Source organism: Anabrus simplex, chromosome 1 (assembly GCF_040414725.1).
Source record: "Anabrus simplex isolate iqAnaSimp1 chromosome 1, ASM4041472v1, whole genome shotgun sequence".
In the NCBI taxonomy this organism is placed as follows: Eukaryota; Metazoa; Arthropoda; class Insecta; order Orthoptera; family Tettigoniidae; genus Anabrus; species Anabrus simplex.
The window spans coordinates 699,314,040-699,386,128 of NC_090265.1; positions in this window are offsets into that span (position 1 = coordinate 699,314,040).

Below are 72,089 nucleotides of genomic sequence, written 5' to 3' on the forward strand. Positions count from 1 at the left end.
TGTATCCCTATGTCCTGTAGTTTGGATGGTAGTGTACATGAAGTCAAAAGCTTTAGATTGTTCTACAAATGAAACGAACAACTTACCTCGGGGATGTCTAAGTGATTATCCTTTTGGTCCTGCAGAGATTTTCCTGCATAAATGGTAGAACTGCCTGTGCGAAAATCAAATTGCTCTTCAGATATTTTCTAATCGGCAGTTGAATCTATTCGTTTCACAAGGATTTTCATCAAGATCTGGTAAAGCACACATTTCAAAGCTATACCTCGATGCGAACTAGGGTCACTGGAGTCACCTTTCCCTTTATATAACACTTTGAGTGAAGTATTCTTCCATCTTTCTGGTATGGTTCCTATGAGTAAGACATTGATTCAGCAGATTGTTATCACATCTTTCAGAATGTAATCAATCAATGTAATAAATCACTACTGATCTACATTATAGGCAATCGCCCAGGTGGCAGATTCCCTGTCTGATGTTTTCCTAGACTTTCCTTAAATGACTTCAAAGAAATTGGAAATTTATTGAACATCTGCCTTAGGAAGTTATTCCAATCCCTAACTCCCCTTCCTATAAACGTATATTTGTCCCAGTTTGTCCCCTTGAATCCAACTTTACTTCATATTGTGACCATTCCTATTTTTAAAGTGACCACTCAGATGTATTCGCCCCAAGGGCTCTGAAATTTGTAGCGTGGGTTGGCGACTACGGGGCCCTTAGCTGAGAGTACTGTCATTGCTTCCACTTGTGCCATGCTCCTCACTTTCTTCTATCATATTTTCCTTCCTTGGTCAACATTTGTTCTTTTCTGACCCCGACGGTATTACGTACGGAGGCCGAGGGAATCTTTCATTTTCACGCCTTTCGTGGCCCTTGTCTTCCTTTGGCCATGGTAGCCTAAGGTTTAGCAAATGAAAGTCGGGCTTTGTGGCTAAATGGATAGAACGTTTGCCTTTAGTCCGATGGCCCCGGTTCAGTTTCCACAATCAACCCCCTCATACTGTTAATTCCGTTGCTTATGGACTGAGTTTTTATGACGTCTTAGCCATTCATTTTATCCCCATTATGTAATCACCAAACCTATATGAATGCCATGCCCCGTTACTATTATTATTATTATTATTATTATTATTATTATTATTATTATTATTATTATTATTATTATTATTATTATTATTATTATTATTATTAGTTCTATTATGGCCGGCTCCAAGGCTAAATGGTTAGAGTGCTGGCCTTTTGTCACAGGGTCCCGGGTTCGATTCCTGCAAGTGTCGGGAATTTTAAACATCATTTGTTAATTTCACTCGCACGGGGCTGGGTGTATGTGTCCTCTTCGTTATCATTTCATATTTACCAGGAATTTCATCTCTGCTGCCTGTATTCTACTCTCCTCTCGTTTTTGTTGTAGTCCACAATCCAGCTGCACAAGTTAGTATAGGTACATAATAGGTTGAATATAATACTTTCTTTCATTTCTTTGGGATTTGGGACATCTTGATTCCACAAAATAACCCTTATACTCTGGTAGAAGCTGTTTGCTTGTTGTATTCTTTTTCCAGTTTCCTCGGTTATTTTTCCATCTTCTGCTATCTCACTTCCCAAGAAATTGAAAATTTTAACCACTTCCAGAATTTTCCCATTTACTTTCATCTTTCCTCTTCCTCCCTCCCTTCCTTCCTTCCTTCCTTCCTGCCTTCCTTCCTTCCTTCCTTCCTTCCATCCTTCCCTTTTCCATCACTATTATTTTACTCTTCTCTGTGCTTATTTCATCCCAAATTTTTCTATCTCTTCATTCCATACATCTACTTGTTTCTGCACTTCCGTTTCACCCTCACCCTATATCACTATATAATCTGCAAACAACATGACTTTTGTTGCCTGTCTTTCCTATCTCTGTTTAAAATTCTTGTGAAATTCATCCATGACTATGATAAATATTATGGGTGGTAGTACACTTCCCTGCCTGAGACCAGTTACAATTTTAAACCATTTCGTTTTTCCTATACCAGTTTTCACAGTACTAACACAATTTTTGTACATAGCTTTTATCATTTGAACTTCCACTCTGTTAATTTTTTCTTTTCATAACGTGTCTCATACCCACTGTCTGGCACACTGCCATAAGCTTTCTCAATATCAGTAAATGTCATCACCTTTCAAAAGTCTTTCAAACGTTGATCTGTCTTTCCTAAAACCATACTGTTCTTCTTCCATTTCCTCTTCTAGCTCCCTCCTCAGTCCTCCATCGAATAATCTCTCAAATATCTTAGCTACATGGGCAATATGTGTGACCCGTCTGTAGTTATTACATTCCTTTTTTTCACTTTCTTTTTACATATTGGGATAATTAAACCTTTTCCCATTCTTCTGGGATCTCTTTCTTCCTCCAGATTAATCCAAATAATCTATATGCCCACCGTAGCCATATTGGTCCTGCTCATTTCAATAGTTACCTCATCCACGCCTGTTGCTTTACCGATCTTCATCTATTATATGGTTTCGTCCATTTTTAACATTGATATCTCCTCTTCTTTTTCTTTATCTTTCCCAATTGTTTGTTCTTGCTCCTTCTCATCTACCAGTTCACGGTATTTAATATTTAGCGATAATGAGAAGTATTCTTCCCATCTCTTTAGTACAGTATGACATCTCTTTGCGTCAATACCAACCCCGTTTCAGTTTTGCAAATTTTGTATCTTCCATACTTCTTGAACTATTCTTCACCAAACCATACAAAATCTGTTTACTTCCCTTTATATCCCCCTGTAAGTTTTCTGTGTAAACTTTCCCAGGTCTTCCGTTTCTCTTCTTGTTCTATTTTCTTACATACCTTTTCGGCTTCTTTATAATTCTGCTAATTCTCTGTACTATTGCTACCTATCTACTTCTTCCAGCCATTTGTTTCTCTTTAACTGCTTTGTTTACCCTGCTGTTCCACCAAAGAGTCTCGTTTTTTACTCCCTGATAGCCTTCCACACGTGTTTACTGCACACTTTATAAAACCATTTCTGAAACATCTCCATTCTTTTTCCACACTGTTCATGTCATCTTTGGGAATTTCTTTCTTCAGATCCTCCTGAAACTTTTCCCTTATTTCTTTCTCTTTTAACTTCCATCACTTAAATTTTCTTTCCTATTTTTCTGTTAAATTTGTTATTTTACCAAGTCTTTGTTTGGCTACCACCACTCTATGGTTTCCTTCGAAATCTTCCCTTGGGATTGCTATAACATCTTCCAGCTGTCTGTGTTTCTTCTTCTCCACCAGAATAATACCAATCATTGTCTTTGTCTTTCTATCTCCCCAACCATAACTAGTTAATTTTTGTGAGTATTTTTCTATACCACATATTACCAGCAATTAATCCATTTCTTCTACAAAAATCTATTACCAAATCTCCTTGTTCATCTTGATTTCCATAAATATTCTTCTTCTTCTTAGCGTGCCTGTCTGCCTACAATACTGGCAATCAACATGGCTATTCTGGCTTTATCTGTTGCAATTCGGAACAGTTCTGCAGATGTTTTGTTGAACAGGTGTTAAGGTTGTCGAGACAGGAAATTCTCCTTCACCGAGGAGATCTTTTTCCTTCTATTTTTCCCTGCAGGATAAGTTGAAGCAGCTCATATATTTTCTGATTCCATAACTATAGGGGCCAATTATCTCTTCTTTTCCCTGTCTGTCTGTTCCAACATGTGCATTCATGTCTCCCATTATTATAACCTGCTTGTCTTCAATACAACTTTCCATTTCTTCTGGAAACTCTTCTAAATATTCTCCGCATTCCCCGATTGGGGTGCATAAACCTGTATAAAACCCTTTATTCCACCCCCAAGTCCAACTTTAATTATCCTCTCACTGATCTGGTCAATTTTGTCCAAATATTGCACTAGGTCTTCACTCAATATAACACCAACGCCATTCGTTGCCATCTTTCCTCCCCTCCAATATATTTTATACCCTTTCTTTTCTTTTTGACCTTTCCTCTTCCATTCTGTCTCACTCATTCCCATCATCGCTATGTCTTTCTTCCCCATATGCATGATGACATTGATGATACCGATTCTGAGATGTCTGGGAGTCAACTTCACCCACTTCAAACAGTTCCTCCGGAGCACCGCGAACTGCGCGTCGCTTCCTGGCGATGCCCTAGCATTTTCCGAGGCCTCAGTTCACTTGAACTAATTTTATAGGCTGTTTGTACGATGGGTTTACCACTCACAAAGGCATTTTATTACCTTCTGCCAGGTTCTGTCAGGCCGCCCCTAACATGGAGGCACATGGTGGTGGTGGTGGTGATGGTGGTGGTGATACGCCTTTGTAGCCACACATCTGGAGTACAGATGCTACGGGTTTACTCCTTCCGCCAACTCCACCATACCAACTCCATCTTCTCCGCCGTAGATGACGTTGAGGTCTTCACCCATAACCCAGAGCAAGGGCCCTCATACTTGTGGTCCCTGGAGAGAGGGTTTCCCCCGTATTTTAAATCCCCCAGGAAATTGGGCTACCTGTTGGTCCGCGGTTTTTTTTTTTTTTTTTTGGTATTTCAGCCAGCCTTACGTACTGAAGGGGTCAGGTTCCCCTGGTTACTTATTGGAAGTTAACCCCACCCGTGAATTACCCTTATCAGTTTCTGTCATAAGCTCTGGTAGTTTGTGTATGACACTCTGTAACTTATCTGTGTATAATCTCCTGGATACAGTTGCTTTATGAGGCTTGTGTTGTGGGATTTCCAGAATCATGATGAAATTCAACTCTGTTGGAAGGTGTTTCCTGATGATGATGTACCATAGGGCCCCAAATGTTACGATTCTACTCTTTTCAGCTTGCTGAAGAAGATGTCGATAGCGCTACTACCATTTTTACAGAAATATGTGATATCGCCTCTGGAAATGAGTAATGATATTCCTTCACTTTCAATGTTATCTAGTATTTCAATGTTATCTAGTACCGCCATAGCTTTCTTTGTTGGTTTGTATCTCCTCCAATAGTTAAATTATTATTAACAAATGCATCGCAACTGGGAAATATCACAGTGGCACTGGTCACAGCGACAGCAAAGTTAAAACATTATTACCCAACTACAACAACAAGGGTACCACAGGCAATTCAATGGAAAGAAAATATTACAAGAAATACTGTTAATTTAACCTTCTAAATCCAGCATCATCATATACAAATTCACTGTTCTGATGTAGGAACTACTGAGATCGCTCTACTAAACATCTTGTAATGCAGGTTAGAAATATACTCCCATGAATACATCGTGTGAATTTCTCAGTCTTATAAATCACTGTAAGTGAACTTAATATATCGGATACACCACGTTGCGGGGCCGACCCATTATTCCCTGTTCTGCGAATCTGTGCAGTGAGTACGGGTTTTGGGCTGACGTCAGAAACATTTCAGTTAGAAGACAAATATCATACTCGCTAAACAAGTCTATGTGCAAATTGTTTACCACATTCTGTAATCCTTCAGCATCCCAAGTCAAACATCTAATTTGTGGTTTGGGTCCCTGTCTATTAGTATGTAACATCTCTGGAACTGAGATGGACTCCACTAACCTGTGAGCGATGAAAATTATAATGACAAATAATGACTCTTTCTGGCCAAAACTCGGGTGTGAACTTCTTTGTGTTTGTCAAATATTATGACATTCTTGAAAGTTGTGTTTGTTCCTTTGCTATCTAGCTTTTCACAACTCACTTTACTGAAAATAATTGTAGTATGGCTTTTGGTGTCGGGAGTGTTCAAGAACACGTTCGGTTCGCTAGGTGCAGGTCTTTTGATTTGACGCCAGTAGGCACCTGCGCTTCATGATGATGATGAAGAAATGATGATGAAGACGACACACACACTGAGCCCCCATGCCACAGAAATTAACCAATGATGGTTAAAATTACCGACCCTGCCGGGAATCGAACGCCGGGCCCCTGTGACCGAGGACCTCTCACGACACAGTTAAAATAAATAGGCAAGAGTGTTAGCATGACCTGGGATGATAACAAGCAAATAAGAAATAATAATAACCAGTATACATACCAGATATCGCAAGGTAAAGGCCGTCGCGATTTGCAGAAGCTAGGACACAAGAGGCCAAGTAAATCAATTAAAACTAAGTTTAATTAAGTAATTTGCTGAAATAATAAACCCTCAATTAAATTTTTGAAAGAAAACTTTAATAAGGCAAAATCATTTAAAAGAACTTCCGACCTCCCAAAATTACAATTCAAATTCAGAGCAATTAATAAATGGAAGATTAATTCAAAATTAAAATCTTAAAAACAACTATTACAGTATGAACGCTGAAAACTTCTCTAATGGACTATCTCGGTTACCTAAATGGTGCATGAAAACTGTCATAACCCACAACAACACGCAACCTCAGTAAGCAGGAAGAAATAATCCAATGAACATGTAATTAAAACCGCAAGTAGGATAAATAATCAAATATCGCACTAGCGACCGAAACTTTAATTAAGTAAGTAACTCAACACTGCAGAAAAGTCATCAACACGCACCCCAAAAAAAACTCCATATCAGATGAATGACAAGACATCAATAATTAGCTGATACTCATATGTCAAATACAACAGAGGAACGCCCAGTACCGTTGGCATTCTATTACACGGCAGTGTAACAGATGACAACCACCATGATCAAAATGGCTACTCGAAAGTACCGAGGAATTCATTAGAAAAGCTTTCATCTAAACCTTCTTTTTTACTTCCTCGAAATGGCTCGAAAATATTTAAATAATTAATATGATTATTATGATAAATAAGAGAAAATGAATTAAACCACCATCGAGGTTATACAGAGACTTTGTACATAAAGAGCTTAGTTAGGAGCTCCTCAACATAAATTATTCATTTACGTACATGAAACATTAATAACTGTATCAAGAATGTAAAACTAATATCATCCTTACAATTTAAAATTGAAACCCCAAACAGATGAACATTACATAGTTATGATGGAGACCAGTCTTTTAAATATTTTTTTAAACCTCAAAAGTCCGAAGATTAGATGCAGAATGTTTCACATATAGTAGGCCTTAAAGGGTCTCCATGTCTCTTAACACCGTGAAATAGTTTTCGTTGGCTAGGTTAACCCAGTACTGAAGTGCTTTGAAGTCTACTTATGAGGTCGGAGGATTAGAACGATTAAATTAAAAAAAAAAACTTCGGGCCTTATGCCCAGATGGAGAATCCATCAACCAGGATCAAATTCCATCACCATCTTCACGTTCTGAAGTGATAATTTACTCCTTAATGCACAACCAGGAGCTTAGCTTCCAAGGCGTCTTCTTCAGTTTCAGAATCAAGAATCAAAAACAACTGCTTGTCACTTACATTGTCGATCCACGGTTCATCGCATAGCAAGCTTATCTTCTCGCGGCCAGAGAGCAGCACCAACTAACCACCTCGTAATACTAGTACCAAGTCGACCGCTAGATGGCTCACCATCACCAAATCAGAGGAAAGGCCATACAATCTTAATATTAGAACTCACGGTGACGCTGACAATCATATGAACGCATGAATGAGATGCAAAATACATCGTACCATGGCGAGGAGTAATTCTAAATCCATTACAGACATGCACGCTAACCATTTAGCCATTGAGCCGGACCTTATTTTACTGTTTCCATTCTCATTTAAGTATGCTGTTAAGCTGCCCTCTGTAGTTGGGTGGTGTAGCTTTCCCACATATATCCATGCAGTGCGACCTGCTCTTAGTGAGCAAGCTTCTTTTGGTTTTGTTCCATGTATCCTATTATGTTATATCCTTCGGAGCATTTCTATGTTTTCTGGGTTCACTTCCCCGATCCCTTCTCCCGTGACTGTCTGTTATCTAAGTTCCTGGCTCGGTATTACCTGCTTCTGCTTTTCGGCTGCTGATAAACTATTCGATACGTCAATAATGCGATGTGAGTCTGCCATAGATCTTTTCGCTTGAGAAACTGCCCTGCCTCTCTCTTCTTTCTGATTAGGTGGTATTACAATATCAGCTTGTAGTGCTGGTTGCGAAACAGATGCTGTCATTTCATAACTGGATCTAGGCCACTAATCTCCAGGATGTTCCATGATAAAGATGGAATGATAATCGAACTACGGAGTTCAAATTCTTTACTCATCGCATTGTGTAATTCTTCTCTTTTTGTTGTTTCAGGCTTTCTTCATGGACTCTATTGCAGTTGAAAACTGTATCGATAATTTTTCAAGAATTATTTCTGCTATATCAGTCGTCTTTAATTTTGGTTTGCAGTTTACACAAAGCCAAGTTATCTTGCAGTTCTTTCTTCTTATCATGTCATATTCTCCTTAGGCCACACTTCGCATCACACCAACTAGAGATAGGCCACATGGTCATCCCAAGAAATGCTGGCTTGATTGCCTTCAAGAATACATGTGCTGTCTTCATCTCGTTTCAAACGATGCCCTTAATAGAACCAAGTGGGGATTGGCTTACAGAACAGCAGACCTTGCTCCATTGTGGGAAAAATTCTAAGATGATAAAGATGATGATTATTCTCCTTAGGTCATGTCTGTGCAGCTGAAATACTGCCGGAAATTGTATGTTCGAACCCCACTGTCGGCAGCCCTGAAGATGGTTTTTCCATAGTTTCCCTCTTCACACCAAGCAAAAGCTGGGTATGGACATTAATTAAGGCCTCGGCCGCTTCCTTCCCAATCCTACCCATTTCTATCCCATGGTCGCCATAAGACCTATCTGTGTTAGTGCGACGTAAGCAAATTTAAAAAAAAATGAAATGCTGCCATCTATTAGAGCTCTGTCATTCAATAGTCTCATCTTCACTGGCCACTTGTTTTCTGAAGATTTCACAACACTCTGACGGAGCTGTGTCTAAGCTTTTATAGATGCAAACTTTGCAGTATGCATATTACCAAAATAGCACACCTACGCTACAAATAATAATATATATTTAAAACTTTATTTTCTAAAAATATATAATCATTTAAAAACTCCATACACTTGCTGAAGTTTCTGGGTAAGCTATAAGAACTAGGTTAAGAGATTACGCTATTATTTACACTTATTTCACTTCCTCAGAAAAGCCGCATGAAAATTACGAGTCAGTTCCAAAGAACTAGATTATTCATAAATGTAGGCACTTCCTCATGTGTAATCATTTCCACCTCGTAACAGACCAGCACTCCATAACTTTAATTTTGATTCAAAATATCCCGGAAAAATAAATGACAAGGAGATGATGTGCTGACATTTGGAATTATCTCCCTATAGACATGACATTGTCTATCGATCAGGCAACCATAACCAAGCTGCTGACACCTTCTCAAGAGTCGTTTCCATCAATCACAATGCAGATTATGAAAAGCTACTCTCTCTTCACCAGTCCCTTTGTCACCCTGGCATCACAAGAATGGGTCATTGGATATGAATTAAAAAATTTCCATTCTCAATAGAAGACATCCAGTATGGCACATTTGCATGAAGGACATGTGCTGAAGTTAGGCCTCTGTTATACAGACATCGAAACTACAGTACCTTCTGAGCATCTGAATATGGACCTCAAGGGCCCATTGCCTACTAAGACTCGAAATAGCTACATCCTGACAGTAATTTACAAATTTTCTCATTTCCCTTTTGCCTAATTCAACTTTTCACTATATTTGGAGCCCCTTCCTACATACATACAAACAAACTGAAGCTCATCATTTACGTCTCTGGAACTCAAGAACTTTCCTGCTTCGTTCGGAATGGCTATCAGTCACACTACACCCTACAAACCACAGAGTAACAGCCAGGTTGAGTGATTTAATGGGAAAATCAAGAGAACAATTCAACTTGTCCAGAAAGATAAAGGTTTGCCGATCACTGAATGGAAATTTGTACTTGAAGAAGTGCTTAACACCATTCGGTCTCTACACTGCACTGCCACGAATGCTATTCCTCACAAGCGCATGTCTGACCACCCACAATGCAGTAACAATGGCTTCTTCTCTCCTGCTAGACTACTGAAAGCACGAACTATACCACTCCATCACCTCAATCGTCAATCTAAATTTGATCCACTGGTTGAAGAAGTTACTCTTCTGGATGGTAAACATGATTATGCCCTAATCCGGTGCTCTGATGGCCGAGTCTATGGTACCTACTAGACACCTGGCACCGAGAGGAGAAGACTGCGACTGATCGTTCAATGCCACACGCTGGTAAATACACCACAGATCCTGAGCATTCCAGTAACTCAGGTCAATATCCCTGTAACTCCTGATAGTCCACTTCAAATCCCTGACTATACTCAAGAAGAAACACCACTACGTCAGAGTACATACATCCCTCATCGTCCTGCTTATTTGAAGAACTATGTTCAGTTGTAAGGAGGGGGGTTAATGAGGTGATACAAGTTCTATGGAATTTTATTCGTAGTACACCGGAACAGTGTGGACATGCCTGTGATGCTCAATTCAACTGTTACGTAACTGAGTCTCATAACTTTATGCTGAGATTTGTTTAATTAAACCTCATTTTCACTCATAACAGGAAGATGTTCGATAAATTTCCAACTTCTTTAAAATCATTTATGAACAGACTAGGTAAAACACATTGCCTCAGAAACAGACCTAAATGCAGATAAATGGTGATTGTTTGAAAATTAAAAAATGAAACGAGTCCATTCCAGAAAACATGCACATCCTGTTAAGAAACACACACCACTCTCTCTCAAAATAATTAAGTTATATATTTCATTTCTGTACTTACCCAGTTCTTAATCCTCCCAGATTTTCTTCGTTTCAGGTAGAGTATAGTAGATTTCTCGTCTGTGTTCTGTTCCTCTGAAGACACAGTATCGTGCTCGTACTTTCTTGACGAATTCCACTGCGTTGTAATATAAATATAAATAAAAAATTTCCTCAAGTTGTCTTGTGTCAGTTGTAGGTTTATTTTCAGTTCCAGGGAATTTATCTAATCTGTACTAATACATTCAGACCATGCACAGGCTCTGTATTTTATACTTTTTTATAATCCAATCTACTTGTTTTGTATTAGTTGCAACTTCTTCTTCAAAATCAGGAAATGTTTTGGTAGGGATTTCCTTATCTGGTTCAGGAAGTTCTTCCACCTTAAGATATTCTTTCTCTTCTCTTTCTTTCAAAATTCCTTCTCTGTTACTACTTCAGTCAGACTTACTTCTTGTTTCCCTTTCCTACACCTCATCATTTTCAATATAAAGAACTCGCTCTTCCATAATATGCTCCTCATTCTCTTTTATTTCAACTTGTTCAGGATTCTTTTAGTTGTAACTTCCTCTAGAACACCAGGTTCTCTCTTTTCAGATTGTTCATACCGTAGTCTTGTTTTGAAATTATGGCTTCAGCTTCAGTAGGTTTCTGATCTTTGGTTGAAATACAATCTTCCTTGTCAAGTTCCACAGCAGTTTAAATTTAATCAGGTTCCTTAACTGTGACTTCCTTGAGTTTTAGAAGTTCCTCTTAATGGAGTTTAGGTGACTCTTCCTCTTTAGATTCGTCCTGTATGATTTACAGCAGTATTTCCCTTTCACTTGGAAGATATTCCTCCTCTCCAGTATTACCACGTTCCTCATCTTCCCTTTCTGCAAGTTATAAGTATTTACTCTTCAATTTTATTAGTTTCATATTCTGTGATTTTAGAAATGTCTAGATTTCATTCCCTTCAGTGTTAGAAGATTTCTGACCTTTAATTTGTTTTGTGATTCATTGATTCTGAAAGAGTCTAGATCTGGAAGATATTTCATTCTCTTCAGTGTTAGGAGATTTCTCTTCTTTACTTTGTTTTGTGATTCTGTTATTTTGTTTGAGTCTGGATCTGGGAGATGATTCGTTCTCTTCAGTTTTAGAAGATTTATCATCCTTAATTTGTTTTGTGATTCTGTAATTTTGGAGGAGTCTACTTCTGGGAGAAGTTTAGTTCTCTTCAGTTCTAGAAGATTTTTCATCTTAAATTTGATTTGTGGTTCCATGATCTTGAAAGAGTCTATATGTGGAAGATGATTCATTCTCATCAGTGATAGAAAATTTCTGATTTTAATTTTATTTGTGATTCCATGATTTTGGAAGAGTCTATATATGCAAGATTCTCTTCAGATTTAGAAGATTTCTCATCTTGAATTTCTTTTATGATTCCATTATTTTGAAAGACTCTAGATATGGGAGATATTTCACTCTGTTCACTTTTGGAATATTTCTCATCTTTAATTTGTTTTGTGATCCTATGATTTTGAAAGATTCTAGATATGGAAGACATTTCATTTTCTTCACTTTCAGAATAATTCTCATCTTTCATTTGTTTTGCGATTCCATGATTTTGAAAGATCTAGATCTGGAAATTTATCCTTCCTCTTCAGTTTTAGGAGATTTCTCATTTTTCATTTGGTTTGTGATTCCGTGATTTTGAAAGCGTCTATATCTGGAAGATATTTCATTACATTCAGGTTTAGAAGAATTCCCATACTTAATTTATTTTGTGATCTTGTAATTTTGAAAGATTATGAAGAGTAAGTTTTTTCTATCTCTTCAGTTTTAGAAGAATTCTCATCTTTAATTTGTTTTGTGATTCTGTGATTTTGAAGGAGTCTAGAACTGTAGGGTTTTCTTTCCCTTCCATGTTAGAAGATTTCTCGTCTTTTATTTTTTTTTGTGATTCTGTGATTTTGACAGTCTACATCTGGGAGAAATTTCAGTCTCTTCAGTTTTAGAATATTTCTCATCTTTAATTTGTTTGTGATTCCATGATTTTGAAAGAGCCTAGATCTGGAAATTTATCCTTTCTCTTCAGTTTTAGGAGATTTCTCATTTTTCATTTGGTTTGTGATTCCGTGATTTTGAAAGCGTCTAGATCTGGAAGATATTTCATTATATTCAGGTTTAGAAGAATTCCCATACATAATTTATTTTGTGATCCTGTAATTTTGAAAGATGATGAAGAGTAAGTTTTTTCTCTCTCTTCAGTTTTAGAAGACTTCTCATCTTTAATTTGTTTTGTGATTCTGTGATTTTGAAGGAGTCTAGAACTGTAGGGTTTTCTTTCCCTTCCATGTTAGAAGATTTCTCCTCGTTTATTTATTTTGTGATTCTGTGATTTTGACAGTCTACATCTGGGAGAAATTTCAGTCTCTTCAGTTTTAGAATATTTCTCATCTTTAATTTGTTTGTGATTCCATGATTTTGAAAGAGCCTAGATCTGGAAGATTTTCTTTCGCTTCAGTTTTATAAGAATTCTCATATTTAATTTGTCTCATGATTCTGTGATTTTGAAAGAGTCTAGAACAGGAAGATATTTCATTCTCTTGACTTTGAAAAAGTCCATATCTGGAAGATATTTCTTTTACTTCAGTTTTAGAATATTCGTCTTTAAAATTTTTCGTGGTTCTGTGATTTTGAAAGCGTCTAGATCTCGAAAATATGTCAACTCTCCAGTTTTAGAAGATTCTCATCTTTAGTTTGTTTTGTGATTCCATGATTTTAAAACAGTCTAGATCTGGAAGTTTTTTCTTCCTCTTCAGCTTTAGGAGATTTCTCATCATTGGAATTTGTTTGTGATTCCATGATTCTGAAAGTGTCTAGATCTGGAAGATATTTCATTCTCTTTAGGTTTAGAAGAATTCTCATCTTTAATTTGTTTTGTGATTGTGTGAGTTTGAAAGAGTATAGAACATTAAAATTTTTCTATCTCTTCGGTTTCAGAAGATTTCTCATCTTCAATTTTTTTGAATCTGTGACATTTAAGTTTGTTCTTTCTCCTCCATGTTAGAAGATTTCTCATCTTTAATTTGTTTTGTGATTCTGTGATTTTGAAAGAGTCTAGATCTAGAAGATATTTCATTCTCTTCTGTGTTAGAAGGTTTCTCACGTTTAATATGTTTGGTGATTTTGTGATTTTGAAAGAGTCCAGACCTGGAAGATATTCCATTTTCTCCAGTTTTAGAAAATTCTCATATTTAATTTGTTTTTTGATTCCATGATTTTGAAAGATTCTAGATACAGAAGCTATTTCATTCTCTTCAGTTTTAGAATATTTCGCATCCTTAATTTGTTTTGTGATTCCATGCTTTTGAGTGAGTCTAGACATGAAGGATATTTGAATCTCTTTAGTTTTAGAAGTTTTCTCTTCTTTAATTTGTTTCATGATTCTGTGATTTTAAAATGTCTAGATATGAGATAAATTTTATTCTCTAGTCTTAGATGATTTCTCATGTTTAATTTGTTTTGTAATTCTGTAATTTTCAATGAGTCTAGATCCGGAAGATATTTTATTCTCTTCAGTGTTAGAAGGTTTCTCATCTTTAATTTGTTTTGAGATTAAGTGATTTTGAAGTCAGTTTTAGATGATTTCTCATTTTTAATTTTTTTATGATTCCATGATTTTGAACGAGTCTAGATCTGGAAGATATTTCATTCTTTCAGTTTTCGAAGACTTCTCATCTTCAGTTTGTTTTGTGATTCCATGATTTAGAAACAGTGTAGATCTGGAAGATGTTTCATTCTCTTCAGTTTTAGAAGACTTCTCATCTTTAATTTGTTTTATTATTCTGTGATCATGAATGAGTCTATATCTGGAAGATGATTCATTCTCTTCAGTCTTAAAAAGTGTCTTACCTTTAATTATTTGTGATTCCATGATTTTGAATGAGTCTAGATCAGGGAACTAAAGAGAACAAGTTTTAGGAAATTTCTCCTCTTTAATTTGATTTGTGATTAAATGACTTTGAAAGCATCTAGCTCTGGAAGATATTACATTCTCTTCAGGTATAGAAGATTTCTCACCTAAAATGTTTTGTGATTCTGTGGTTTTTAAAGAGTCTAGAACTGCAAGTTTTTCTTTCTCTTCAGTTTTAGAGTATTATTCATCTTTAATTCCTTTGTTTGATTCTGTGATTTTGAAAGGATCTAGATCTGGAAGATGTTTCAGTCTCTTCTGTGTTAGAAGGTTTCTCTCCTTGAATTTGTTTTGTGATTCTGTGTTTTTGAACGAATCTAGATCTGGAAGACATTATATTCTTTCAGTTTTTGAAGAAATCTCATCTTCAGTTTGTTGTGTGATTCCATGATTTAGAAACAGTGTAGATCTGGAAGATGTTCCATTCTCTTCAGTTTTAGAAGACTTCCCATCTTTAATTTGTTTTATTATTCTGTGATTTTGAATGAGTCTTGATCTGGGAGATATTTCGTTATCTTCACGTTTAGAAGATTCTACATCTTTAATTTGTTTGTGATTCCATAAATCCGAATGAGTCTGGATCTGGGAGATGTTTCATTGTCTTCACTTTAGAAGATTTGTGATCTTTAATTAGTTTTCTGGTTTCATGGTATTGAAAGTGGCTAGATTTATACGATGTTTCGTTGTCTTCAATTTTGGAACATTATTCATCGACATTTGTTTTTCATTCTGTTTTTTGGAAGGGGTTATATCTGGAAGACATTTCATTCTCTTCAGTGTTAGAAGATTTTTAATGTTTATTTGGTTTCGTGATTCCACGATTTTGAAATAGTCCACATCTCAAAGATATTTCATTCTCTTCAATCTTAAAAAGATTTCCCACCTTCAATTGGTTTTATGATTCTGAGATTTTGAAAGAGGCTAGAAGTGGAAATTTATCTTTTTCTTTGGCCCTTCCTATCCCAATGTCGCCATAAGACCTTTCTGTTTCAGTGCGACGTAGAGCCAATTGCAAAAATTTATTGTTCTTCATTTTTGGAAAATTCCTCATCATATTGGTTTTGTGATTTTGTGCTTTTGAAAGAGTCTACATTTGGAAGATATTCCATTCTCTTCAGCTGTCGAGGATTTCTCAACTTTAATTTGTTTTGTGATCCAATGATTTCGAAAGAGTCTACATCTGGAAGAATATTATTCTCTCCTGTTTTAGAAGACTTATCATCTTTAATTTGTTTTCTGATTCCATGAATTTGAAATAGCTTAGATCTGGAAAATACTTCATTCTCTTCAGTTTTATTTCTCATTTTGAATTTGTTTTGTGATTCTGGGGATTTGAAACAGTCCTGATCTGGAAGTGTTTTCTTTCCCTTCAGTTTTAGGAGATTTCCCACCTTTAATTTGTTTTGTGTTTCCATGATTTTGAAAGAAGCTAGATCTGTAATATATTTATTCTCTCCTGTTTTAGAAGACTTCTCATCTTTAATTTGTTTTTGATTCCATAAATTTGAAAGAAATTTTCGTTCATTTCAGTTTTACAAGATTTCTCATCTGTAATTTGTTTTGTGATTCTGTGATTTTGAAGGAGTCTTGATCCGGAAAATATATCATTCTCTTCAGTTTCAGAAGACTTCTCATCTTTATTTTGTTTTCTGATTCCATGAATTTGAAAGAGTCTAGATCTGGAAAATACTTCATTCTCTTCAGATTTAGTTCTCATCTTTAATTTTTTTGTGATTATGTGGATTTGAAACAGTCCTGATCTGGAAGTGTCTTTTCCCCTTCAGTTTTAGGAAATTTCTCATCCTTTGATTTGGTTTGTGATTCCATGATTTTGAAAGCATCTGTATCTGGAAGATATTTCATTCTCTTCAGGTTTGGAAGATTTCTCATCTTCAATTTGTTTTGTGATTCCATGATTTTGAAACAGTCTAGATCTGGAAGTTTTTTGGTCCTCTTCAGTTTGAGGAGATTTCTCATTTTTTGATTTGGTTAGTGTTTCCATGATTTTGAAATTAACTAGATATGGCAGATATTTCTTTCTCTTCAGGTTTAAGAGATTTCTCATCTTTAATTTGTTTTACGGTTCTGTGATTTTGAAAGATTATAGAACAGTAAGTTTTTCCTATCCCTTCAGTTTTAGGAGATTTCTCATCTTTAATTTGTTTTGAGATTCCATGATTTTGAAAGAAGCTAGATCTGTAAGATAGTTCATTCTCTTCAGAGTTCGAAGGTTCCTAATTTTTGTTTTGAGATTCTGTGATTTTGAAAGAAGCTAGATCTGGAAGATACTTCAATCTCTTCAGAATTCGAAGGTTACTCATCTTTTTTTGAGATTCTGTGATTTTGAAAGAAACTAGATCTGGAACATAATTCATTCACTTCATCCCCCTTTGGGTGGGGGCGGTAGAATAACACGCACGGTATTCCCTGCCTGTCGTAAGAAGCGACTAAAAGAGGCCTCAGGGGCTCTGAACTTCGGAGCGTGGGTTGGCGACCACGGGGTCCTCAGCTGAGTCCTGTCATTGCTTCCACTTACTTGCGCCAGGCTCCTCACTTTCATCTATCCTATCCGACATCTCTTGGTCAACACTTTTTCTTTTCCGACCCAGACGCTATTAGGTTTGCGAGGGCTAGGGGTTCTTTCATTTTCACGACCTTCGCGGCCCTTGTCTTCCTTTGGCCGACACCTTCATTTTTTGAAATGTCGGACCCCTTCCATTTTTCTCTCTGATTAGTGTTGTATAGAGGATGGTTGCCTAGTTGTACCTCCTCTTTAAACAATAATCACCACCACCACTCATTCTCTTCAGTTTTAGGAGATTTCACATCTTTAATTATTTTTGTGATTCCATGATTCTGAATGAGTTTGGATCTGGGAGATATTTCATTCTTTTCACTTTAGAAGATTTCTGATCTTTAATTTGTTTTGTTTCCATGATTTTGATTTTGATTTTTTTGAATGAGTCTAGATGTGGAAGATATCACACTTTCTTTAGTTTTAGAAGATTTCTCATCTTCAATTTCTTTTGTGATTTCATGATTCTGAATGAGTTTAGATCTGGGAGATGTTTCATTCTTTTCACTTTAGAAGATTTCTGATCTTTAATTTGTTTTGTTTCCATGATTTTGATTTTGATTTTTTTTGAATGAGTCTAGATGTGGAAGATATTATATTTTCTTTAGTTTTAGAAGATTTCTCATCTTCAATTTCTTTTGTGATTCCATGATTCTGAATGAGTTTGGATCTGGGAGATGTTTCATTCTTTTCACATTAGAAGATTTCTGATCTTTAATTTGTTTTGTTTCCATGATTTTGAAGGAGGCTAGATCTGGACGATGTTTCGTTCCATTCACTTTTAAAAGATTTTTCATCTAAATTTGTTTTTAAATTCTGGTTCTTTTGAAAGAGTCTAGACCTGGAAGACATTTCATTCTCTTCAGTGTTAGAAGATTAATCATCTTTAATTTGTTTTGTGATTCCATGATTTTAAAAGTGTCTACATCTGGAAGATATTTCATTATCTTCAGTTTTAGATTATTTCCCACCTTCAATATGTTTTGTGATATTGGGATTTTTAAAGAGTTTAGAACTGGAAGTGTTTCTTTCTCTTTGGCCTTTCCTATCCCATCGTCGCCATAAGACCTATCTGTGTCGGTGCGATATAAAGCAAGCAGCAAAAAATGTTCTTCAATTATAAAAATTTCTCTTCTCTAATTATGTTTTATTCTGTGATTATGAAAGAGTCTACATCTGGAAAATATTCCACTCTCTTCAGTTTTAGAGGATTTCTCAACTTTAATTTGTTTTGCGATTCTGTGATTTTGAGTGAGTCTGGATTTGGAAGATATTTCATTCTCCTCAGTTTTAGAAGATTCCTCATGATTAAATTTTTGTGATTCTGTGATTTTGAAAGGGTCTAGATCAGGAAGATATTTCATTCTCTTCAATTTGGGCAGATTTCTCATCTTCATTTTGTTTTGTGATGCTGTCATTTTGAAAGAATCTAGAACTGGAAGATATTTAATTTTATTCAGTGTTATACGATATCTCATCTTTAATTTGTTTTATTATTCTGTGATTTTGAATGAGTCTTGATCTGGGAGATTTTCGTTACCTTCACGTTTAGAAGATTCCACATCTTTAATTTGTTTGTGATTCCATAATTCTGAATGAGTCTGGATCTGGGAGATGTTTCATTCTCTTCACTTTAGAAGGTTTGTGGCTTTAATTTGTTGTCTGGTTCCATGATTTTGAAAGAGTTTAGATTTAGACGATGTTTCGTTGTCTTCAATTTTGGAACATTTCTCATCGACATTTGTTTTTCTTTCTGTTTCTTTGAAGAGTTTATATCTGGAAGGCATTTCATTCTTTTCAGTGTTACAAGATTTCTCATCTTTACTTGGTTTTGTGATTCCACGATTTTGAAATAGTCTACATCTCAAAGATATTTCATTCTCTTCAATCTTAGAAGATTTACCACCTTCAATTGGTTTTATGATTCTGTGATTGTGAAAGAGGCTAGAAGTGGAAATTTTTCTTTTTTCTTTGGCACTTCCTATCCCATCGTCGCCTTAACACTTCTGTGTGTCAGTGCGACGTAAAGCCAATAGCAAAAATTTGTTGTTCTTCAGTTTTGGAAGATTTCTCATCATTTATTGGTTTAGTGATTCTGTACTTGTGAAAGAGTCTACATCTGGAAGATATTCCATTCTCTTCAGCTGTAGAGGATTTCTAATTTTAATTTATTTTGTGAGTCTGTGATTTTGAACGAGTCTAGACATGGGTGATATTTCATTTTCTTCAGTTTTAAAAGATTCCTCACCTTTAATTTGTTTTGTGATCCAATGATTTTGAAAGAGTCTACATCTGGGAGATATTTATTCTCTCCTGTTTTAGAAGATTTCTCATCTTTAATTTGTTTTCTGATTCCATGAATTTGAAAGAGCCTAGATCTGGAAAATACTTCATTCTCTTCAGTTTTAGTTCTCATCTTCAATTTGTTTTGTGATTCTGTGGATTTGAAATAGTCCAGATCTGGAAGTGTTTTCTTTCCCTTCAGTTTTAGGAGATTTCTCATCTTTAATTTGTTTTGTTATTCCATGATTTTGAAAGAAGCTAGATCTGTAAGATATTTATTCTCTCCTGTTTCAGAAGACTTCTCATCTTTAACTTGTTTTTGATTCCATGAATTTGAAGGAGTCTAGATCTGGAAGATATTTCATTCATTTCAGTTTTACAATATTTGTCATCTGTAATTTGTTTTGTGATTCTGTGATTTTGAAAGAGTCTAGATCCGGAAGATATATCATTCTCTTCAGTTTCAGAAGACTTCTCATCTCTATTTTGTTTTCTGATTCCATGAATTTTAAAGAGTCTAGATCTGGAAAATACTTCATTCTCTACAGTTTTAGTTCTCATCTCTAATTTGTTTTGTGATTATGTGGATTTGAAACAGTCCTGATCTGGAAGTATCTTTTCCCCTTCAGTTTTAGGAGATTTCTCACCTTTTGATTTGGTTTGTGATTCTGTGATTTTGAAAGCATCTATATGTGGAAGATATTTCATTCTCTTCAGGTTTAGAAGATTTCTCATCTTCAACTTGTTTTGTGATTCCATGATTTTGAAACACTTTAGTTCTGGAAGATTTTTCGTCCTCTTCAGTTTTAGGAGATTTCTAATCTTTTATTTGCTTAGTGATTCCATGATTTTGAAAGTATCTAGATACGACAGATATTTCTTCCTCTTCAGGTTTAGGAGATTTCTCATCTTGAATTTGTTTCATGATTCTGTAATTTTAAAGGTTACAGAACAGTAAGCTTTTTCTATCCCTTCAGTTTTAGAAGATTTCTCATCTTTAATTAGTTTTGTGATTCCATGATTTTGAAAGAAGCTAGATCTGTAAGATAGTTCATTCTCTTCAGAGTTAGAAGGTTCCTCATCTTTGTTTTGAGATTCTGTGATTTTGAAAGAAACTAGATCTGGAAGATATTTCATTATCTTCAGTTTTAGACGTTTTCCTAACTTCAATTTGTTTTGTGATATTGTGATTTTTTAAGAGTTTACAACTGGAAGTAATTCCTTCTCTTTGGCCTTTCCTATCCCATCGTCGCCATAAGACCTACCTGTGTCGGTGCGATATAATACAAGCAGCAAAAAAAAAGTTTATTCAATTTTAGAAATTTCTCATCTCTAATTATGTTTTATTCTAGGATTATGAAAGAGTCTACATCTGGAAGATATTCCATTCTCTTCAGTTTTAGAGGATTTCTCACCTTTAATTTGTTTTGCGATTCTGTGGTTTTGAGTGAGTCTTGATTTGGAAGATATTTCATTCTCTTCAGTTTAGGAGATTCCTCATGTTTAAATAGTTTTGTGATTCTGTGATTTTGAAAGGGTCTAGTTCAGGAAGATATTTCATTCTCTTCAGTTTGAGCAGATTTCTCATCTTCAATTTGTTTTGTGATGCTGTCATTTTGAAGGAATCTACAACTGGAAGATATTTAATCTCTTCAGTGTTATACGATATCTCATCTTGAATTTGTTTTGTGATTCTCTGATTTTGAAGGAGTCTAAATCTGGGAGATATTTAATTCTCTTCAGTTTGGGAAGATTTCTCATCTTTAATATATTTTGTTATTATGTGATTTTGAAATAAACTAGTTCTGGAAGTTTTTCTTTCTCTTCAGTTTTAGGAGATATCTCATCTATAATCTGGTTTGTGATTCCATGATTTTGGAAGTATCTAGATCTGGAAGACATTTCATTCTCTTCAGTTTGAGCAGATTTCTCATCTTCAATTTGTTTTATGATTCTGTCATTTTGAAGGAATCTAGAACTGGAAGATATTTCATTTTCTTCAGTGTTATACGATATCTCATCTTTAATTTGTTTTGTGATTCTCTGATTTTGAAAGAGTCTAAATCTGGAAGATATTTAATTCTCCTCAGTTTGGGAAGATTTCTCATCTTTAATATATTTCGTTATTCTGTGATTTTGAAATAGTCTAAATCTGAAAGTTTTTATTTCTCTTCAGTTTTAGGAGATTTCTCATCTATAATTTGGTTTGTGATTGCATGGTTTTGGAAGTACCTAGATCTGGAAGACATTTCATTCTCCTCAGGGTTAAAAGATTTCTCAATTTTATTTCGTTTTGTGATTCTGTGGTTTTGAAAGATTCTAGAATTGTAAGTTTTTCTTTCTCTTCAGCTTTGGTAGATTTCTCATCTTTAATGTGTTTTTTCAATCCATGAATTTGAAAGAGTCTAGATCTGGAAAATATTTGATGCTCTTCAGTTTTAGATGATTTCTTATCTTTCACTTGTTTCATGATTCTGTGATTTTGAATGAGTCTGTATCTGGGAGGTTTCGTTCTCTTCAGTTTTAGAAGATTTTTCATCTTTAATTTGTCTTGCGATTCAGAGATTTTGAAAGTGTCTGCAACTGGGAGTAGTTAAGGTCTCTCCAGGTTCAGAAGATTTCTCATCTTTTGTTTGTTTTGTGGTTCCTTGATTTTGAAAGAGTCTATATCTGGGAGATGTTTCATCCTCTTCAGTTTTAGAAAATTTCTTGCCTTTAATTATTTGTGATTCCATGATATTGAATGAGTCTAGATCAGGAAGATGTTTTGTTCTCTTTAGTTTTAGGAAATTTCTCATCTTTAATTTGATTTGTGATTCCATGAGTTTGAAAGCATCTAGCTCTGGAAGGTATTACATTCTCTTCATGTATAGAAGATTTCTCACCTTAAATTATTTTGTGATTCTGTTGTTTTTAAAGACTCTAGAGCTGCAAGTTTTTCTTTCTCTTCAGTTTTAGAATATTTCTCGTCGTTAATTCTTTTTTTTGTATTTGTGATTTTGAAAGAACCTAGATCTGGAAGATATTTCATTCTCTTCTGTGTTAGAAGGTTTCTCATCTTGAATTTGTGGTGTGATTCTGTGATTTTGAACGAGTCTAGTTCTGGAAGATATTTCATTCTCTTCAGTTTTAGAAGATTTTTTTATCTTTGACTTGTTTCGTGATTCTGTGATTTTGAAAGATTCTAGAACTGGGAGATGTTTTGTTCTCTTGAGTTTTAGAATATTTCTCACCTTTCATTTGTTTTGTGATTCCATGATTTTGAATGTGTCTACATCTAGAAGATATTTCATATTCTTCAGTTTGGAAGATTTCTCATCTTTAATTTGTTTTGTGTTTCCTTGATTTTGAAAGAGTCTAGATTTGGAAAGTGTTTCATTATTTTCAGTTTTAGAAGATTTCTCACCTTTAATTTGTTTTATGATTCTGTTATTTTTAATGAGTCTGGATCTGGGAAATGTTTCGTTCTCTTCAGTTTCAGAAGATTTTTCATATGTAATTTGTCTAATGATTATGTGATTTCAAAAGAGTCTACATCTGGGAGAAGTTTAGTTCTCTTCAGTTTTAGAAGATTTCTCATCTTTAATTTGTTTTGTGATTCTGTAGTTTTAAAAGAGTCTATGTCTGGAAGATTTTTCATTCTCTTCAATTTTAGAAGATTTCTCATTTTAAATTGCTTTTTGTGGATTTAGTGTATACACACTCTTTTATTTGAACAGTTTCATCCTCTTCCCTTTGAAAGGATATATCATCTTTAATGGTAAGGAGTTCTTCTTCTGATTTAACAGGCTCATCCTCAAATAATTACATCAGTATCCTCCTCTTCGGTTTTGATATTTTCTTCCACTTTTGTAGATTTTTCATGTATTACGTAAACAGATTCTAGCTTTTTACTTTTAAGAGTTTCATCCATCATCTTTAATTTCAACAGGTTCTTCTTCTCCATCTTTTTCATGGGTACCTTATGCAGTTCAACAAGTTGTTTATCCTCAATAACGTCCTCCTTCTATAGCCATAGATCTCTTCTTATTTTCTGTTCTGCGTCTGTTTTGAGGGTTTGTAACCATGAAACTGAACTTCCTCTTCTTCTTGAGTGAAATATTCTGTATCACTTCCTATCCTGTCCTTCTCTTCTGGAGTAAGCTCTCTTCCTTGAATCTTGATTATCCTGTTCAACATGAACTTCATGAATTTCCATTTCCATTGATGTTTTACCCTCAGTCCGCAACATAAGCTCAGTTTTGTATTTTTCTGGCTCCTCTGTGCATACATTTCGAAGTTAATAAACTCCTTGAGTATAATGTCTCATATTTCCCTGTCCAACTTGGTAGAATTTTCTTCTTCTATGTGAATTACCATCTCCTTTGGTTCTTCTTGCCTTATTCTTGCTCAGCCACTGCGTTGTAATATAAATATAAATATAAATTTCCTCAAGTTGTCTTGTGTCAGTTGTAGGTTTATTTTCAGTTCCAGGGAATTTATCTAATCTGTACTAATACATTCAGACCATGCACAGGCTCTGTATTTTATACTTTTTTATAATCCAATCTACTTGTTTTGTATTAGTTGCAACTTCTTCTTCAAAATCAGGAAATGTTTTGGTAGGGATTTCCTTATCTGGTTCAGGAAGTTCTTCCACCTTAAGATATTCTTTCTCTTCTCTTTCTTTCAAAATTCCTTCTCTGTTACTACTTCAGTCAGACTTACTTCTTGTTTCCCTTTCCTACACCTCATCATTTTCAATATAAAGAACTCGCTCTTCCATAATATGCTCCTCATTCTCTTTTATTTCAACTTGTTCAGGATTCTTTTAGTTGTAACTTCCTCTAGAACACCAGGTTCTCTCTTTTCAGATTGTTCATACCGTAGTCTTGTTTTGAAATTATGGCTTCAGCTTCAGTAGGTTTCTGATCTTTGGTTGAAATACAATCTTCCTTGTCAAGTTCCACAGCAGTTTAAATTTAATCAGGTTCCTTAACTGTGACTTCCTTGAGTTTTAGAAGTTCCTCTTAATGGAGTTTAGGTGACTCTTCCTCTTTAGATTCGTCCTGTATGATTTACAGCAGTATTTCCCTTTCACTTGGAAGATATTCCTCCTCTCCAGTATTACCACGTTCCTCATCTTCCCTTTCTGCAAGTTATAAGTATTTACTCTTCAATTTTATTAGTTTCATATTCTGTGATTTTAGAAATGTCTAGATTTCATTCCCTTCAGTGTTAGAAGATTTCTGACCTTTAATTTGTTTTGTGATTCATTGATTCTGAAAGAGTCTAGATCTGGAAGATATTTCATTCTCTTCAGTGTTAGGAGATTTCTCTTCTTTACTTTGTTTTGTGATTCTGTTATTTTGTTTGAGTCTGGATCTGGGAGATGATTCGTTCTCTTCAGTTTTAGAAGATTTATCATCCTTAATTTGTTTTGTGATTCTGTAATTTTGGAGGAGTCTACTTCTGGGAGAAGTTTAGTTCTCTTCAGTTCTAGAAGATTTTTCATCTTAAATTTGATTTGTGGTTCCATGATCTTGAAAGAGTCTATATGTGGAAGATGATTCATTCTCATCAGTGATAGAAAATTTCTGATTTTAATTTTATTTGTGATTCCATGATTTTGGAAGAGTCTATATATGCAAGATTCTCTTCAGATTTAGAAGATTTCTCATCTTGAATTTCTTTTATGATTCCATTATTTTGAAAGACTCTAGATATGGGAGATATTTCACTCTGTTCACTTTTGGAATATTTCTCATCTTTAATTTGTTTTGTGATCCTATGATTTTGAAAGATTCTAGATATGGAAGACATTTCATTTTCTTCACTTTCAGAATAATTCTCATCTTTCATTTGTTTTGCGATTCCATGATTTTGAAAGATCTAGATCTGGAAATTTATCCTTCCTCTTCAGTTTTAGGAGATTTCTCATTTTTCATTTGGTTTGTGATTCCGTGATTTTGAAAGCGTCTATATCTGGAAGATATTTCATTACATTCAGGTTTAGAAGAATTCCCATACTTAATTTATTTTGTGATCTTGTAATTTTGAAAGATTATGAAGAGTAAGTTTTTTCTATCTCTTCAGTTTTAGAAGAATTCTCATCTTTAATTTGTTTTGTGATTCTGTGATTTTGAAGGAGTCTAGAACTGTAGGGTTTTCTTTCCCTTCCATGTTAGAAGATTTCTCGTCTTTTATTTTTTTTTGTGATTCTGTGATTTTGACAGTCTACATCTGGGAGAAATTTCAGTCTCTTCAGTTTTAGAATATTTCTCATCTTTAATTTGTTTGTGATTCCATGATTTTGAAAGAGCCTAGATCTGGAAATTTATCCTTTCTCTTCAGTTTTAGGAGATTTCTCATTTTTCATTTGGTTTGTGATTCCGTGATTTTGAAAGCGTCTAGATCTGGAAGATATTTCATTATATTCAGGTTTAGAAGAATTCCCATACATAATTTATTTTGTGATCCTGTAATTTTGAAAGATGATGAAGAGTAAGTTTTTTCTCTCTCTTCAGTTTTAGAAGACTTCTCATCTTTAATTTGTTTTGTGATTCTGTGATTTTGAAGGAGTCTAGAACTGTAGGGTTTTCTTTCCCTTCCATGTTAGAAGATTTCTCCTCGTTTATTTATTTTGTGATTCTGTGATTTTGACAGTCTACATCTGGGAGAAATTTCAGTCTCTTCAGTTTTAGAATATTTCTCATCTTTAATTTGTTTGTGATTCCATGATTTTGAAAGAGCCTAGATCTGGAAGATTTTCTTTCGCTTCAGTTTTATAAGAATTCTCATATTTAATTTGTCTCATGATTCTGTGATTTTGAAAGAGTCTAGAACAGGAAGATATTTCATTCTCTTGACTTTGAAAAAGTCCATATCTGGAAGATATTTCTTTTACTTCAGTTTTAGAATATTCGTCTTTAAAATTTTTCGTGGTTCTGTGATTTTGAAAGCGTCTAGATCTCGAAAATATGTCAACTCTCCAGTTTTAGAAGATTCTCATCTTTAGTTTGTTTTGTGATTCCATGATTTTAAAACAGTCTAGATCTGGAAGTTTTTTCTTCCTCTTCAGCTTTAGGAGATTTCTCATCATTGGAATTTGTTTGTGATTCCATGATTCTGAAAGTGTCTAGATCTGGAAGATATTTCATTCTCTTTAGGTTTAGAAGAATTCTCATCTTTAATTTGTTTTGTGATTGTGTGAGTTTGAAAGAGTATAGAACATTAAAATTTTTCTATCTCTTCGGTTTCAGAAGATTTCTCATCTTTAATTTTTTTGAATCTGTGACATTTAAGTTTGTTCTTTCTCCTCCATGTTAGAAGATTTCTCATCTTTAATTTGTTTTGTGATTCTGTGATTTTGAAAGAGTCTAGATCTAGAAGATATTTCATTCTCTTCTGTGTTAGAAGGTTTCTCACGTTTAATATGTTTGGTGATTTTGTGATTTTGAAAGAGTCCAGACCTGGAAGATATTCCATTTTCTCCAGTTTTAGAAAATTCTCATATTTAATTTGTTTTTTGATTCCATGATTTTGAAAGATTCTAGATACAGAAGCTATTTCATTCTCTTCAGTTTTAGAATATTTCGCATCCTTAATTTGTTTTGTGATTCCATGCTTTTGAGTGAGTCTAGACATGAAGGATATTTGAATCTCTTTAGTTTTAGAAGTTTTCTCTTCTTTAATTTGTTTCATGATTCTGTGATTTTAAAATGTCTAGATATGAGATAAATTTTATTCTCTAGTTTTAGATGATTTCTCATGTTTAATTTGTTTTGTAATTCTGTAATTTTCAATGAGTCTAGATCCGGAAGATATTTTATTCTCTTCAGTGTTAGAAGGTTTCTCATCTTTAATTTGTTTTGAGATTAAGTGATTTTGAAGTCAGTTTTAGATGATTTCTCATTTTTAATTTTTTTATGATTCCATGATTTTGAACGAGTCTAGATCTGGAAGATATTTCATTCTTTCAGTTTTCGAAGACTTCTCATCTTCAGTTTGTTTTGTGATTCCATGATTTAGAAACAGTGTAGATCTGGAAGATGTTTCATTCTCTTCAGTTTTAGAAGACTTCTCATCTTTAATTTGTTTTATTATTCTGTGATCATGAATGAGTCTATATCTGGAAGATGATTCATTCTCTTCAGTCTTAAAAAGTGTCTTACCTTTAATTATTTGTGATTCCATGATTTTGAATGAGTCTAGATCAGGGAACTAAAGAGAACAAGTTTTAGGAAATTTCTCCTCTTTAATTTGATTTGTGATTAAATGACTTTGAAAGCATCTAGCTCTGGAAGATATTACATTCTCTTCAGGTATAGAAGATTTCTCACCTAAAATGTTTTGTGATTCTGTGGTTTTTAAAGAGTCTAGAACTGCAAGTTTTTCTTTCTCTTCAGTTTTAGAGTATTATTCATCTTTAATTCCTTTGTTTGATTCTGTGATTTTGAAAGGATCTAGATCTGGAAGATGTTTCAGTCTCTTCTGTGTTAGAAGGTTTCTCTCCTTGAATTTGTTTTGTGATTCTGTGTTTTTGAACGAATCTAGATCTGGAAGACATTATATTCTTTCAGTTTTTGAAGAAATCTCATCTTCAGTTTGTTGTGTGATTCCATGATTTAGAAACAGTGTAGATCTGGAAGATGTTCCATTCTCTTCAGTTTTAGAAGACTTCCCATCTTTAATTTGTTTTATTATTCTGTGATTTTGAATGAGTCTTGATCTGGGAGATATTTCGTTATCTTCACGTTTAGAAGATTCTACATCTTTAATTTGTTTGTGATTCCATAAATCCGAATGAGTCTGGATCTGGGAGATGTTTCATTGTCTTCACTTTAGAAGATTTGTGATCTTTAATTAGTTTTCTGGTTTCATGGTATTGAAAGTGGCTAGATTTAGACGATGTTTCGTTGTCTTCAATTTTGGAACATTATTCATCGACATTTGTTTTTCATTCTGTTTTTTGGAAGGGGTTATATCTGGAAGACATTTCATTCTCTTCAGTGTTAGAAGATTTTTAATGTTTATTTGGTTTCGTGATTCCACGATTTTGAAATAGTCCACATCTCAAAGATATTTCATTCTCTTCAATCTTAAAAAGATTTCCCACCTTCAATTGGTTTTATGATTCTGAGATTTTGAAAGAGGCTAGAAGTGGAAATTTATCTTTTTCTTTGGCCCTTCCTATCCCAATGTCGCCATAAGACCTTTCTGTTTCAGTGCGACGTAGAGCCAATTGCAAAAATTTATTGTTCTTCATTTTTGGAAAATTCCTCATCATATTGGTTTTGTGATTTTGTGCTTTTGAAAGAGTCTACATTTGGAAGATATTCCATTCTCTTCAGCTGTCGAGGATTTCTCAACTTTAATTTGTTTTGTGATCCAATGATTTCGAAAGAGTCTACATCTGGAAGAATATTATTCTCTCCTGTTTTAGAAGACTTATCATCTTTAATTTGTTTTCTGATTCCATGAATTTGAAATAGCTTAGATCTGGAAAATACTTCATTCTCTTCAGTTTTATTTCTCATTTTGAATTTGTTTTGTGATTCTGGGGATTTGAAACAGTCCTGATCTGGAAGTGTTTTCTTTCCCTTCAGTTTTAGGAGATTTCCCACCTTTAATTTGTTTTGTGTTTCCATGATTTTGAAAGAAGCTAGATCTGTAATATATTTATTCTCTCCTGTTTTAGAAGACTTCTCATCTTTAATTTGTTTTTGATTCCATAAATTTGAAAGAAATTTTCGTTCATTTCAGTTTTACAAGATTTCTCATCTGTAATTTGTTTTGTGATTCTGTGATTTTGAAGGAGTCTTGATCCGGAAAATATATCATTCTCTTCAGTTTCAGAAGACTTCTCATCTTTATTTTGTTTTCTGATTCCATGAATTTGAAAGAGTCTAGATCTGGAAAATACTTCATTCTCTTCAGATTTAGTTCTCATCTTTAATTTTTTTGTGATTATGTGGATTTGAAACAGTCCTGATCTGGAAGTGTCTTTTCCCCTTCAGTTTTAGGAAATTTCTCATCCTTTGATTTGGTTTGTGATTCCATGATTTTGAAAGCATCTGTATCTGGAAGATATTTCATTCTCTTCAGGTTTGGAAGATTTCTCATCTTCAATTTGTTTTGTGATTCCATGATTTTGAAACAGTCTAGATCTGGAAGTTTTTTGGTCCTCTTCAGTTTGAGGAGATTTCTCATTTTTTGATTTGGTTAGTGTTTCCATGATTTTGAAATTAACTAGATATGGCAGATATTTCTTTCTCTTCAGGTTTAAGAGATTTCTCATCTTTAATTTGTTTTACGGTTCTGTGATTTTGAAAGATTATAGAACAGTAAGTTTTTCCTATCCCTTCAGTTTTAGGAGATTTCTCATCTTTAATTTGTTTTGAGATTCCATGATTTTGAAAGAAGCTAGATCTGTAAGATAGTTCATTCTCTTCAGAGTTCGAAGGTTCCTAATTTTTGTTTTGAGATTCTGTGATTTTGAAAGAAGCTAGATCTGGAAGATACTTCAATCTCTTCAGAATTCGAAGGTTACTCATCTTTTTTTGAGATTCTGTGATTTTGAAAGAAACTAGATCTGGAACATAATTCATTCTCTTCATCCCCCTTTGGGTGGGGGCGGTAGAATAACACGCACGGTATTCCCTGCCTGTCGTAAGAAGCGACTAAAAGAGGCCTCAGGGGCTCTGAACTTCGGAGCGTGGGTTGGCGACCACGGGGTCCTCAGCTGAGTCCTGTCATTGCTTCCACTTACTTGCGCCAGGCTCCTCACTTTCATCTATCCTATCCGACATCTCTTGGTCAACACTTTTTCTTTTCCGACCCAGACGCTATTAGGTTTGCGAGGGCTAGGGGTTCTTTCATTTTCACGACCTTCGCGGCCCTTGTCTTCCTTTGGCCGACACCTTCATTTTTTGAAATGTCGGACCCCTTCCATTTTTCTCTCTGATTAGTGTTGTATAGAGGATGGTTGCCTAGTTGTACTTCCTCTTTAAACAATAATCACCACCACCACTCATTCTCTTCAGTTTTAGGAGATTTCACATCTTTAATTATTTTTGTGATTCCATGATTCTGAATGAGTTTGGATCTGGGAGATATTTCATTCTTTTCACTTTAGAAGATTTCTGATCTTTAATTTGTTTTGTTTCCATGATTTTGATTTTGATTTTTTTGAATGAGTCTAGATGTGGAAGATATCACATTTTCTTTAGTTTTAGAAGATTTCTCATCTTCAATTTCTTTTGTGATTTCATGATTCTGAATGAGTTTAGATCTGGGAGATGTTTCATTCTTTTCACTTTAGAAGATTTCTGATCTTTAATTTGTTTTGTTTCCATGATTTTGATTTTGATTTTTTTTTAATGAGTCTAGATGTGGAAGATATTATATTTTCTTTAGTTTTAGAAGATTTCTCATCTTCAATTTCTTTTGTGATTCCATGATTCTGAATGAGTTTGGATCTGGGAGATGTTTCATTCTTTTCACATTAGAAGATTTCTGATCTTTAATTTGTTTTGTTTCCATGATTTTGAAGGAGGCTAGATCTGGACGATGTTTCGTTCCATTCACTTTTAAAAGATTTTTCATCTAAATTTGTTTTTAAATTCTGGTTCTTTTGAAAGAGTCTAGACCTGGAAGACATTTCATTCTCTTCAGTGTTAGAAGATTAATCATCTTTAATTTGTTTTGTGATTCCATGATTTTAAAAGTGTCTACATCTGGAAGATATTTCATTATCTTCAGTTTTAGATTATTTCCCACCTTCAATATGTTTTGTGATATTGGGATTTTTAAAGAGTTTAGAACTGGAAGTGTTTCTTTCTCTTTGGCCTTTCCTATCCCATCGTCGCCATAAGACCTATCTGTGTCGGTGCGATATAAAGCAAGCAGCAAAAAATGTTCTTCAATTATAAAAATTTCTCTTCTCTAATTATGTTTTATTCTGTGATTATGAAAGAGTCTACATCTGGAAAATATTCCACTCTCTTCAGTTTTAGAGGATTTCTCAACTTTAATTTGTTTTGCGATTCTGTGATTTTGAGTGAGTCTGGATTTGGAAGATATTTCATTCTCCTCAGTTTTAGAAGATTCCTCATGATTAAATTTTTGTGATTCTGTGATTTTGAAAGGGTCTAGATCAGGAAGATATTTCATTCTCTTCAATTTGGGCAGATTTCTCATCTTCATTTTGTTTTGTGATGCTGTCATTTTGAAAGAATCTAGAACTGGAAGATATTTAATTTTATTCAGTGTTATACGATATCTCATCTTTAATTTGTTTTATTATTCTGTGATTTTGAATGAGTCTTGATCTGGGAGATTTTCGTTACCTTCACGTTTAGAAGATTCCACATCTTTAATTTGTTTGTGATTCCATAATTCTGAATGAGTCTGGATCTGGGAGATGTTTCATTCTCTTCACTTTAGAAGGTTTGTGGCTTTAATTTGTTGTCTGGTTCCATGATTTTGAAAGAGTTTAGATTTAGACGATGTTTCGTTGTCTTCAATTTTGGAACATTTCTCATCGACATTTGTTTTTCTTTCTGTTTCTTTGAAGAGTTTATATCTGGAAGGCATTTCATTCTTTTCAGTGTTACAAGATTTCTCATCTTTACTTGGTTTTGTGATTCCACGATTTTGAAATAGTCTACATCTCAAAGATATTTCATTCTCTTCAATCTTAGAAGATTTACCACCTTCAATTGGTTTTATGATTCTGTGATTGTGAAAGAGGCTAGAAGTGGAAATTTTTCTTTTTTCTTTGGCACTTCCTATCCCATCGTCGCCTTAACACTTCTGTGTGTCAGTGCGACGTAAAGCCAATAGCAAAAATTTGTTGTTCTTCAGTTTTGGAAGATTTCTCATCATTTATTGGTTTAGTGATTCTGTACTTGTGAAAGAGTCTACATCTGGAAGATATTCCATTCTCTTCAGCTGTAGAGGATTTCTAATTTTAATTTATTTTGTGAGTCTGTGATTTTGAACGAGTCTAGACATGGGTGATATTTCATTTTCTTCAGTTTTAAAAGATTCCTCACCTTTAATTTGTTTTGTGATCCAATGATTTTGAAAGAGTCTACATCTGGGAGATATTTATTCTCTCCTGTTTTAGAAGATTTCTCATCTTTAATTTGTTTTCTGATTCCATGAATTTGAAAGAGCCTAGATCTGGAAAATACTTCATTCTCTTCAGTTTTAGTTCTCATCTTCAATTTGTTTTGTGATTCTGTGGATTTGAAATAGTCCAGATCTGGAAGTGTTTTCTTTCCCTTCAGTTTTAGGAGATTTCTCATCTTTAATTTGTTTTGTTATTCCATGATTTTGAAAGAAGCTAGATCTGTAAGATATTTATTCTCTCCTGTTTCAGAAGACTTCTCATCTTTAACTTGTTTTTGATTCCATGAATTTGAAGGAGTCTAGATCTGGAAGATATTTCATTCATTTCAGTTTTACAATATTTGTCATCTGTAATTTGTTTTGTGATTCTGTGATTTTGAAAGAGTCTAGATCCGGAAGATATATCATTCTCTTCAGTTTCAGAAGACTTCTCATCTCTATTTTGTTTTCTGATTCCATGAATTTTAAAGAGTCTAGATCTGGAAAATACTTCATTCTCTACAGTTTTAGTTCTCATCTCTAATTTGTTTTGTGATTATGTGGATTTGAAACAGTCCTGATCTGGAAGTATCTTTTCCCCTTCAGTTTTAGGAGATTTCTCACCTTTTGATTTGGTTTGTGATTCTGTGATTTTGAAAGCATCTATATGTGGAAGATATTTCATTCTCTTCAGGTTTAGAAGATTTCTCATCTTCAACTTGTTTTGTGATTCCATGATTTTGAAACACTTTAGTTCTGGAAGATTTTTCGTCCTCTTCAGTTTTAGGAGATTTCTAATCTTTTATTTGCTTAGTGATTCCATGATTTTGAAAGTATCTAGATACGACAGATATTTCTTCCTCTTCAGGTTTAGGAGATTTCTCATCTTGAATTTGTTTCATGATTCTGTAATTTTAAAGGTTACAGAACAGTAAGCTTTTTCTATCCCTTCAGTTTTAGAAGATTTCTCATCTTTAATTAGTTTTGTGATTCCATGATTTTGAAAGAAGCTAGATCTGTAAGATAGTTCATTCTCTTCAGAGTTAGAAGGTTCCTCATCTTTGTTTTGAGATTCTGTGATTTTGAAAGAAACTAGATCTGGAAGATATTTCATTATCTTCAGTTTTAGACGTTTTCCTAACTTCAATTTGTTTTGTGATATTGTGATTTTTTAAGAGTTTACAACTGGAAGTAATTCCTTCTCTTTGGCCTTTCCTATCCCATCGTCGCCATAAGACCTACCTGTGTCGGTGCGATATAATACAAGCAGCAAAAAAAAAGTTTATTCAATTTTAGAAATTTCTCATCTCTAATTATGTTTTATTCTAGGATTATGAAAGAGTCTACATCTGGAAGATATTCCATTCTCTTCAGTTTTAGAGGATTTCTCACCTTTAATTTGTTTTGCGATTCTGTGGTTTTGAGTGAGTCTTGATTTGGAAGATATTTCATTCTCTTCAGTTTAGGAGATTCCTCATGTTTAAATAGTTTTGTGATTCTGTGATTTTGAAAGGGTCTAGTTCAGGAAGATATTTCATTCTCTTCAGTTTGAGCAGATTTCTCATCCTCAGTTTGTTTTGTGATGCTGTCATTTTGAAGGAATCTACAACTGGAAGATATTTAATCTCTTCAGTGTTATACGATATCTCATCTTTAATTTGTTTTGTGATTCTCTGATTATGAAGGAGTCTAAATCTGGGAGATATTTAATTCTCTTCAGTTTGGGAAGATTTCTCATCTTTAATATATTTTGTTATTATGTGATTTTGAAATAAACTAGTTCTGGAAGTTTTTCTTTCTCTTCAGTTTTAGGAGATATCTCATCTATAATCTGGTTTGTGATTCCATGATTTTGGAAGTATCTAGATCTGGAAGACATTTCATTCTCTTCAGTTTGAGCAGATTTCTCATCTTCAATTTGTTTTGTGATTCTGTCATTTTGAAGGAATCTAGAACTGGAAGATATTTCATTTTCTTCAGTGTTATACGATATCTCATCTTTAATTTGTTTTGTGATTCTCTGATTTTGAAAGAGTCTAAATCTGGAAGATATTTAATTCTCCTCAGTTTGGGAAGATTTCTCATCTTTAATATATTTCGTTATTCTGTGATTTTGAAATAGTCTAAATCTGAAAGTTTTTATTTCTCTTCAGTTTTAGGAGATTTCTCATCTATAATTTGGTTTGTGATTGCATGGTTTTGGAAGTACCTAGATCTGGAAGACATTTCATTCTCCTCAGGGTTAAAAGATTTCTCAATTTTATTTCGTTTTGTGATTCTGTGGTTTTGAAAGATTCTAGAATTGTAAGTTTTTCTTTCTCTTCAGCTTTGGTAGATTTCTCATCTTTAATGTGTTTTTTCAATCCATGAATTTGAAAGAGTCTAGATCTGGAAAATATTTGATGCTCTTCAGTTTTAGATGATTTCTTATCTTTCACTTGTTTCATGATTCTGTGATTTTGAATGAGTCTGTATCTGGGAGGTTTCGTTCTCTTCAGTTTTAGAAGATTTTTCATCTTTAATTTGTCTTGCGATTCAGAGATTTTGAAAGTGTCTGCAACTGGGAGTAGTTAAGGTCTCTCCAGGTTCAGAAGATTTCTCATCTTTTGTTTGTTTTGTGGTTCCTTGATTTTGAAAGAGTCTATATCTGGGAGATGTTTCATCCTCTTCAGTTTTAGAAAATTTCTTGCCTTTAATTATTTGTGATTCCATGATATTGAATGAGTCTAGATCAGGAAGATGTTTTGTTCTCTTTAGTTTTAGGAAATTTCTCATCTTTAATTTGATTTGTGATTCCATGAGTTTGAAAGCATCTAGCTCTGGAAGGTATTACATTCTCTTCATGTATAGAAGATTTCTCACCTTAAATTATTTTGTGATTCTGTTGTTTTTAAAGACTCTAGAGCTGCAAGTTTTTCTTTCTCTTCAGTTTTAGAATATTTCTCGTCGTTAATTCTTTTTTTTGTATTTGTGATTTTGAAAGAACCTAGATCTGGAAGATATTTCATTCTCTTCTGTGTTAGAAGGTTTCTCATCTTGAATTTGTGGTGTGATTCTGTGATTTTGAACGAGTCTAGTTCTGGAAGATATTTCATTCTCTTCAGTTTTAGAAGATTTTTTTATCTTTGACTTGTTTCGTGATTCTGTGATTTTGAAAGATTCTAGAACTGGGAGATGTTTTGTTCTCTTGAGTTTTAGAATATTTCTCACCTTTCATTTGTTTTGTGATTCCATGATTTTGAATGTGTCTACATCTAGAAGATATTTCATATTCTTCAGTTTGGAAGATTTCTCATCTTTAATTTGTTTTGTGTTTCCTTGATTTTGAAAGAGTCTAGATTTGGAAAGTGTTTCATTATTTTCAGTTTTAGAAGATTTCTCACCTTTAATTTGTTTTATGATTCTGTTATTTTTAATGAGTCTGGATCTGGGAAATGTTTCGTTCTCTTCAGTTTCAGAAGATTTTTCATATGTAATTTGTCTAATGATTATGTGATTTCAAAAGAGTCTACATCTGGGAGAAGTTTAGTTCTCTTCAGTTTTAGAAGATTTCTCATCTTTAATTTGTTTTGTGATTCTGTAGTTTTAAAAGAGTCTATGTCTGGAAGATTTTTCATTCTCTTCAATTTTAGAAGATTTCTCATTTTAAATTGCTTTTTGTGGATTTAGTGTATACACACTCTTTTATTTGAACAGTTTCATCCTCTTCCCTTTGAAAGGATATATCATCTTTAATGGTAAGGAGTTCTTCTTCTGATTTAACAGGCTCATCCTCAAATAATTACATCAGTATCCTCCTCTTCGGTTTTGATATTTTCTTCCACTTTTGTAGATTTTTCATGTATTACGTAAACAGATTCTAGCTTTTTACTTTTAAGAGTTTCATCCATCATCTTTAATTTCAACAGGTTCTTCTTCTCCATCTTTTTCATGGGTACCTTATGCAGTTCAACAAGTTGTTTATCCTCAATAACGTCCTCCTTCTATAGCCATAGATCTCTTCTTATTTTCTGTTCTGCGTCTGTTTTGAGGGTTTGTAACCATGAAACTGAACTTCCTCTTCTTCTTGAGTGAAATATTCTGTATCACTTCCTATCCTGTCCTTCTCTTCTGGAGTAAGCTCTCTTCCTTGAATCTTGATTATCCTGTTCAACATGAACTTCATGAATTTCCATTTCCATTGATGTTTTACCCTCAGTCCGCAACATAAGCTCAGTTTTGTATTTTTCTGGCTCCTCTGTGCATACATTTCGAAGTTAATAAACTCCTTGAGTATAATGTCTCATATTTCCCTGTCCAACTTGGTAGAATTTTCTTCTTCTATGTGAATTACCATCTCCTTTGGTTCTTCTTGCCTTATTCTTGCTCAGCCTCTTTTTCTTTTTCTCTTGCTTCAGCTACTTGTTTCTCCTATTATGAGACTTTGATGGTACTAACAGTTCTTGAATAGCAGGTACCTTTTCTGCAACACGAGGAGCCTCTTCTTCTGGACCTACTATTTTGTCTGTAATTTTGCTTTCCTTTTCTTCTGGAATGGCTTTCACTTCAGTAATTTTCATTTCTATTAGCTCCTTCTCCTTGATTTTTGTGACTTGTCAGTTTGTTTGCAGTATAGTCTACTTCTTCCCTTTGTTTTTCTCTACCTGCTTTATTGTCTTCCAGATGATGAAATTAAGACAAACAACCACCGACCGCAAAAGCAGCAGCCATTCCAGAAGTGAGTTTAGGCAAAGTAAGCCATCTACTGCTCTTAGGAGTACATATAGGTAGGGCCAAATCTTGAGAAAAGTTACATGTAAACAAGAACTAAGAAAAGCAAGGATTTAAATTATTAAATTGTTGTAGAGAAAAAAGACTAATGTCAAACATGAGTGGAGTTAACCAAAACCAAAGTGAAACACAAAGCTAAAACTGACAGAAAGGCAAGAACAAGCCTTGTCGATTGAAGAAGCGAAAATCTGTTACAAGCACTGGAAAATCTTTTCTAGAACCAAAGGGACATATAGAAGTTAATAAGACTGAAACAATGAAGGCAACACCAGCTAAGCATACAAAGGAGGTCAGTAATCGAAAAGTGGTTGTTACGTGAAGTTGCAACATGATAGCGCTAAACTGGATGATTTATTAGCTAATGGTTGCAAGCTTTCTATTGTCACTGCGCAGTTATACTAACACTTACATTCTGAAATAAATATCGTGGCTGCACAGTTCACAGTTCCCGCAGGGAACTTGAAATATTTGTCCTGAATGATTAAACTCATAATTCCAATATAATTTGTCCGTTATTGAAAATGATGAATTTTCCAGCATTTTCTGCTGCCATTTCGCTGCAGTGTGCCAGTTTGGGCTCATCAGTTGGTAACTAGCACACTTACCATGAAGCATAGTGAAGGCCACTGTGTAGGCTACTTGCAGCCACAGAGAGTGCCAATGCACTGATGCCTATTAGGCTGTCAGATGATGTAGATTTCAGTTTGCATAGAAAACAAAGTATTTGTTTTGGATGAGTAAATTCATAATTCCAATATAATAGGTCTGTTATTTGAAATTAAAAATTCTTTGAGGTAACTCAGTTGCCAGTGTTTCGCCCCAGAGTGCTAAATTTGCCTCAACCGTTACTAACCAGCACTCCTACCAAGACACATGGCACTGAGAGTCTACCAGTGACAGTTTGCACACAGCAGTGTCACATTCCTGCGTGATGCAAACAGTCAGTTCACTCCCAGCAGCCTTCATTCACTGTTCCTTGCCGATCCCACGTCGAACCCTCCCACGCTGCCCGAGAAACAACGTTCACTTCACAGCAGTTGGACCGAGAGACCCAGCTTCTCGATGACAGACAGACAGAATGAACACTCAGTTCCTCGGACAGAACACTCACAGGGACTGACCCACAGACTGCCTTCTCAGCGCAGAGTGACTTCAACTCGAAATGTCACTGTCCGCAGCAGCACTCTTCGACAAAGCTCACTCTCAGACCAAAATGACTGCACACACTCTGTGCTCCACAGTGGCACTCCTCAACTGCACTTACTCTCAGACTGAACTGATTGCAATGGTCCGCATTCACTGTAGGGGACTGAGTGCTGTTAGTGCTGTGTGTGAGTGGACAGTGAATGCAGAACAGTGCAGTCGGTTCAGTCTGAGAGTACAGGAGTGCTGCTGTGGAGCACTGGGGTAGCGCAGTCTGTTCAGTCCGAGAGTGAGTGCTAGAGAATGCCACTGTGGACGATGGCAGTTCGAGCTGAAGTCACTCTGAGTTGAGGAGGCGGTCTGTGTGTCAATCTCTGTGAGTGTTCTGTCTGTAGAACTGAGTGCTCGATCTGTCTGTCTGTCATCGAGGAGTTGGTTCTCTCGCTCCAGCTGCTGTGAAGTGAACGTTGCCTCTCAAGCAATGTGGCAGAGTTTGACGTGGGATTGGCAAGAAACGGTGAGCGAAGACTACTGGAAGTGACCGGGTGGTCTACATCACACAGGATTGTTAGACTGATGTGTGCAAACCGTGAACATGGCGGCCATGAGACCACAAAGAATTTAGAAAGAATTTTGAAAATCACTTATAATTTGGAATAAACTGGAATTTAGAAATTCACAGACAATTTGGAAAATTACTGGAATTTATAAAACCACTGAGAATTTGGAAAAGCACTGGAATTTAGAAAGACACTGAGAATTTGGAAAAGCACTGGAATTTAGAAAAATACTGAGAATTTGGAAAAGCACTGGAATTTAGGAAATTACGGAGAATTTGGAAATACACTAGAATTTGGAAAACCACTGAGAATTTAGAAATAACTCTAATTTTCACTGAGAATTTAGTGTACACGTAGAGCAGTAAATGGCTTAAATTACTGAAATTTTGTTGCAGATCTGAAAAGAAAGAAAAAAAGAAAGACCCATTAGTGTTTTCAGTATTCAGTTATGGATTGTTTATTTGTCTTATGGCCTTTGCAGAGACCTGGTGCACGTTGTTCGATTTGACAATCATAAGCAAACTGCACGTCTGTATGGGGCCGTATCGAGGATGAAATCTAATGGCAAAAATACCTTGTACACGAGCCAGACAACTTTACCAAAGAAGGTTAAAAATTCCTGCTAGGGAATTGTGACATTTTCCATCACTCAACGTTAAGATGAGGCAGTCCGTGGTCCTATGATTATTGAAATTTATTCGGGTAAAGGAATATATATGTTATTACAAATACGACAAATCAACAACTATATTTATTGGGACATTAATGACAGAATGAAATGGAATAATGGTATTGCCTAGATATTTTACTTCGATGTTAGTAGAAGATTTACTTAGTGAAGTATTTATAAGAATGGAACAACCTACGTATTGCGAAGCCGGCAATACTGGGAACTGCCAATTGTTGAATTCGAACCCCATTATTACGGTACTTACCAGCAAGAAGACCGAGTTAGAACAATGTTCGTTCGGAGCAATATTTTTTCTTTGTATCGCGTATCTCATCTTATAAAGTGTTACCGCGAGGATCTACAAGATGAGCCATGAACTATTGTACATTGTTCGGATCGATTATTAACCTTAATTTCAACTGGAGGAACGACTTTCTTTGAGCTTAACTGAATGCATATTCAGAACAGTGGGATATTTTGATGCATTACAATTTAATATTTGATTTGAAATTGTGTTGCTTTCAAAGGTGAATAAAACCTTTAATTCAAAACGAAGTAACAATAGGCTCACTTAGATTTGCTTGTGGAAGAGTGCATAATCAACACCCTACACTTCAGAGTGCCACAAGAACAGTGAAAGTGATCGAAGGCAATTAAAGTATATTTTAAGCCATCAACATTATGTGAACAACAAGGAAAAGGATGTCAACATGAACGGATGCGTTGTGACACCTGATCCAGGAGGAGGTCCAATTTCCTGATAAGTTTCTATATAATTTTATTAATTTTCTTTTCAGTGTGTAATGTTGTAGTTTGTGTGTGTTTTCTTTCCTTCTTTTATTTAATCGAGTGCAGAACATATTGAAATGTTCAAGGAATGTGAATTATATATAGCTTCATCTAAAATGAATACAATTCTTAGAGGACGACCGTCTGCAATGCTAAGCCAAGTGTAGCACGTGCAGTATAAGCAGTTACTGAGAGCTACATCTTCATTAATTTCATTTTGTTGTAACTTATTAAGAACACGAGATCCTTATTAGGCCTATAGCTGTATTATTTGGATTCATTTACTCGTGGAATTATATAGGAAGTTATAACGGTAATTGAGGGATCTGTTAATGGCAACTTAGGGCACAGCATTTTCATAGTAGTAAAGGCACAGAGTATTTGTGGTGATTTGCCTTGATTCTTTGATGGGCAGGGATATTTGTATCGAATGACAGTATGGTAGCTTGAGGTCTATATCCACCTGCAGTCGTGAGTGTGAAATGTGGTTTCGTAGTGGTGAATCTTTGTGTTGTATGGAATGATATGCTGATAATGACGATTTTGAGAATAGAGTCTTTGTACACGGAACATATTTTAGAAGCCACTTTTATTAATAAGGTGTTGGAACTGCAAGAATCGATACTGAATATTCGATATGAACCATATGGAATAAAGTGAAATAGGAAGCTGTGTATGGTGTTTCTGCCCTAGTCTATTTCTTGCGTTACAGGTACTTATATGGTGATGCTGCCTGATCCAGCGATTCTGAGATCATCGTAATTATTGTATGAGTAGAATAATGCATGGTAGTGTAGTCAATCACAGCTGACAATGAAGAAGTGACCCCGAGGTGACCTGGGATTTGATATGTGGCTATGGAGTTGAAAGTGATTTATTTTGGGAATGTCATTTTATCCATGCTAGGAGGTTATTGATCCAAGCCATTTGGTTGATTGCATTCAGCAAGTATACATTTGATGTGTGGGTTAATTTGTTTCATGGTTATATGATTCCTTATTTATATTGTGCATTTTCAGGATGATACACATTTACTGGCAGTTACGGGATCCATTTTGTTTGTTTCAATGGCAACTAGGTCATGGGAAATCCTTTTCACATTTCAATGAATTTCTTGATGTTACTGCCACATGTATATATTTTAACGTAATTTTTACTCCTGAAAGGAAAGCTAGACTACTTCATTCCGAGACTTATCGTGGAACTATATGGGTGAAGGTAAAGGGATCACTTCCACCAAACTATTCTCATTTCATTTTGTAAACAAACTTCTATTAGTTTTATAATTGTCACTCTAAATGAAGTATTTAAGGTACTAGCTGGTGAAATAAATAATTTCCCATTTTTAAAAATTTATTTTTCGCCCAAATTGGAGCACTGAAATCAATCTATATACAGTCAAGTCTTATGAATATTGGTTACAAATTTGGTTGGTATTTCTTCCTTTGTTCCCAGAAATGTTTCATTCTCTCTGACTTGGCTGCCCGTTCTTCGTCAGTTATGTTGTACCTACTGTTTGCGTGTATCGGTCTTCAGTTCAAGTCTCACGTCGTTATTTCTCAGGATCCTCTTCTCTGCTTTCAATTTGTTGAATTGTCAAGCCTAATTCATTTAAATCTGCTTGGACTTCTTTGAACCAGTGATTTTTAGTTTTACAATTCCAAAAGTAGTTGAATAAATGTGTGAGTAACCTAGTCTCTGGTAGTCGTGATATGCGACAGAAAAAAGCAACTCTTCTTTTCCGCATTGTTTCTATTAATTTCCAATTAATGAAATATAAAATTTCATACTGCGAGATTTGGTATCTATTACAGTAGTTGTATTGTATTGTAATTTGAAAGTGAAAGTATGGAGAAAGTTATTATTGCCGGAATTAATTGTACGATGATTGTATCTCCTCCATAGTGTTGAATAATGTAAATAAACCAGCCATCTAGTATTACTTCTTTATTGATTTACAGTATAATGGTTATAATCCTTTCCGATCTTTCCTTTATATTAGCACATTATTATGCCATTGAACGAGACACCTATCTGTCTCAGGCTTTAGTTTAAGTGATCTTAAATCGTCGTGGAACCTACCATTCTGTAGATAAGAGACATCTGACTACCTGGCGCAACCGAGGGTATACTCTATACCTGTAGTGCAATTAATCATGTTCTCATACCATATATGAATCATATTTAGGTGACATTAAAGTGACATACCTGTCATAGTGGGAACATTGTCCATGTTAAGGCAGATATCTGATACAGTATTCCACGTAGATGTAACTGTTATAAAATGATTGTAACGTACTGATTTAATCAATGTTAATGATGATTGTCACCATATGTACCGGGTATATTTTATGGGTTGGGCATAATTACCCATCCCTCTTTGTGCAACATCCGTCGAGGCTCTCACCACCCTCACATATAGCGGTACCCAATTTGGCATCGCTTATATCAATCACCCATTGGGGTGTTACAGAATTCCATGCCTGTCTCTTCACTATAACCTTTCATACCAGATCTGCGTTGGTTGACTGCTGCTCTCTTCCATTTCCTGCACTGTTAAATGCCCCCTACCCTGCAAAGGATGTGACCTTTCTTGTACATGCCAGTGAAGCAGATAGCCGAGTCATAGGTGCAACCATATTGGATGGGTATCTGTTGAGAGAACAGACTAACGAATGGCTCATCAAAGTAGGGGCACCAGCCTTTTGGAAGTTGCAAGGTCGGCAGTCCGGATGATTGACATGGCCTTGTAATAATATTTAAAACGGCTTAGCTATGTTGATATTGCTACACGGCTAAAAATGGAAACTAAGGCTGCATAATTCCCGACAACGTGCAGCTCTCTCTGTACGGATGATGTTAGGATTATGGCCTCTCCCCAGGTTCTGGAGGTAAAATAGCCCTCAGTTTGGTTCTCCAGATGGCGACTACATGAGAGGACGATGAATATTGACGTTCCGTGAGTCATAGCATGGAATGTTAGAAGTTTGAATTAGTGTGCTAGGTTAGAGAACCTGAAAAGGGAAATGGATAAGCTAAAGGTAGATGTAGTTGGTATGTGCAGTACATTGGTGTGAAGAGCAAGATTTTTTGGTCAGGCAACAACAGAATTATCAACACAACATGAAACAGGGAAAATGCAGGAGTTGGTTTAGACAGGTAAATTAGAATTAGATTGTTACATGTCTAATTACAAATCATTAAGAAGTAACTAACCCGTTAGAGGTCACATATGGAGTTTTCTTCCGGGTTCTAAATAATTACGAATGCGTAATATCACAGGATTGTGCTTATCGGCTGTCACCCTCAATACCTTTTCCTCAAACTGTTGGCTAGTGGTGAGGGAAGCTTCATCATGCCGACAATCACGTCGGCAGTGTGAGCATGCTTTTCGTGAGGCCTGGAGCTTTCATCCGTATACGACCCCACGTGTTTATCTGCGATCCAGAGTTTTCATCTATGTGTGACCTCTTATGTACATAATTGACTTAAACATTAATGCTGAGTGTAGTGTTTCCTGACACTGTATGTTGACATGGAAGAAGAAAATGAAAGAATTCGGAGACACTGTAGAACATGAGGAGCGTCAAGAACTGCTAAATGCAAATAGGGAGGGCTCATTTCGAAGACAGTAATTTACCGAAGAGACAGAAGAGATGCCAACTGATGGAGCAAATGATGTTGATTATGATGCCAATGTGTTGGAAGACAGTGATCATGAATCCCATTCCGAAATTTCTGTTGATGAATTACATGAATTAGGTGAACTAGACGAGGAAGTAAATGTGATAACCAAACCCGTGTATACCGGAAGAGAGGGACAACACACTGAAACGTTCACGCACCGCCTCAAAATGTTAGGAATCTTGCTCACAATATAATACGAACCCATTTACCTCAAGTGCGGAGAAAAGCCGTTGAAGCGTGGACTCCACTAGATGTTGAGCCATTTGCATAGGTTATTATCATGTCGACATGTTAATTCAATTTAATCCAAACATATAGTCTTATTGTATTACTGTAATGTCGTCTTGCCACTTCACTTCGAAAGAGTTAAATAATACCATGTGTGTACGATAGATGACGGACATCTCAGTGTTGATCACCGAACGTCAAACTTCCTGCCATCTGGGAAACTTTTATCTCCTTGGCTGTGTTGGTTTTGTTATTTTTTGGGGACAGTAAGAAAAATGGCTTCCCTGCTCATTGGAGCAGGTTTCTGATTTATCAGAATGTTTTTAAACGCTTTAAGTGTATCTGCCACAACCTTACATTTTTCTGTTTGAGTCCTAGATAGCTCGAGGTATTTGTTGAATCACTGAATGCTCCTGTATTTGTAAGTTATCTTATTTCTAAATTTTGCTCTTTCTTATTTTCGATATGCAATGTTTACTCCGTCGTATGTATGTGATCTTGGTACTTGATTGACATGCTTTTTTGTTTGGCATGAGACGGTCCAGCATATACAGTATTATTGTGTCTGCTTTGTCGCTTGCCTTTCGTGTCATCGCGGGAACACTCTTGTACGAATCGCGGTCGTGGTGGGAATACTTTGGTACTCTGGATTACACGGTCTTGCTGCCGTATTCCTTGCGCACGTTCCTGTGTGACCCATGGATGACCTTGGGGTCGTAATAATTGTGATGTTATATTAATGCTGGATCTGTGTGCCTTGTCTTACTTTTGCATATCAGTGCCGAAATGTATGGCGGTGTGTTGGAGTACATGTGTCATATCGATAACCCATTTCTCCATTTTATCTTTTTATGCCGATTCTGGCTTGTAGTTTTGTACCCGTGTTGGCTTCTCACTATATTATTTCTTTTTATTTCCAACTCGTTTAACTTATTTGGTCCCATCGTTTTCACACCGTTTTGACCTCAGTCATTTGTTTTGTTTTGTCATTGACGAGCAAGCTCATTTTCCCATCTTTTAACTTCCTGGAGCTGACGATACAAATACCAGAGAGGAACGAAAATCAATCGTCAAACTTGCGCCAATCCTAGAACTGTTCAAGAAATTCGTGAAAAATTGCCAGTGTGATTGTGTAATTAGTGAGTACTGCACTGTGAATGAAATGCTGGAAACATTTCGCGGAAAATTTGGTTTCAGACAGTATATTAGGAGTAAGCCGGCAAAATATGGGATAAAGATATTCGCATTGGCCTGTGCAAGAACTTACTACACTCTAAACATGGAGATCTGTGCCAGTAAGCAACCAGCAGGATCTGACTCTGTTTGCAATTCTTCAAAAATGTGGTAGAGAGGCTGATGCAACCAATATCAGGCAGTGGTCGCAATATGACTGTAGACAAGTGGTACTGTTCGTATCCTCTGGTAATGGACGTGTTCCAAAACCATAATTTAATAGTAGTTGGCACTCTAAGAACGAACAAAAGAGAGATACCATATTTGTTCTTTTAATCTAAAATCAGCCAGTAGCATGTTCCACCTTTGGATTTACATCTGAAAGTACAACTGTCTCCTACATTCCAAGATAAAACAAAGTGTTTTTGCTACCATCATCTATGCATGCCAGTGACGACATAGACCCTGACTCTGGAGATGCAGCAAAACCTGATATTCTAACATTTTACAATGGAACGACAGGAGGTGTAGATACAGTTAATGAACTTAAGACTACCTACACCATCACAAGGGCAAGCAACCGATGGTCGTTGATCATTTTCCATGGCCTTCTGAATATTGGTGGAATAAACACTTTCATTATTCTGAAGAGCAATTTGAATGGCACAGGAATGCTCAAGAGGCGATTTTTGAAATCTCTGGCGCAGTAATTGTGTAAGGAGTACATGCAGCTACAATTGATGCACGGAAATCTGTCAAGAACACTGTGAGCAAGAATCCAGGAGATCATTGGTATAACACAAGAGAAATAACATCATCATCCAGTTGCTCGCAGTGGCACAAGAAGATGTTTCAAATGCGATTGGAAGAAGAACCGGCCCTCAAAAACCAGGTGCGATACATGTGGTTATTTTATCTGCAGAGAGCACTATGTGCCTATGTTTCAAGACCGTGCAGAAAGTGAGTAGGTGACCAAACTCGAAGACGGGGAGTAGAAGGGATAGGCCTGTAACGAGCGTGATGAATGTGCCTGATCTCAGACCGAATACTTTTCACTGTGGTAAAATAATTGTTATGGTAGGCACTGACAATCAAAGTCAACAAATGTGGCAGTGCATAAACATCTGTTTCTTATGACGTCCATTGCTTTCAGTTTAGGTACCTTATCCCATAGTTATGCCAAGCATTGTTGCAGTAGGCAATTATTATGTTTTCATGGTGTTTTACTTACTTCTTACTACTTCCGTAAAATATGCATAGCATTATAAAAATTATGTTGCCGTTAGAATAAATTTTAACAATTCTAGTTTTTATTTTGCAAAAGGTACAAAAACATTGTCTTTATTTATACATACGATGCCTGTGATTATTTATTTTATTGCAGCTATAAATAATATCAATTGTGACACAACTATATTGTAAGTGAAGCTCTATTTGTCTTTATCATGATCACGGAAGAAAATTCTCTGAGCAACCTCTGTTGTTCGAACATTCATTGTGCCCTCCCACGGGTTAAGAATTATGTAGAACTACTGCACTAAAGCTATAAAGTAATAGAGAGCAAAATATTACAGAAAATGAATACAGTTTTGAAGATATACATAAACACTAAATTTGTAAAAATAAAAAGGAAATTATCTGTGAAACAAAAGTTACAGTTGTACTGTGAGCATCCACCCAAATGGAGAAAATTACAGGGTAAGGATAAAGTAGACGGGGAAGAGGATTTTATCCCATTAAGTACCAAGCGCTGAAATAACATAGGTTTTGGAATATTATTCTATATTTCTCTTGAATTTAGGTCAGAAAGACCAGAAAATGTGAGAATAACAATTATTTACATATAATTTTTGTTCAGCATAATGTTGCGTTTATGCAACTTTGGGCCTAGTAGGCATCGTAATTTAGCGAGAGTGAAATTGTTGAAAACAGTTGGAATGAAGATGAACATTGCATTTTTGACACTTGTAAATTGTTGTGCTCTTGCACACTCGGTAACATCTTCTAGCTTTGTTTTCTTCTTGGATTATGAAATGTCCTATTTGATCACAATGCACTTCCGTGGGTAAAGCTGCTTTTGACGGCCGTTCATAATTAGAACTCTATCTCCCTTCTATGTCAGTTTCTTTGTTGCCTTCCCCGTCATCATACTTCATCATCTTTAGTGTCATCACTAGGGCCCGGATGTTAATGCAGTAATAGGTTAGAAGGTAAACTTACTGAAGCGAGTAATATGTAGAGTCTACCCGCACGACGTTAATGCTATGAGGTTTGCATAAACAAAATTATTTAGTAACAAAATTACCTAGTAGGAATTGTCGACTATCCCGCTCTAAGGTAATGTAGTGGGAGTAACATAAATTCTATGGGTTCTAATGGGCCGAACCCCTAACGTTTATGCAAACCTCATAGTTTTACCGTTGTGCGGGTAGACTCTACTTATTACTCACTTCAGTAAGTTTGCATTCTAACCTATTACTGCATAAACATCCGGGCCCTAGTCATCACCTTCAGATTTCACCAGGGCCAGAGCTATATGAACTAAATTGCAGCTGAGAGACTTTTTCATTTGCTAGTCGATGTATGTTCCAAGAATTGACGATGACACTGTCAACCAAATTTATAAACGGAGGTCAGCACCACTTTCTATCCCTAAATCGAGTCCTGTAATTGACAATGCCATTGTTGTGTAGATCAACTCGTCGATGCTGAAAACATCCAAACTGAAGGTTCTTCTTGTTCATAACGTCGAAAGAAGGCCTGAGTTTTGAAAATTTGTCATTCTGATCCAGTAAACTCTTGTCTGACAAATGCATGTGTTCTTTGATTGTCATAAACTTGTTACGGCTCATGCATTTTCCAACAATTGTTAGTGCTTTGACCAATACAACTTCACAGCTGGCAATGTGTGATATCTAGAAAGGATCATTGCTTTAGACTTGCAGTGCTTAGCTGGAAGGAATGCCGGTTATTATCGCGAGCGTATTGTTTGTATAATCAACAATCATTTGTACAACTTGTGAACAGTGAATATACTTCGTAAGGTGACTTACCACCTACTTGATTTTTATTTCTTCAATTTTAGCCGATTCTTCTGAGATTGGTGAAGAAGTATAGAAAGGAGCAACTTTTCTCCAATTTGGGAGCAGCTCCTTCATGTTTTCTGCTTGCATTTTAGGTTTCTTTACAGCTGACCCTCCAGATTCCTACTCTGGTTCTTGTTCAGTACTTATATGTATTTCAAAGGTACCAGTACCAGCCACGTCACGTACTTGTTCCTCTTCCACAAGAAGATCTTCGTCCATGTCTTCTTCATCCGTTACTTAATCGATATCAGGTGGAATATAGACAGCGTCAATGTTATCTGCATTCACCAAGTCGTCGTCATCTTCTTCTTCTTCTTCACCTTAATCTTCTTCGTCATCTTGATTTTCTCCTCCTTCTTCTTCTAAGATAGCACAGTTAGTGTTTTCTGGTAGATGTGAGACGTCTGAAAACGAACAAATCCTAACATAAATACGAAAGATGTTATACAAAATTCCACAGCAAACAAAAAATATGTCCCAATTATAAAATAATTCATTTTAAAATACAGTTTGGCATACCTTTCTTGCGATATCGTTTCTTTATCAGCACACAATTACAGTTTGACGCTCCTCACTGAACTAAAAACGCACATTCAACAATGAAAGAAGGAACAGACGTTGCAAGTACAGTCGAGTGAGCAGTCTATGAATCAGGAAAACATCCTTGTTGATCCCAAAGTTGTATAACCGCAACATTATTGTAAATTTCAAAAAAAGACTTCATATGATAGATTCATTGTGTGAAAAAGACCTTTTGTCCTACAAGTATGTCTATAGAATTTGAATATATAAAACAGACACAAAATGTCTATTCTATTTCTGAAAAAACCTTCAGAACTCAACCTGATTACATGTTGGTATTTTTTCAACCTTTAAAAATTCAGAAAAAATGCCATTACATGTATTGAGTGTGGACAACTGGATCAGCGATATTTCTAGGATGTCCTTTCAATATATCGATGCTTCAAATTAAAATTCACATAAAACTTAAGTCGGAGCAAAGACAAAAATTAAGTTACATGGTCAGTGTAATATTGCAGATGAACCTCACACATGTATTTTGCAAGTGCCTTGTCTTGCTTGTTTGCTATTTGTGTCTTTGCATCAGATATTGTCTGCATGAGCGTTCTTGGACACTGGTATTCCTCTAACATCTTGTGGTAGATTGTTCCATTCATAATTGCAGTAACTGTGAAGGAATTGCCATAGTGCTTTTTTCTTTCTTTCTGCTTTTTTCATGATGTAAGGAGAGATTATAAATATTTTCTTTCAGATAAGAATGAGATTGAGATTTTAAGTTTGTTGCAGTAAGATTAGGCAGTAGATTACGTCAGTCTTGTAGACGTATCCGGCCGCGTTTGGTGTAGGACGAAGTTACATGGTCAGTGCATTTAATATTGCAGATGAACCTCACACACACATGCATTTTGCAAGTGCAGTAACTTGTTTAGTGTAATCTTCGTAAACTGCATCACAGTAATCGGAAATTGAATTTGCATCTGTGTATCTGTTTGCCTTGAAGTTCAACCGAACGTTCCTTTTTGTCATTACGAAGAATAAAATCATATCTTAGTTTTCTGTTTCGAAGGAAAGTTTACAGCACGTGTGCTGTGTACCGGGAGCGATGGTCTTCTCCAGTAACTTCATATCAGTAACTGTTATATATTTCTCCCTTCACTGTTTTCACTTTGTAATATTGATTATTTATTTAATTGTCCTCCATTCGACTAGTTTTGCACACAGGGAGGTGTTAAGTACAACTTCAAGGTGACCATCCCCCGTAATATATCATCCCCTGGTTCTCCTCCAACCCTGATGGCCTAGGGAGTCTCACTTTCACTCCCTTCATGACCCCTCCTTTTCTTTGGCCAATGCATTCTTTCCTCTTGACTTCCTCTTCAATCCTTTGCCCCTGAGCGGGCAAGGCATGTTCCTTGTTTGAACTGTCGTCGATTCAGAGGGCCCTGGGTTCGAATTGTGGCTTGGCCAGGTATTTTACCTGTGCACGGTTTTCCTCCGTCTCAGGAGTTGCATACCGGTACTGCCAGCTTCCACAGAAACACAAACACATCCCTCAAAGTGCATCCAGCAGCAAACAGGGTCCAATCCACACGAAGAGCCAACCCCAAGAAATTAAGAAGAATATTCGAGGAAGAATTCCCCCTGTGGGTGGGGCAGTAGAATAACACCCACGTTATTCCCTGTCTGTCGTAAGAGGCGACTAAAAGGGCCCCAGGGGCTCTGAACTTGGGAGCGTGGGTTGGCGTCCACGGGGCCCTTAGCTGAGTCCTGGCATTTCTTCCACTTACTTGTGCCAGGCTCCTCACTTTCAACTATCCTATCTGACCTCTCTTGGTCAACTCTTGTTCTCTTCCGACCCCGACGCTGTTAGGTTTGCGAGGGCTAGAGAGTCTTTCATTTTCACTCCCTTCGTGGCCCTTGTTTTCCTTTGGCCGATACCTTCATTTTTTGAAGTGTCGGATCCCTTCCATTTTTTCCCTTTGATTAGTGTTGTATGGAGGATGGTTGCCTAGTTGTACTTCCTCTTAAAACAATAATCACCACCACAATCACCACCTGTGAGGAAGAAGATGATTAGAAGTCTGTCGCTTTTCCCCATGAGAGGCTACAGGTGGTCCACTGTGTGTCTACCACAAGGTGCCTCACCTTCTGGCGATGTATGAAACGTAAGCCCGGTGGTCTGTTGCTCTCTCCATCAGAGGCTACAGCTACTCAACTGAGTGTCTACTACAAGGTGCCCCATCTCTTGGCGATGTATCGAACGTAAGCCCAACAGTCCGTTGCTTTGAGGATAGCCTCCACTGTGTGTCTACTACAAAGCCCAACAGTCTGTTGCTTTGAGGGTAGCCTCCACTGTGTGTCTAGTACAAGGTGCCCCATCTTCTGGTGATGTATCGAAGGTAAGCCCAACAGTCTGTCGCTTTGAGGGTATCCTCTCCCCATCAGAGGCTACAGGTGGTCCACTGTGTGTCCACCACAGGGTCCCCCTGTGGGTGGGGCCAGTAGAATAACACCCACGGTATCCCCTGCCTGTCGTAGAGGCGACTGAAGGAGGCCCCAGGGGCTCTGAACTTTGGAGCGTGGATTGGCAATCACGGGGCCCTCAGCTGAGTCCTGGCATTGCTTCCACTTACTTGTGCCAGGCTCCTCACTCCCCCCCCCTGTGGGTGGGGGCGGTAGAATAACACCCACGGTATCCCCTGCCTGTCGTAAGAGGCGACTAAAAGGGGCCCCAGGAACTCAGCTTTGGAGCGTGGGTTGTGACCACAGGGCACATAGCTGAGTCTTGGCATTTCTTCCACTTACTTGTGCCAGGTTCCTCACTTTAATCTATCCTATGCGACCTCCCTTGGTCAACTCTTGTTCTTTTCAAACCCCGACGGTATTATGTATGGAGGCCTAGGGAGTCTTTCATTTTCATGCACTTCGTGGCCCTTGTTTTCCTTTGGCCGACACCTTCAGTTTTCGAAGTGTCGTGTCCCATGTTTTTCGTCTGATTAGTGTTATATAGAGGATGGTTGCCTAGTTGTACTTCCTCTTAAGACAATAATCACCATCTTCTGGTGATGTATCGGAGGTCAGCCTGGCTGACCCGCTCCAGATGCACAGTACCCGGTAGGCATTTTTTGCAATATTCAGTTAAAGAAATGAGGAGAATGCCTTCTCCGAGCCCTTGCTCATGAATGCAAAGTTGTACTTCATATTAGATGATATCTAAAACACTTTCTATAACGAGAATGGTTTTGCTTACCTGGTGCCGCTTAGCGAAGGGAGCGGCGTGGCCGGACATTGTACTGATGAGCTGAAACAAAACATATATTTAGGTCTTTTTTTTTGTTGCTGCATGCTCAAATAATTCAGGAATATTTATCAAAGAAAAATATTTTGATACCCGCAATAATTTCTCAGTTAATATATAAATGGCTGCAACTGATATAACTGATATATATAAACACAAATGATATCCTCCTGTGGGAGTGGTCCTCCTTTTTGGGTGGAGGCGATAGAATAACACCCACAGCTTCTCCTGCCTGTCGTTAGAGGTGACTAAGAGGAGCCTCAGGGGTCTGAACATTGGAGCATGGTTCGGAAACCACGGGCCTCTTAGCTAAGTCCTGGCATTGCTTCCACTTACTTGTGTCAGACTCCTTGCTTTCATCTATCCTATCCCACCTCTGTTGTTCAACACTTGTTCTTTCCCGACCCTGATGCTATTAGGTTCCCGAGTCCTAAGCACTTTCATTTTCATGCCCTTCATATCCCTTCCCTTTCTTTTGCCGATACCTTCATTCTTAGAAGTGTCGGACCTCTTCCATTTGTGTTGAGAGAGGCCAAGGGGCCGCCAGCTATATTGCCTGCCTGATCTCCCTCTGTCGACTTGTTTTCTCTTTCCACTCCAAGATTGTGTGAGTGCCCTCGTTCTTCTGTTAACTTTTTCTTCCAAGATAGCTGTACAGAACAAGTTTGTCCAGTTTTATTTCCTCCAAAAACAACACCCACCACATGTCATCAAACGTTGTCCAAAATCACTAACTCTTAACTGCCATTTAGAAATTAGTAGCAACATTGATTGTAAATAATGCCATGAGAAGTCGATCGAGGGATCCTGCATTAGATCTTTGGTAAGCGTCTGGCGATCATCAGTGTAAATAAAATAAAATGATGACCATTTCCTAGATAACTTTGGCCATGCTACGCAAGTAGGTGCTGTTCGTACCAGAGAGAGAGAGAGAGAGACATGCTGTGCAGTAACAGCATCAGTATGATAGTAATGTATCGTAACACAATTAAAATTTTCACACTATTTGTACAATAAAATGAGCTTTTATATTTTTAATTCTGAAATTCCCCTGTTGTACATATATCCCCAAATACCTTATTTTTCTTTGCATATATACCATGTGAATAGTGATTTACTCTGGACAGTGAATTATGTAAATTATCTAAACCAATCTGTCTACATTGAGAGATTTTCAAGGAAATTCCAAATGTGAACATGTTGTATCTGGCATGTATGAAATGTCCAGAATATTAGTGTTCCTTTAGTCAATGCACTTCTAGTGCTGGCCACTTGGATGTTTTCAAATAATACGAACATAAAGACACCAATATTAAGTTACCAAATAAAATATGTCACTCTTTTCCTCACGCTGAGAGAGTCTACTTTACAGTGAGGTGCCCTTCTTTGTTCCTGTTATGTGTTATTTGTATACAGACAAACATGAGTCTGAGGAGTTGTCCAGCAGGGGTCGTGATATATTTACAAAGATGCACACAAAATGCTGTCAATTGCGAACATTAATTTATTTTCAATATTTTCACATTAAACACATACTTCAAGAAACCACCATTTTTAACAACTGCCTATCACAAAGCACAAGGAGACTGCAACCACTGCATGTCAACTACCAACTTTACGAACCCAATTCACATACTTCAAACACGACTTCTATATATACGTCTCATCAACACAACTCCTGTTAAACAAACCCCTGTGTGTGGGGGCGGTAGAAGAACACCCACGGTATCCCCTGCCTGTCGTAAGAGGCGACTAAAAGGGGCCCCAGGGGCTCTGAATTTTGGAGCGTGGGTTGGCGACCACGGGGCCCTTAGCTGAGTCCTGGCTATGCTTCCACTTACTTTTGCCAGGCTCCTCACTTTAATATATCCTATCCGACCTCTCTTGGTCTACTCTTGTTCTTTTCCGACCCCGACGCTATTAGGTTTGCGGCCGATATTTTCATTTTTCGAAGTGTCGGGTCACTTCTATTTTTCCTTCCGTTTAATGTTATATAGAGGATGGTTGCCTAGTTTTACTTCCTCTTAAAACAATAATCACCACCACTACCACCTGTTAAACAATAACTCAACTCCACCGTCAAGACTGTCCCTCTATATAGGTTGCCTGGCCAGGCTTCTAGAAGGATGTTACCAAACACCTTTTCTCATAAATTCTAGAGTGCCTAATACTTAGTTACAATGTAAAGAACATTCTGCAACCATCTAGTGACAAAGATACGTTATTCTGGATGTTAAAGTGTATTGCAAAATGTTACTGTGGATTATAATATATCATGTATACGGGTAATAATAAATTATATACTATTTAATACAGGTTCTTACATTAACTAAATTCATATATATATGCACATACAGCACAAGTTTCAAGATATAACCTCACAAACAATACGCTCGCATCGTCCGTACATATGACATAACTATGGAAATAGTTATCATACTCATAATCATAAAAATAATAATTCGAGCTCGATATAGGCATTATTTACCCATGGGTTAGGGAATATTGTTTTCAAGTTATATCAGTCTATTACACTGGCATCAGTCGGGAATCAAAACTGGGACACTCTGAAGATCAGGTACTATGGTGATCAAATCAGCCTAAGTTAAAATGAATAATAATGAAGACCAACAGTCTTTCACTGTACCGCACTTTTATTTTTATTTGTTTATTTTCTTCTACCACATTTGTCTCTGATTCGTCTAATGACCTTGCTGTTTACTTCGCGTGCACGTACGATGGAACAAGAAACATCTTAATTGAAGCTAGGATGGTGTTGTCAGCTCCCACTCGAAAGGCTAGCGCACAGTGAGACATCTAGTGATGAAAGCAAGCAACACTTATTACAGACCAATGGTAAAACATTCCTCAATTCAAACCTCATTTTAAGAGATGGCTTCCTCATGAACAGACGAGATTTCCTTCTGAAGAGGTGGAACAGAGTTCTCTGGGAATCATTAAGAATTTCACCTCATTTACTTACATGGCAAAAGCTTATTATCATGTCTGCAATTACAGGCTATGAAAGTCTCAATCTAAATAAGAATAAAATTATATAAACTCAATTGTACAATACACTACTGAAACTTAATATTTCTTAAGTGTGTGCTTTTTCTGTCAGCAGTGAACCAAGGGGTGTGATTATGTCTGTGAAGTATATTCAGTTGGCACATTTAAGAGAAATGAATTTTAAGAAAACATTTAACATAATAATTCTATGCATTCATGTCTGAGTTTGATTGACACTCAATATTTAATGCTTTAAAGTTAATCATAGGGACATGCAAAATGAAGTGATAAGTTTTATGAACACATAGTTTTCATTCTTCCTTCCTAATGATATGTCTAATATGGCAGAGTGAGTCGTAACTTCTAATAATTCTCTTCTCTTGCTTAATACTAGAACATTGCCTACTGGTGTAAGTGGCAGGGTTGATATCATAGATACTGCCTAGGTAAAGAAAGAAGTTCTGTGGTTAACTAAGGGAAAAGGCTCATGGAATATATGTTTGGGTCTCACTAGATGGAACAAGGGACGTAGATCAAAGATCTGTAAATAATTTTTGTTTGGAATTTTGGGACAGGGAGAAGAGAGACACAAATGATATCTACTAACTATGGATGTGTTACCTAACAATAAGGTGAATCACTCAACGGTTGCTGCATTTTTCAATGATGCACTTTGTGTTTTGAGGCCTTCACACATATTTTATGCTCATGTTCTTGTGGCCTGCACTGATGCTGCACCTCACACGTGCTAAGCCATGGGAGGTCTTGGGATATTATATCCCAAGGTGATGCACGTCACGTGTATAGCACATGGACTTCATTGAGTCGCTGAAGCTGGCTGGTCTTGCTTTTATGAAGTAAACGTTTTGATCTCGAGAGTGAAAGAGTATTCCTGAAGGCTCGCCATCGACAGAATATTTTTTATGCAGTTTTAACAATGTGCCGCTCCTGCCTTCACCAGTTCACACAAGATAGGGAACATGACTTGAAGCATCTGAATATTATGCTGATTATTTTGAAACAGTGAAAAAGGTTGTTAAGACCTTGATACGGAAGAAGCTGCTCATATTAAAGAAGCACAGTAAGGGTTGAATAAAGATGTTATTCTTGAGCAAGTCGTATTCATTCATTCATTCATTCCAATTCGATGAGTCATACCTTCAGCCATCAAGAAATTGCAAGAAAAAGGATTGTCCATTCAAATTAGTACAAGAATTGTTGAAGAAGTCGAACAATCCCTAATGATCCTAAAAATCAAGTTTCCTTGGAAAAATGCAGAGTGTATCGTGTTAAAAACTCATCTCCGCAAAATTAAAAACATTTCTGGTATTTTCCAAGGCAGTACTGCAAGCCTCTGAATTTTCAAATTTGGATATTGCGGTAAGGTTCACAATTTTTTGTTATATTTTGGCTATTCCTATAAAAAGGTATTCGAAGCTGTCGTCCATTTTGTGTGATGGTGATATCTAAAAAAATTTATGGAATTATTGGTTTTATCTTCTGCTGTGAATTTTATATTTTGATACCGAGTTAAGGTATTAAAAATTGATAGCAAGCTAACATTTTCACCAAACACAATCAAAAACAACAAGCAACAACAACAAACATCGATCATTTAAAATACCCCTCTCACCAAAAGACCTCATCTCCCTGTGTGTGGAGGTGGTAGAATAACACAAACGGTATGTCCTGCATGTCGTAAGAGGCGACTAAAAGGGGCCCCAGGGGCTCTGAACTTTGGAGGGCGGGTTGGCGACCACGGGGCCCTTAGCAAAGTCCTCGCATTGCTTTCACTTACTTGAGCCAGGCTCCTCACTTTCATCTATCATATCCGACCTCTCTTGCTCAACCCTTGTTCTTTTCCGACCCCGACGGTGTTACGTACGGAGGCCTAGGAAGTCTTTCATTTTCACGCACTTCGTGGCCCTTGTCTTCCTTTGGCCGATATCTTCACCTTTCTAAGTGTCAGAACCCTTCCATTTTTCCTCTCTGATTAGTGTTTTATAGAGGGTGGTTGCCCAGTTGCACTTCCTCTTAAAACAATAGTCACTATCACCACCACAACCACCAAAGACAACAAGGAATTACACTACATGTGGAACATTGAAATGGTCAATAAAATAATAATAATAATAATAATAATAATAATAATAATAATAATAATAATAAAATTAGAAATAGCCAAATTTCAAAGTTAATTCCAGAGAAACAAAAAATTCAAAATTCACCACTTTCACTTACAGCAGTCCCAACATACAACAAATTTCCAACCTGTTTAAGAAACACAACTTCAAAATTCCTTTAAAAACACAAAATACCAACCAAGGCATGTTCCTAAATCACAACAGCGTCAATTCCAACAAAGACCAATACTCAGGGTCCGGGAACTTTAAACTCACCTGTGCCCAATGTTTTGTTCCGTACATCAGACGAACAGGAAGAAGTTTCTCAACAAGATACTTAGAACACTTTTAATGCCAAAACCATACTAAAGAGAATGAAAAAAGGCAAATTGATGAACGAATTCGAAAACATTTACATTTTCATAGACCAGTTTCTCAACAGAAGCCATAGGCTAAGTGGAATGACGTCAAAGAGGCTAAAAATCCTATTTATGACCAGATCCCATGTTTATTTACAATATTAAAAGTGAAAGAGAACATGTAAAAAACATTAACAAATCCCCACACGAAGTTCTGCTCACAGACAGACCCCCTTTTCTGACAGCAACCAATGCCCCTTCTGCCCTCTCCTCTCCAACCCACATCCCTCCACCCAATACACACAGATACAATACAAGGTGCACAGCATTAGCCAATGCCAGTCGGACAGAAAGTATCACAGGAGCAGGCCAGCTGCAAGAGAAGCGAGGGGTTGAGTAAGATTCCGCTTAGCATCCCCATTTTATAATTCTTTTACATAAATTTCACAACTGAGACATAGTTGTCATTACAGACTCTCAATCCACCACTCTCAGTCCTTTAATGAGTGATAAGGTCCACAACAACCGAAAGAACGATTTTGAGAAGTCCCCTCTTCCGACCCACATAACAGCAGGCAGCCCTGTTTTACCTAATTTTAATTATCACAAGGCAATGAAGGAGAAAAACAGTCAGACAACAGGCCACATCAACATCCCACGAAACCACGACTGAATTTTTATCCCAAAAACGAACATCACAAACAAGTGACAAGTAAGTGAAATTTCCACACCTTGGACATTATAGACTGAGAAATCCATGAGCCCAACGTCATTATAAGTAACGTTGGAATGAACTAATATATAATCGAGTTTTTAAAGTGTAACAATCATATCAAGGATGTCTTCATTGAATGAAGAGTAATGTGTAAGCATGACTTTTAGACAGAGCAAGTCATGTTAGCTGGATATATATATATGTGTAGTATGTGTAACCATAACTTAGTAGACAGAGCAGTTCATGGTAGCCGGATGTTTCTATAAGACATATAGCATGTATAAGCATAACGTTTTAGACAGAGCAGTTATTTTAAGCATTTTATCATGAACAAAGCCTAGGAATGGAGCAATTTTGACCAGCGGCTGATGGTGCCTAAAAAGTATGTGAAACGTGTCCTGCTTAAGACATGGGAATGATGTAACATTATTATGTACATTAATGAAGAAACATATAATGTATTGAAAAGGTGGACCCTCAAAAAACATTTTTTTCAGAAAGGTAAGCAATATGTTCCAAACTGTCACTGGAAATGTGACATGGAATGACATTGGTGGTCTACTAAGGGAAGCTAAGAAAATCTTTGCATCACCCTCTTTGCCATTGCACCAAGAATTCTGTCATCCATCACTGCAGCGACAGCAATCAAGAAGACCAGCAAGTGTCACTGCAGGGCAACTCATTGCAGATGGATTTGACCTAAATGAAAGCTGGAAGCATGAGTGGCCAACAAAAACATTGGGAACAAGTGTCCCACAAAGAAGCCAAACGGTTTTGAACTACCGAGGAACCTCTGGTGCCGTATCGACAGGTTAAGGACTGGACATGGTTGTTGCAATTATTTCAGGTACAAGTGAGTTTGGATCAGTTCACCAAAGTGTGATTGTAACCTGGAAGAACAGATGATTGATCACCTGATCCAACGCTGCCCTCTTATTCGCACCCTGGCACTCCTGACGATTTATTCGCTCTCACACCCGGTTTAACTGAATGCTGAGAAGAATGGAATTTAAAGTTCGATATTGCCTAGAATGTGTACTGTATAAAATCACCATAGGATTAAATAAATACGAAGTCGAAAAGATTTGTGTAGTGTTTTTAAACGTAGGAAAGATAAAAATATGAAGACAAAGTTGGAATTTGAAAGGAGAAATTCGGGAAAATATTTGTGTGTAGAAAGAGAAGTTAGGGAATGGAATAATTTGCCGAGGAAGATGTTCAATAAATGTCCAAATTCCTTGCAATTATTTACGAAAAGGCTACGTAAGCAACAGACACAGAATCTGCCACTTGTGCGGCTGCCGTAAATGCAGATCAGTGGTGATTGATTGATTGATTGATTGATTGATTGATTGATTGATTGATTGATTGATTGATTGATTGATTGATTGATTGATTGATTGATTGATTGATTGATTGATTGATTGATTGATTGATTGATTGATTGATTGATTGATTGATTGATTGATTGATTGATTGATTGATTGATTGATTGATTGATTGATTGATTGATTGATTGATTGATTGATTGATTGATTGATTGATTGATTGATTGATTGATTGATTGATTGATTGATTGATTGATTGATTGATTGATTGATTGATTGATTGATTGATTGATTGATTTCAATGCCAAGCATAACAAACTATGAAACCTTGTTCAATCCAGTTAACTGGTGATGGTGGTTTTATCGTGAAAACTGCGTGGTCATGAGCACATACTGCAAAGAACATTGTAGAGATGACTATCAAAATGAGAAAGAAATCTCCCTGTGGGTGGGGGCGGTAGAATAACACCCATGGTATCCCCTGCCTGTCGTAAGAGGCGACTAAAAGGGGCCTCAGGTGCTCTGAACTTTGGAGCGTGGATTGGCGACCACGGGGGCCCCAGCTGAGTCCTGGCATTGCTTCCACTTACTTGTGCCAGGCTCCTCACTTTCATCTATCCTATCTGACCTCTCTTGGTCAACTCTTGTTCTTTTCCGACCCCGACGCTATTAGGTTTGCGAGGGCTAGGGAGTCTTTCATTTTCACGCCCTTCGTGGCCCTTGTCTTCCTTTGGCCGATATCTTCAGTTTTCGAAGTGTCGGATCCCTTCCATTTTTTCCTCTGATTAGTGTTATGTAGAGGATGGTTGCCTAGTTGTACTTCCTCTTAAAACAATAATCACCACCACCACCTGAGAAAAAATCGTGATGGAACATCATGAAAGGATGTAGGACAACTTGCTTTAAATTGGGTACCCCAAAATCATAGAGTCAGAAGAAAATTTATATGAGTGCCTACAATTTCAAAAGTCCATAAATTTGATCAACAATAACATTATGTAGACTATTGTTGTTGTGATGTGTTTTGTCTCCTCTCCTCTCATGCATATTCCCCCTGTGTTCGGGGGCGGTAGAATAACACCCACGGTATCCCCTGCCTGTCGTAAGAGGCGACTAAAAGGAGCCCCAGGGGCTCTGAACTTTGGATCGTGGATTGGCGACCACGGGGCCCTTAGCTGAGTCCTGGCATTGCTTCCACTTACTTGTGCCAGGCTCCTCACTTTCATCTATCCTATCCGACCTCTCCTGGTCAACTCTTGTTCTTTTCCGACCCCGACGCTATTAGGTTTGCGAGGGCTAGGGAGTCCTTCATTTTCACGCCCTTCGTGGCCCTTGTCTTCCTTTGGCCGATACCTTCATTTTTCGAAGTGTCGGATCCCTTCCTTGTTTCCCTCTGATTAGTGTTATATAGAGGAAGGTTGCCTAGTTGTACTTCCTCTTAAAACAATAATCACCACCACCACTCCCATGCATCTCTAATAGATGGCATTATTGCTTTATGCCCAGTAGAATAGCCTGCTTGAATATTGGCGGGAAATGGCTTTTTTTGCTATGGGCTTTACGTCGCACCGACACAGATAGGTCTTATGGCGACGATGGGATAGGAAAGGCCTAGGAGTTGGAAGGAAGCGGCCGTGGCCTTAATTAAGGTACAGCCCCAGCATTTGCCTGGTGTGAAAACGGGGAAACCACGGAAAACCATCTTCAGGACTGCCGATAGTGGGATTCGAACCTACTATCTCCCGGATGCAAGCTCACAGCCACGCGCCTCTACACGCTCGGCCAACTCGCCCGGTGGGAAATAGCTGAGGAGTTAGAAAGTTTCTTTTTAGTATACTATTTCCCTAGTTCATACATGTTCTGAAAACTACTGGTATGTGACCCACTTGTTCATCATACTATTCCAGCACTTCGATCCCAGCTATGAGGTATTGATAGGAATGTGCATGTTGTGTACTTAACGGAATACGTCAGAGCAGTTTTAACCACTGTCTATAGTGGGGTCATTGCGGCTCTGGAACCTGCCACTGTTTGAACGTCAGTGTAGTAGTGTTCATGAAAAGGGAGAAACTGTGCCTTTTTTCATTTTATCAAACATAAGATACAGTAAGATAGCTTTTAAAGACAACGTTCCAGTTAGTTAATATTGTACTCTGACAAGAATAATGAGACGATCTTAATGACATACTGTATGTCGAATTCAGTTTAATATTTGCTGTGTTTGTTACAGCATCACAGGAAGAATGGATGTGAGGATTTAAATGAAACTTGGCATTCGGTTTAGAATAACGTTGAGCATGATCTTAGCTCTCAGTCTCAATCAATCACTACCGATCTGCATTTTGGGGTAGTCGCCCAGGTGGCAGATTCCTTACGTGTTGTTTTCCTAGCATTTTCTTAAATGATCGCAAAGAAATTGGAAATTCATTGAACATCTCTGTTGGTAAGTTATTCCAACCCCTTACTCCGCTACCTATAAATGGATATTTGCCCCATTTTGACTTCTTGAATTCCAGCTTTATTATCATATTGTGATCTTCCCTACTTTTAAAGACATCTCTCAAACATATTCGTCTACTGATGTCATTCCACGCCATTCCTCCACTGACAGCACGGAACATACCAATGATATAAATATAGATAATCACCATACCAATTAGTCGAGCAGTTCGTCTCCTTTCTCCCAAGCCTTCCCAGACCAAACTTTTCATCATTTTTGTAAGGCGACTCTTTTGTCAGGAATCACCCAGAATAAATCAAGCTGCTTTTCTTTGGATTTTTCCAGTTCTTGAATCAAGTAATCCTGGTGAGGGTCCCATACACTGGAACCATTCTCTAGTTGGGGTCTTACCAGAGACTTATATGCCCTTTCCTTTACATCCTTACTACAACCGCCAAATACCCTCATTACCATGTGCAGAGATCTGTAAACTTTATTTACCATCATATTTATTTATGTGATCACCCCGATGAAGATCATTCCTTATATTAAACACCTCATTACTTACAATGATCCCTAAAAGGAACACTCACCCCATCGAAACAGTAATGAAAACTTAGAGGAATTTTCCTATTTGTGAAACTCACAACCTGACCTTTAACCCCACGTGCTTTTTTGACAGCTGTTACCTTGACGGATCCTAACCTCACTTTGAAGGACAATAGAGCATCGCTGACCTCACTGTTGCCATCTTTACGGCGCTAAACCTCAAGGCTGCCACCTTATGCATGTTGTAGCGCGAAATTTTAAATCCAACAACAGAACATCGCTAACCTCACTGCTGCCATCTTTACGGCGCTAAACCTCAAGACTGCCACCTTATGCATGTCGTAGCGCGGAAAATAAAATCCAACAACAGAACATCGCTGACCTCACTGCTGCCTTCTTGAAAAGTTCAGTGTTCCAAACACTAAAAACTATCGAGCAGATACTGATTTCTGTTAGAAAAACGTAACTCATTGCACCTCGGGGATTTTATTGGGTAATTCTGATAAGAAGTGACCCCTAGGTTCCATTCCTTGTTCTGAACGTAAAACCATTTACCAATAAAGATTATTTTGCTACACTTAACAAAGTAGAAGAGTTCTTGCTAATAGCGATCGATGGGGGTGTTAAATATGCGCTTACTTCACCTAACTCCTTCTAGGATGAGGGCGTGGTAAAGTAGTAGAGGATAAGGAGGAGGAAGAGTCCTTTCATCCTTTTTGCCCTTCTGATAAGACGTAACCCCTGGGTTCCATTCCCTATCATGATTATTTTTCCGGTTTAGCATTTTGCATAGTAGTCCTCTCCTACACAAGCTACATGCTTGTAACCCATGCTAACAGATTGAAACAATAATATGTTTCCGAACCGATATTTCACGTTACATGTTTATGCGATAACTTGTTCGACTGCTTTTCGCACAAGACAAATGATAGAAGGCAAATCATTTGAAGTTGTACTTTTGCTGTATCGCTTATCGAGTAAGTTGGTTACGCAGTATGTGCACTGCCTTATGCATAAGATCGCGTTGTATGTTCGATTTTAGTGTTTGGAACACATCAATCAATGTTCTAATCTCATGTTGAAGTTAACGGCATCGAGTACAGAGTTCGATTCTAGTCTTGTTATGTTTCAATCTAATCTTCTTAGAACAAAGGCATCCCCTGATATGTTCTAAATACATGTTGTATCGAGTACAGTGTTCGATTCTAGTCTTGATCACTTATTTAGTGTTCTGAACACATCAATCAATGTTCTGATCACATGTTGAAGTTAACGACATCGAGTACAGTGTTCGATTCTAGTCTTGTTATGTTTCAACCACTTCTTTTGTAATCTGATCTTCAGGTATCCCCTAACATGTTCGAAACACATGTTGTATCGAGTACAGTGTTCTATTCTAGTCTTGATCACTTATTTAGTGTTCTGAACACATCAAGCAATGTTCTAAACACATGTTGTATCGAGTACAGCGTTTTATTATAGTCTTGTTATGTTTTTTTTATCATCTGCAAGTCTAAACATGCATAATGATGTTATCGCTGTACACTCTTGCCTTCACTATGCAGGTTTAAACTTGTTCGATAGAGCAGTGCCTTGACATAAGAAGAGGCCTTAACAGCTAATGTATAACCGCTATTGTTTAAAGATGACCGCAGTAAAAAAAGCACGAAGGGTTTTTTTAATTACCCACCACCACATTTCAAAGGTATGAGATTTAGTGCTGTAAAGATAGCAGCACGATGCTCTGTTGATTAAAGATGACCGCTGTCAGAAAAGCACGTGGAATTTTTCAAATTGCCCGCTACCACGTACGTAAGGTAGTAGCTAAAGATGGCAGCGCGGTGCTCTGTTAATTAAAGATAGCAGCTTTTCAAGAAAGCACATACAATTTTTCAAATTTCCCTCCACCGCATACATAACAGCAGCCACCATCTTGTGTAGTAGCCTCTAAGCTGGCTTTCTTCATAAGAGTAGCCGCAATCTTGTGCGAGCACCCCTAGGCTGTCTCATAAGGAGCTATGTATAGTCACGATTTTGTGTCCGCCATCTTGCGTAAGCATCCCTAGGGCGTCTCATAAAAGCAGCAGTCATCTTGTGCAAGCACCCTTAAGCTGTCTCATAAGAAGCTATGTATAGCCGCCATCTTGTAGAATTAGTTACCAATGCCGAAGGGCCTAAGTAAGAATCGAACCGTTGATCTCATCATTAGACTATGTTTTTCTTTTGCTATCATGTTCCTGATACTGTGAACCTAGACATTAGGCGGAGAAATTTTGTCCGTTTTGCTCTACGACGTACCGGTTCCGAGATATTTAACATTTTGCATTTAAGCCCCAAATTTAATTAATCGAACCAGCACGGCACGTTATACTCTCTACCATAGCTAAACCTGATCATGTTACGAAGACTTGCTTCAATACAAGCTAAAGCAGAGCAAATGCCAAAGGGCATAAGTAGGAACCGAACCGTTGATCTCATCATTAGACTATGTTTTTCTTGTGCTATCATCTTCCTCATACTGCGAACCTGGGTAGTAGGCAGAAATGTTTTGTCCGTTTTGCTCTACGATGCACCGTTTTCGAGATATTTAACATTTTGCATTTAAGCCCCAAATTTAATGAATCGAACTAGCATGACACGTTATCCTCTAAGCTAGCTTTCTTCATAAGAGCAGCAGCCATCTTGCGCAAGCACCCTTAAGGAGTCTCATATGGAGTCGTGTATAGCCGCCATCTTGTGTCCGCCATCTTGCGCAAGCATCCTTAGGACGTTTTAAGCCATCTTGTGTGAGGACCCTTAAGCCGTCTCACAAGAGCAACCGCCATCTTGCGCAAGCATCCCTAGGGCGTCTCATAAGGAGCCATGTATAGCCGCCATCTTGCGCAAGCATCCCAAGGGGGTCTCTTAAGAACCTGTGTATAGCAGCCATCTTGCGTAAGCACCCTTAAAGAGTCATGTATAGCCACCATCTTGTGCAATTAGAGTCGAGAGATGGCTGCTGTAGATTTTTTTTAAACTATCCACCACCATATTTCAAAGGTATGTACCTAAAGAGTGCAGCACTGAGGTTTGTGATGCAAGATGGCGGATGACAGCTATCAAAAAGCACGTATGCTTGTTTTCAAACAAGAGCACGTGGAATTTTTCAATTTGCCGCCACCACATTTCAAAGGTAGTAGCTAAAGATGGCAGCACGGCGCTCTCTTGATTAAAGATGGCGGATGACAGCTAACGGAACTTTTCAAATTGCCCGCTACTACGTGCTGAAGGTAATAGCCATAAAGAGGGCAGCACGGTGCTCTGTGGATTAAAGATGGCGGATGACAGCTGACGAAACTGCCCGCATGATAGCAGCACGGTGCTCTGTTGATCAAAGATGGCGGAAGAAGGCTGTCAAAAACGCACGTGGCTTTGTTTCTAAGCAAGAGCACGTGGAATTTGTCGCCACCACATTTCAAAGGTATCTAGCTAAAGTGTGCAGCACTGAGATTTGTGATGCAAGATGGCGAATGGCAGCTGTCAAAAAAGCACGTGAGTTTGTTTCCAAACAAGAGCACGTGGAATTTTTCAAATTGCCGCCACCACATTTCAAAGTTATCTAGCTAAAGAGTGCAGTACGGTGCTTTGTCGATTAAAGATGGCTGCTGTCAAAAAGCATTTTTCAAATTATCCGCCACCACATTTCAAAGATATGTAGCTAAAGAGGGCAGCACTGTGCTCTGTTGATTAAAGATGGCGGACAACAGCTGTCTAAACAGCACGTGGATTTGTTTACCGATTCAAATCTCGCGCTGGTAAAGTTAAGTTGGCAGCACTAAGGTTTAGGCCCGTTAAAATAACAGCGCTGACGTTAGCAATGCGTTGTTCTCTGTCAAAAAGTACGTGGCTGTCAAAAAAGCACGTGGATTTGTTTACCGATTCAAATCTCGCGCTGGTAAGGTTAAGTTGGCAGCACTAAGGTTTAGGCCCGTTAAAATAACAGCGCTGACGTTAGCAATGCGTTGTTCTCTGTCAAAAAGCACGTGGCTGTCAAAAAAGCACGTGGATTTGTTTACCGATTCAAATCTCGCGCTAGTGAGGTTAAGCTGGCAGCACTGAGGTTTAGGCCCGTCAAGATGGCAGTAGTGAGGTTAGCGATGCGTTGTTGTCTGTCAAAAAGCACGTGTCTGTCAAAAAATGCACGTGGCTTTGTTTACCAATTCAAATTTCGCGCCAGTAAGTTTAATTTGGCGGCACTGGGAGAGGCCCCTGGCTGCGGAGGACCGTGCCCTGGGAAGGCCTGCCAGGAGGAGGAGGTAGAGCGGGCCCCTGGGAAGGCCCCTCGGGAGGAGGAGGAGGAAGAGCGGGCCTCTGGGAGCCGGAGGAGGAGGAGGAGGCGCCAGAACTGTCCAATTATACTACTATACCTGCTTGAAGATTAGGAGCAGAGTACACACAGTGTGTGGTAGAATCTCATGCATCAAAACATACCTCTACTCCTTGCTTTACATTTTTTTTTAGTTTGAATCAACTTTTCTTAATTCAGATTTGAAGGAAAGGCAAAAGTTCGATTCTGGATTTTGTGAATTTTTTCTTGCGCTGAAACTATCCCGATATGTGTTTGCTACTCAGCTGTTACCTTTCATATTTGCTTCCCTTATACTGTGCTAACAGGGAACGACAGCAAGTCGTGTCACACTATTCTACTCCTATAGCATTTGAAGGCAAGCAGATACACTTAGATGTTCATATAGATTGTTGTTATTGCACTTTCAATGAATTAATGGTAAGATGGGCAGGGAGATGGGCTTTATCTGATTCTTTTCAATATCGTCTTGGAAAATGTAATAAGAGTATGGGAAGAAACACTTAAAGGAAGGGGATTCCATTATGAGATAAGATTAGGTTCAAAGCAAAAAGGGGTTAATATAAACTGTTTGGCCTTTGTTGTAGACATAACAATCCTCTCTGCAACTATAGAGACTGCGTTAGAGCAAATCAATCTTCTGAAAGAAATAGCAGGAAAAGTTGGACTTCAGGTATCTTTTGAGAAGACTATATTCACATCAAATATTAGGGATTCAACTACAGCATTAAAAACAGAGTATGGGAAAATCAACAAGGTTAATAAATTTAAATATCTAGGTGAAATAATTCAGGTTGATGGACTCGATAAGTAAGCAAACATATCAAGAGAAGAAAACTGGAACTAGCATACCAACACACTAAAGATACCTACAATAAGAAGAATCTCTCAAGGAAAACTAAAATCAAACACTACAACACAGTAATAAAACCAGAGAGTTTGTATGCCACAGAATGCACGTTCGCTATGAAAACTGCTGAGATAGAAGAGATAGAGAAAAAAGAAAGGACAATATTGTGGAAATTTTGGGGACCATTGAGAATGAAGAAAGGAGAGTTTGGACATAGGAGGAATAAAGATCTGAACAAGGATGAAGAAAATGAAGGGATGTTAGACACGATCAGAAAGATAGTGGTCACATAATGAGGATGGATAACATTAGATAGACAAAACGAGTGTTTAACCACGTTACTAGAGCAAGAATGGCAACCATTGGATCCAAGGAGACAGAGATTGGAATACAAGATAGAACAACTTTCACATGATTGATACAAAGCTTCAAGGGTTTCCGGGAGAAGGAAAAGAGGAAACGTAATATAATAACATTTAGACACAAGAGAGGAGGAAACAGCAAAGTGAAAGGATGAAGAACTATTGGAAGTCAAGAAAAGAAGGATTACACAGGCTCACTTTCCGTGGTCGTCAGATGGCCAAAATCGAAGAAAGTAGAAGTACTAATGGGAAGTAGCAGAATATTTTTGGCAATAGCACAATTATGTGGTGGTGATAGCAGATTTTTACGTCTGTGAAAAGGCACTATTGGTTCTCCATCCCTGATATAATGGCATTGTGAAAAACTGAAACAAGAAAACAAAAAGCAGAATTCCTGTTCTAAAAGAATAAAGAAGAAAAGTAAATCCGTTCTGCACAGTAACTAATCCAAATGCTTACGTCTCAAAACCATCGAGTCTCAAAACTCACGGGCTAAAATTAGTTACATATAGTATCAAAACTTACGACTACAAACTGGTAGCTAAAGTAAACATTCTTAATGCGTCTCAAAATTCACGACTCCGGACAGCAGGTGCTGGCGATGACTGCAGAAGGGAGGAGGTGCGCGCTGACTCACGCTTCCCTTCAACCCATGTGTTTCCACCGACTTAGGGCAGTCACCCAGGTAGCATATTGCCTATCAGTTGTTTGTCTAGTCTTTTCTTAAATCATTTAAGAGCCCCTGGGGCCCCGTTTGGTCACATTTTACGACAGGCAGGGAATACTGTGAATGTTATTTTGCCTCCCCAACCCACAGGGGGAAAATAATGATTAGTGAATGAAAGAGGCCGAGGTGTAGGCTTATTATTTTCAAAATATTTTGCTGTTGTCTTGAAGTTAATATAACGCATTTTTCCCTTTCACATATATTTTCCTGGCGAGTTGGCCGCGCGGTTAGCGGCCCGCGGCTGTCAGCTTGTATTCGGGAGATAGTGGGCTCGAATCCCACTGTCGGCACCCCTGAACATGGTTTTCCGTGGTTTCCCATTTTCACACCAGGCAAATGCTGGAACTGTACCTTAATTAAGGCCACGGCCGCTTCCTTTCAATTCCTAGGCCTTTCCTAACCCACCGTCGCCATAAAACCTATCTGTGTCGGTGCGACGTAAAGCCAGTAGCAAAAAAAAAGCACATCAATTTACAATAATGGCATGTGGCCTCCGGAGAGGTTTGGTGCAGGTCTTTAGAGTTAACCCCGTACAAGCGACCTGCACGTCTGTGAGGATGAGGCCCTACCTGTTGAAGTCTAATGTTTAAGACGGCACGAACACCCAGTCCCCGAGCCATAGGAATTAATTAATGAAAGTTAAAATCTCCTACCCGACCGAGAACCGAACCAGGGACCCCCTGGACCCCTCGGACCAAAGGCCAGCATGCTAACCATATTAAAGTAGGTATATTGCTCGCTGCTAGTTAAAAGAAACTGTCAATTGGTGGTACTGGGGCTTAGTTCCAAAATGCGACCAGAAGGCGGCGTTTACTTGAATGAGGAATTTTATTTAGAGATATTAGAGATCAAGACAGTTAATTCACTCATTCAGTTTCAACATTTGGAAATTCATTTGGAAAAAAGGCGTATTTCTAATCTTCGTAAGCGTTCATCTACTCGCTTACTTCAATCGGTTATCTACCAGACACATTTAAAGCAAGAAAATAATAATAATCATGACGCATCCCATTATTCTGCGCGATATAACTGAATGATGAATATTGAATTTTCGCGACCGCATTGTAATCGAATCTAACTTTCAACTTATTAGGTCGTGTTACGTACATTGAGTACATGTTGAAGAGATGTTAAGTACAGAACAAAAATGGCCAACCAGACCAGTGGGATCCGAACCCACAACCTCCCGATTTCGCGTCTGGTTGGCCATTTTTGTTCTGTACTTAACATCTCTTCAACATGTACTCAATGTACGTAACACGACCTAGTACGTTGAAAGTTGGTTTCGATTACAATGCGGTCGTGAAAATTCAATATTCATTGACTTGGCCCTCAACGGGCAACTTAAACGCACTCTACAGTGTGATGGTAGTAGTACCAGACCTGTAGTTTAGATCCTTTCCAACAGAACAAACATGGCCTAGGCCACCATAGCTCAATTGGTAGAGCAACCGACGCGAAATCGGGAGGTTGTGGGTTCGGATCCCACTGGTGTCTGGTTGCCATTTTTGTTCTGTACTTAACATCTCTTCAACATGTACTCAATGTACGTAACACGACCTAATAAGTTGAAAGTTGGTTTCGATAACCGAATGCTATTTGAAACTTATTTGATTATTCATTCGATTATTTAAATAACCAGATGGAAGTTATTTGATTATTAAAAGTATTCGATTATCCCATCACTAATAGGGTGGACAATTATTCATTCAAAGAAGAACTGGCCCTGCCCCTGAGTTTGAGACTGGCTCAGGTAGAGAAACTTGCCCTTTCTAATCCTCTTCCAGGAATTCGTGAGTTTTGAGACTGGCCCAGGTAGAGAAACTTGTTCTAATAATCCTCTTGCTGGAAATCGTGAGTTTTCAAACTCGTGAGTTTTGAGACGACACGAATACAAATACCATAAAGTTAAAATGCTATATTTCACTTATGCTATATTGTCAGGCCGGAGACTGATGATGATGATGATAATGCTTGTAGTTTAAAGGGATCTAATATCTCAGGCCGGAGACTAACAACTGAACTTGTTTCTGTTAGGCTACTACTGCTGGTAATGATCATAACAACAGTGATATTGCTCTTAATTCCCACCAATTATTTGCACAGTTTTCAGAAATGCCAAGGTGCCGGACTCGATCTAGAAAGCCAAGAATAATGCGCGAAGGGATTCATCGTGTTGACCACGACACCTCACAACCTGCAGGCCTTCGGAGTAAACCACGACCGCTTGGTAGGCCACGGTCCTTAGGGTCTTTTGCACTGTGTTTTTTTTTAATATTCTTCGAGCGATTTGACTTTACCGAGTGAGATGTCTACGTGGTAGCTCTGAGCTTGCTGTTGCCAGCCCTGAAGATTGTTTTCTTCGGTTTCTCATTTGACTGTCATTTCCTTCCTTTCCCTAGGCCTTTGCAATGCGGTCACCGTTTTTGTTTAACTGGAGCTAAGAGAGAATGCTCTTGCTCTACAAGACCCTTCCCTTTCTTACACCATGTGGGTAGGAGCGATATCGCCTGCCTGCTGTAAAGAGGCGCCTAAATGGGGAAGCAGGGCTCTCAACTCCAGAGCTTGACCACAGTACCTAAGCTGAATCTGGCATTGCTTCCACTTGTGCGAGGCTCTTCACTTTTACCGACATCCTTATGCTCTTATTCTCTTCCGAACCCGGCACTTTGCGAGGCCTTTAGTGGCCCTTGCCTTCCTTTTGCCGA